The 72,089-nt window shown below is 37.0% G+C and overlaps 3 protein-coding genes and 1 pseudogene across 3 annotated transcripts; 2 read left to right on the top strand and 2 right to left on the bottom strand.

The window, feature by feature from the left end:
- Nucleotides 1-24,684: 24,684 nt before the first annotated feature.
- On the top strand, nt 24,685-27,422 carry LOC143546739 (leucine-rich repeat extensin-like protein 6 pseudogene; annotated as a pseudogene).
- Nucleotides 27,423-41,881: 14,459 nt separating this feature from the next.
- On the top strand, nt 41,882-47,695 carry LOC143546741 (protein NUCLEOLAR FACTOR 1-like). Its single transcript, XM_077038339.1, has 23 exons — nt 41,882-42,096; nt 42,204-42,292; nt 42,372-42,558; nt 42,689-42,824; nt 42,900-43,014; nt 43,113-43,213; nt 43,315-43,446; nt 43,525-43,605; nt 43,690-43,865; nt 44,618-44,690; nt 44,816-44,875; nt 44,992-45,030; nt 45,114-45,202; nt 45,783-45,847; nt 46,044-46,090; nt 46,180-46,239; nt 46,325-46,396; nt 46,512-46,541; nt 46,820-46,914; nt 47,014-47,119; nt 47,214-47,276; nt 47,367-47,438; nt 47,530-47,695. Exons 1-23 carry the CDS (start codon nt 42,005-42,007, stop codon nt 47,602-47,604), a joined length of 2,055 nt encoding a protein of 684 aa, XP_076894454.1. The 5' UTR covers nt 41,882-42,004; the 3' UTR covers nt 47,605-47,695.
- Nucleotides 47,696-50,332: 2,637 nt separating this feature from the next.
- Nucleotides 50,333-56,815, bottom strand: LOC143546738 (pumilio homolog 6, chloroplastic-like). The gene is made up of 8 exons (XM_077038337.1): nt 56,531-56,815; nt 54,039-54,303; nt 52,809-53,623; nt 52,588-52,729; nt 52,397-52,504; nt 51,414-51,626; nt 51,232-51,342; nt 50,333-50,548 (listed from the first exon to the last, which is right to left on the bottom strand). The coding sequence occupies exons 2-8, from the start codon at nt 54,234-54,236 to the stop codon at nt 50,333-50,335; spliced, it is 1,803 nt and encodes a 600-aa protein (XP_076894452.1). The 5' UTR covers nt 54,237-54,303; nt 56,531-56,815.
- Nucleotides 56,816-66,321: 9,506 nt separating this feature from the next.
- Nucleotides 66,322-69,849, bottom strand: LOC143546740 (pentatricopeptide repeat-containing protein At5g57250, mitochondrial-like). The gene is made up of 2 exons (XM_077038338.1): nt 66,568-69,849; nt 66,322-66,466 (listed from the first exon to the last, which is right to left on the bottom strand). The coding sequence occupies exon 1, from the start codon at nt 69,676-69,678 to the stop codon at nt 67,003-67,005; it is 2,676 nt and encodes an 891-aa protein (XP_076894453.1). The 5' UTR covers nt 69,679-69,849; the 3' UTR covers nt 66,322-66,466; nt 66,568-67,002.
- Nucleotides 69,850-72,089: the final 2,240 nt, after the last annotated feature.

Below are 72,089 nucleotides of genomic sequence, written 5' to 3'. Positions count from 1 at the left end.
TATTTTGGTGTTGAACTTAGACTATAGCTTAGGGTTCTTTTTTTTTAAGCATCAAAACAATGTTTTCCACATTTACCACTAGTTTAAATTGGATTGGGACGTGACGGAATTGTGTGTTTTGCGTTTAGAAAGTATTTGAGATATTGAGAGGGGGTGTAATCAAGCCTAAACTTTCAACTCCTATTCATACTAACTTCGGAGGGTTAAAATGGTCAATAACCGGTTTCTAATTGTCATATTTAAGAAAAGTATTATGTTGTTTGAAATCTAAAGTTAACATTAGTAACCGTTTACTAACCTATTAAAGTTAACTAGTTCTGGTTAAATGGTTTGTAATCGATTCTACTTCAAATATGTATAATTGGTTCCTAACCATCGGTGTCGATGGGTGACTAACCGGTTTCTAGTATACTAGTTAATAAGTTGTTTCATTCAGTTCGGGTTTTGATTTTAGTTTAGGTAACCCGTTATGATATGCGGGGTGAATTAATAAGTATTTTTTTTCTTTTATGGTTGATTTCCGGGTTCTGCCCTTATGTTTTTTGTTTAAAACCGATGGTGGGTTTACGTTTTTCGCACATAAAATGGGGTTCTTGTGTTTTGGAGCTTTGTGGGAGGTTAGCTAAGGAAATGGATTTATGTAGTTTTGGGTTACAAAGGTCGTTTGGTTTTAGTCCGTATGTAGGTTTTGCTTTTGGACTACTTGTATTTTATTTTGATTGTGTCCACGTTAGGGCCTACAACCTACTATGGGTCGTTTAGTGTTAGTCCATAGATAGGTTTTGTACTTTTAGGGTTTGCTCTTGGGTATGTTTTGGGGATCCTCAAAATACCTTTGTATTCATTTAGGGGCGTGTAAGATTCAGTTCAACTCAGTTAACGGCAAGAACAGAAACCATAACCAAACATTTCAGTTATTAAAAAAAAAAACAAAATATCGATATAGTGTTTAAAATATTGGGCTTTTGTATCCAAAAAGGGCTTGTGGCGCAACTTGTTGCCCGTTTGCCTTCTGTCTTGATGTAAACGCTTCATATTTAGATGAATAACTAAAAATAATATGTGTATAAGAATAATAACAGTTCGGTTTCGGTTTATCGGTTATTAGTGGTAAAATCAGTTCGGTTAATTAGCCAGTACTAAACCTTAACATCGACTAATTTTTATTCTTTTGTTTGTTATGAATTTTGCCATAATCAAACTCAAAGTGGATATTATAAACAAATTTGGTTATACACATTAGTTTCGATATATACATTAAGGATTACTCATTAACTCTGGTTCCAAAATTCCAGTTTTAACAAGTGAAGAACTAACCGCCAAAGCCACTATCAGAAGATAATAAATGCAACTTAAAAGCCATGATCATTCTAAATGAATTAATATACGTTACTAATGAAATGAAATATCCAAGATTAAGAATATAATAGTCAAAGAAAGTTGGATAGATATTATTTTAAGGTATTGGAACATGATATCATTAAAAGAAGATGATCGTTACGGATAAAAGCTTCATACCGTTATAACCTTTATGTATAATCGGTTCGGTTCAGTTAATCTTGGTTAACCGAGGCTAGAAAAAACAATTGATAACCATTTTTCGGTTAATTCAATTTTTAGTTCTGTTTCGTGATTTTCGGTTCAATTATTGTTCACTCTACTTTTTATATTAGTAAACTAAGTAATCGGGTTCTCCCTAAAAATAAATAAATAAAATTAAAGAAAGGAAGAAGAAGACAATCTTAACTAATAATTATGGCAACTTTAGTTCCTCCGGCAAAAAATGTGATTATCATGCATCAACACTCGGGATTTGTAACATTTTGGTTGTAATTGTATCACCTGATATCTCATATATTATCCGAACTCTCGTACCATTAATATTATTCATTTTGCTTACTTGGAGCTCCTGATTTGTTTTAGTTGTCTGGGTGTAGACTTCCAAGGAGATTAATCATCCTTGTACTACTCTCACCCATTCACGTTTAATCATGGGATCAAGTAACATCCTACTTTTAATAATAATAAGTAAAGAATTTAGTTTGCTTGATGGTGTGTTATTATTTAACTAAGTTAAATAAAAATAATAGAGTATGAGCTTGGACAATAAAAGATGGAATAAGGGATGTTGATAGGTCTTAGGTCAATGAGCTTAAGGGTATATAAACCCCCTTTAAACCTCCCTAAAACCCTAAAACCCTCATTTCTATCTTCTAGCTTCCATAACACACTAAAAAACATACACAAACACTCCTATTCCATTACGGATCATATTTGAATCCGAACCAAGAAGGGTTGTGTTAGATCTTCGTCATTCAAGCAAGAAGCACGACCATAATCATGTGTTGAATCTAACCCGTAGCTAGAAGTAATAAAAAAGAATACGTTTTAGATTAAAGGTTGAGTTTTTTAAGTTAGTTTGCCCTAAGATTCGATACTAAGGCAAATTGGGCATTATTATGCAAGAAAAATACAAACTTTAACGTAAACGAGATGTTTGGAATGAAACGGGACAAATGGTAACGTTTAAACCAAGTTAGTGTAAGGAAACAATATGGTTAAAGTCCTAGGCTAATTTATTATGCAAAACGAGCAAAACAAGTCGAAAATAAAGGCTGGAAAAAAATGATGGGAATAAAATCAGATTCAAACGAAAAGTAATCAAATCGAGTGGGCAAAGTAATCGAATCGAATGAGCAAAGTAATCGAATCGAGTGGCAAAGTAATCGAATCGAATTCGATTCGTTTAGAATCTGCCATTCAATTAATACATGCCATCGATTAGAATATGGCATTCGATTAGAATGGTCATTTGATTAGAATTATCATTCGATTAGATTGGTTCAAACTATAATTTTCTGATGAATTTTTAGTAAATGGTTGTTAATGAAAATAAAATTCTTCCAAGCCAAGGGCTCTGCTCCTTGGACTCTGCTAGGGGCTGCTGCCCCTTAGAACCCGATGCCAGGGGCGCTGCCCCCAGACCCCCGTGAGCTAGGGGTTTCAGCACTAACATAGAAGTATGATAAAGTTAACGTTACTTCATTAACACTTAAAATTATTACACAATTAGTCGTGCACAGCTAAGGAAGAGTGTTACCGTTAACTCAGAGAAGAACAGAACACAGATGAGTTTCTAGCCCCATTTCCTTGTTGTGCTTTCGGGGCTGTGTGCATACTCAATGTAAATAGTTAATACACATACTTTAAGTGGTAAGTGTATGATATGTGAATGTGTATGAATGATATATGTATGAGGTTAAGGGTATGTATGAAAGTATATAGTAAAATGTATATGTAAAGAAAGGTATGCATTGTTGTATGGAAAGAATGGACCATACCCTAATAATATCTGAGATAGAAGGAATCAGACCCTAATAATATCTGAGACATAATAGACCGGACCCTAATAATATCTAACACAGAAGGGACCAGACCCTACTAATATCTGAGATGGTAAAGATAGTTATGCGTGTAATATGAAAGTATAAATGTGTGAAAGTATGAGAGAATGTATGAATGTATGTATGTACGAACAGAAGGTAAACAGGTAAAGTATATAATATGTATCTTCGGATGCGTATATGTAAGTAAGTGTATGATTGTATGTTGTCTGATTAACTAGAACTCATTCAACGTAGTTGACTTTTAGTATGCACGCAGGTAAATAGGCTAAGGCAGCTAGCTTGAGCGAAGACACATGGCATTTGACTGAAGAAACTGGCATCTTTAGAAGAATGTTATGATTTTAAATATGACTTTTTATATTATGTTTAAAGACAAGAGTTTAATTGTTATGGATATATTTGAATGATTATTATAATATATGGCTAAAGCTTTATATTTCGCAAAAGTTTTAATTCACTATGATATTTAAAACTGTGTTTATGAGTAAATCCAACGTCAAAGTAGGACACCAGGACCGGGGCCTTACAGATCATCCTCTTATTCATAGACATTGCGCCCAAAACATATCGGTGGCATGTGAGACAGAACATTCCTAGCTTATGAGTCTAGAATCTCTCATGTTCACGATCGATATGAGTTTTACTTATAGCGTTCGGTGACAATGAAAGAATAACCTTACAAATTGTCACCGCCAAAAGAAATAAATTAACTTGTGATGCATAGAGAGCCAAAGGTAAAAGAGGTGACACATGAATGAATCCCAAGTGGTCGAACCTTTCATATCACGAAACCATCATATTTGAGTTCTTCATTATGTAAATTTGCATCATGTGATTTGAGAATAGAATTGTAAATGAAGTGGTTTACTTCACATATATTTTTAAATTTTCATCTAGTTACAACATGCAAATATGTAAGATTTTGCTAAATTTGCTTTAGAATAAACTTAAGTGTATTTTTAAAATAAATCTAAACACAATGACTAAAAATTTAAAAAGTTCAATTTAAAATAGAGAACATAAAAAAGAAAACTATATATTTATCTATACTATATATAATATAGCAAAGATGGGCAAATTAAGACAATACTTTTTAAGGGATTTACAAGTGATTTTGCATATGGTACAACTCCACATTAAAACAAAACTCACAGTTATTTAATATAGTTACAATATTCACCTCTCAATTATAATTAAATTTAAAGAATAATTACAACAATAACCTTTAATCTTTTACATAAATCTTATTTTAATTTTCACTTTTAACCCAAATACCCCCATGATTTTTAAACGTTAATAACTTTTTCATACGCTAATATTCATTTTAAAAAAATTATACCATAAAAACGAGCATTTTTTTATCTTTAGTTTGAGTATAATATTGTCGTAGTTTTTTTCAGTTAAAAAAAATACATTTTATGTATGTGTGTTTTGGCCTGATTTTGATAGTTTTAAATTAAATCGTGAGCCAAACCTTTTGTAACAGTTTTTTTTTGTCGTCGAAAACAAGACAGGACCTTTGAAAGTTGAAAACAACTGGCCAAAAGTTAAAGAAAAAAAAACAACCGTCAAATAAAAAGATGAACGGTTCTACGGTTTCAAACCGAACAATAAACACTCATAAACTTATTACGTAGTCTGCGTTTCCCGCTGCATAGCGCGGGCACCCATCTAGTAATATATAATACAGTACAAATGTAGTTGGTTTCTAAGTGAGTAAGTCCTATAATTTATTTCTATCCATAATTCCATATTTCGTAAGAGTGAAAAGGGAAACACTTTAGCGACACATAAGCAACTTTCAGTCTGTCATTGAATCACGTAGACGTGTATCAACAAATAATCGCTGGGTCCCGTCTTTAAGCCGTGTGGGCTCCTAGTTATCTATAGCTCGTGCATCTTGGGTCCCTTGTTTCCTTTATGAACAACTACTTTTGGTTTCTACTATTCTCATGTGATTAATAAAAGTTAAACGCTGTCAACTAACATAGTTTAGAGCTAAAGATTCTTAATAACAAATAATAAGTGTCAAATGATTTGAGCTAGTGGTGTTGCAAACTTGTTATGTTCGAGAATCGAGACTTGTTATTGAAAAACTCATGTAACCCTGTCAATAATTCCTTAATAACCAACAAAATTAGTGTATGACATGTTATGCCACGTAAACTCCTAATTGTTTTTCACTTATAACACGTTTAGGATACGATATTTTCTAAAGTTTCGAGTATTTTGTTATGAGTTATGACGTTCTTATTTTTATCTACATTACGATAAGTTTTGTTTAAAACAGAGATGTTAATGCTATTTTACAAGTTATCGAATCACAAACATACATGTCATCACAACTACGTCATGATTTACTTTTTTTGTTTTGTAAAACGATGTCGTTTGATCTTACCGTCATTCTAATTAATAATGTTTCAACGTGAATATTTTGTTGTGTACATATTCGATGTCAACTTTTTCCTTAGGTTTCCGTGTATGTTAAAAACTTTTGTAAATAGTGTATGGCTAACAATATATGTAAAAGCATCGCATCACGAGTAAGCACAAATATTCATTATTATTGTTACGGCCAAATGCTGTTGTTGAGCTGAATTCATTTTATGATCATATTTCATGATTTATTAAACCAACCATGTTACCAGTTATCATGAAATTGGAACAGTTAATAATTAGCTTTTTATTGCCTACGCAATGTACGTGGAGCTACCTATTATTACAGCTTAAAATGCCAATGAATCAAACTTACAAAGGTGTGTTGTGTTCCCTACTATTTCACTCGGTTGATAATTACAAGACACATCTTGACATAGGTGACCCATTAGAATGCATGGCTATGTATCCCACTTTTATTAATATATTCGTGCCGATGTTGACAATTTTACATTCGTCAGTGTTATCTAGATCTTCAACAAATTAATGATGTTAGAAGGGGTTGTTTTCAATAATAAACACTCCTCAAGCTAGTGTAAAAGATTTTTTATACTCACGTCACAAGACTTCATTCTCGACACAATAAAATATTCTTAGTGACTAAAGACAGTACTACTATCCTACAAATCGTTTTATCATGGGTACTCTGAACATGGTTAAAGAAATTCTTATGTGACATGTTACTAGCACTAGTTCACTACCATGCGAATAGACGAGTAGTTGGTCATACCCCACTGCAAGTGTTCGTGACAATTTGGTATTTTTGTGAGTTATATCATCACCGTTGAAATGTATGGCAAAGAGAAACATATTTTAACTACTTAATTTAATTTAACCAATCAAATGCTTACATCTTGCCAATTCTTTTACACTTTATTATTAAACTATTTTTAATCTCAAACTTGATTTTTCTCAATTTGCTTTTATATCTATTTGACTTCTCTGATTTTAATTTTATTTATTTATTTATTTATATACTTATATTTATTCCTCTCTTGTGCATAATAATCTTGTATAAATAAATTTCCGTTTGTTATACATATATGCTATTTATATATTAAGTCATATATATGAGATGAAGAGGGAGGTTGTTTGCACGTGGACAAAGACGTGAACGAGAAACGAGGATTGGTCGAGGTCAGTCTGACCTAAAGTGTTATAATTGTAATCAAGGGGGTCATGTCATGTTAGAATGTTGGTTTGAGCCACACGCAAATGTTGTGGTGGAGCGAGATGCAAAAGAGACTGAATGCCAGCTATTTATCGATATTGGTGACACCAATGACGCAAATAATAGCATTAATTTCAATAAGAGCGGATGCTCCAATAATATGACCGGGCAAAGATCACCGTTCAAAGAATTTGATGAAACTCAAAAGGTTCAAGAGGAAGGCAAAGGTAAGATAAAGCTATTCTTGCCATTAATAAACTATTAAATGAAGATGGTGGAGAAGCAACCGATGCATACAAATTTCGGTGCATGATTGGTGGCCTTATATACCTATCTCAAACTTGCCCACAAATTATGCTATTAAAAGGGAGAACATTTTGTGTTAATTAAATACGCAGACAGCGACTGAGCCTAGTTAAGGTTTGAAAGAGCACTTCTACAATTGTCTAATCTATAACGTCAACACCAGTTTCGTGGAGCCCCATAAAAAAGATGTCGTGGCTCTAACCACAATGGACGCATACTTCATATCTGCAACTACAACGGCCTGTCACCTTACATGTTTAAGGAAGATGCTACAAGATTTGTTTCATGAACAAACTGAGGCAACATCGGGACACTTTGAAATACACTTGGAGGTGTTGCTTATAATTCAAAAGTGTTTTAGAGTGTCACATTTTATTAGAACCAAACAATTTCAAAGAGGCCCACTCATGCTATTGACCATTAAATTTGCAATTCTTAGATTCAATGACTACATTCACAACATAATTATGACAAACAAAACATTACTTATTGCTTCTTCGAAGTATCAAAATCATTGAATCATTTATTTATTTATATCACGAATATTTCTATTCCCACACAAAAATAAAGATAAAAAATGCCACTTTAGGATTTGGATCATCCCTCTCATTACCTCATTTTCAAAATGTTTATTGGATTTTAATAATCCATATTAAATGATATTAACTGATAATAATTTCTATTCATTTTATCGTCAGTGGCAGTCCAAAATTAAATAAAGTTGATCACCAATGGCCCCCCATTATAAAGGACTTAATGACGTTATACTTTTCCCGAGCTTCAAACTAATGTTTTATGGTTTTTGATTGGAAGAATGATACGAGCCGATTGATGTAAAACTTAGTTCGAAATGGTGCTCCAAAACGACGAAATAATGCTTCAATTCGAGTGTTTGAACTTACATTTAACAAAAATCAAGCTATTTAGATCACTGTTTCGAGCTAAATTTTACATCAATCGATTTGTATCATTCTTTTGATCAAAAGCCCTAAAACATTAAATTTGAAATTCAGAAAAAATATATATATATATAACGCTGTTAAGTCATTTTTAACGAGGGATGAGCACTGGAGGGCAACTTTTTTAAATTTGGGACTGTTAATAACGAATAAAATGAATAAGGATTATTATCAACCAATATTGTTTAATAGAAATTATTAAAATCCAACAAACCATGTTTATATATTGTCAAATATGATATTTATTAATTAATAATAATAATATTATATTATCTCCTTTTCGAAATGGGTAGGTGATTTCTATATATCGTCAAATCTATTATTTATTTATTTATTATTATTACTATTCTTATTATTGTTATTATAGGATATACTAATTTTGCATTTATTGGATTTATGCCAAGAAAATATCATTTGAGACGGATTAAAAATAAAACTAGAACAGTGTGGTGGTGGAGTGGTTGAGTTCCTTACATATCGAAGTTGAGTGGATAGGTTTAAATTCTGTTTTTTTCTTTGGCTTTTCTCCTTTTTCTTATTGTTTTTAGATTTATTAAATTATTATTTTTTATTTAAAAGAAAAGTTCAAAATTAATTAGGAACATTTTGCATGATCCTATATTATGACCTTTTTTTTAATTACGACTTAAGTTTTTGTTTTTTTTTTCGGTTACATTTCCATGCGAACCAAGATACCTTGCTCTAAATTAGCCACCAACGTACGAACCTCAACATGTGTTATTTGGTTATAAAACACTTGTGGTATACCCTTTAAATTAGTTAATGACGGAATGTTATGATATATATATAGCTTACGCTAGTCACAACATATCCAAACATTTTCACCTTACAAATAAATTTCATACATTTTCAGATATAACAAATTATTTAAACGAGTTACATACTAATATAGGTTTTTATGTAACAAATGAGACTTTAAACGTAAGTGCATTTGTAAGTGTAAGACTTTTTTTATATATAAACCGACATATCAACGCCCCTATTTCGTTAAAATAAACTAAGTTTGTAGGTCACCAAAACTCATTCACATAAGAGAATTACCATGCATTAATGGTGTAAATCAGACACACAAGTGGACTTTCAATCCCAATTTTGTTTTTAATTCCGAGAGCATCAATTCTAACATCTACGTCAAACACGTTGGACTTTGAATTGGAATTTTATTGGAAAACAAATCTCAATGAAATTTTCGAGTGAAAACTGACAAACACCAGGGCAAGCACTATGCACTGACAATAAAAACAATATGTGGGAATCTTATTGGAAATCAATCCTACATTGATGACAAACTTCCGTGTGATTGTTCGCCGTTAATAAACACAAAACGAGCGAAATTTTGCAATTTAACGCTATATTTTAAAACTTTTTTAACTTTTTTTTTATTTCGGTTGGGAAATGCCGATGGAATTCGCTTGTAGGTAACAAGCCGGCAACGATACTTTTGTTTAGTAGTGTTTTGACGTTTACACAAATTGCTTTAGTACTATTGCTTCATGTTGAATCCAACCATTAAGCCTTTAATTTTAAGGGAATGTTGAGCAACAGGCTTAATTATATTTAAATCTATTTTGTGCCAAATAAATTAGAGTAACGTTAAAACTAAACAAGTACACATGTAATATCGAAGCTAGTGAAAGCATTAGTTCTTTAACCCTGTAAAGAGGAAACCAGATGCTAGCATACAACTGCAAGGATCCAATAATATAAAGTAAAAAGAGAAAATGTGAAAAGACAACCCTTTGCCAGATTAAAAGGAAAAGAAATTTAATAACAAATTTTAATAATAATAATAATAATAATATATTATTAATATTAATAAGAATAATAACAATAAAAACGATAATGGCTATTACTATAATAATATAATGATCATTATAATAATTATAATGTTAATTTTTCAATACCAATTAATCCCAATAAATTATAGAATATGTTGCTCCTTAAACGTTTATATTTATGAAAAAAATAAGTTATTAGAATTGTAGTAAGAAACTTTTAAACTAAATCATTACCACCGTGAAGAAACACTAACCAGACCCCGGACAGATTACGAGTAACCTGGGGGTTAGATAGATGTTTCCCACGAGGGGTTAGACCCAGAGAAGATGGTTCTTCTGATAACCTGCAAAACAGACACCGTGAGCTTGTCACTGAGAAGGGGGGGTTCCTCCTTGTGACCACCCTCCGGCGTGAGAATCAGACTAGATTGCTCTTTAAATATAAGTATATATTAAAAGATTGCTAGAGCAGATATCAGGTATAATATGATGATACAAGATAAGATGAGATGGTCATACCATTTGTGGTATTTATAGTCGAATGTAGGTTTCCAAGGAGGTGTGGCCGGCTGCAACAGTATTCCTGTTCCACCAACAGTAGCCTACGCACGTGCCCTGCTGGTAGTTGGTGGGTAGGTAGCGGCTGATAGCGACCAGGCCTGCTGTATACTATTCCTTTTCCACCAACTGCCGGCTACGCACGTGGTATGACAAGAGTTGGTGAGTAGGCAGCGGCTAATAGTGACATACAGTGTAGGAGCATGCTGCTCGCCATACTGTTGTCCATAAGCTGTCGTATCTTTAGTCAGATCTTTTTCCCATACCTCGTCAGGTACAGTACAGAAGATCTTCCCGTATCGTACGGACTGGCTTATTTGGGCGGGAGTATTCCCCCTCCCGCCACTGTGCGGGATTGTTCCCGGCTTTGCTCATTCCTTCAGGTGACACTGAATGATCGAGAGCTAAGTGCCTTGTGCGTGTAGCCTTGCTGCGCGGGTGGCCTTCCCTGATGGCTTGTATCCGAGGCTGCGGGGACAGGCGGAGTCCTTCACCATTGGGAGGCATTTCCTGCGGGAACAGCTTGCGTACTGCGCGTAAGGACGTCACCTCTCTGAGCATGGTTGGTCCTGCGGATCCAGTTGGTTTCTGCGCAGACGTCCCTGTTTAAGGTAAGTCTTGCGGGTCCAACTGGGCTCTGCTGGGACCTACCTCTTCAAGTCCCCCCAGTCCAATGTTCTTCTCATGCGTGTTTAATAAAGTGAGGTGAACTTTTGGACTTAAGCAAAGGGTTTTGAAAAGGGGTTTTTTAAGGTTTTCCATGGGGATTCTTCCCGCGGAAGTCCTTGTCACTTGCAGAAATTCCCGAGTTTCCTGCTTGGTCTTTGGGTATGATGCGGGTAGGTCTGTAACCTCCTCGCAAGTCAGGAGCGTTGAGTCCCACTTGTGTAGATTCTCCATGAGGTTTTGGTAGTTTTGAACATAGTGATCAATTATGTTAAAACCACCAATTCCATCTTGGAGCTTCAAACAACGTAGTTCTCGACGTTCCCGCTATTCGGGGATGTTATTTCTGTTTCCGCAAGCATTGCCCAGAAGATCCTTCTTGGTTTCAATTCCCAGCGGAGCGCTAGGTATGTGAAGGGTTTTGCCTTAACACTGTACCAGCGCTCGTCTTACGGTTACTTTACTTCCAAAGTATTCCTGGCGTCAATTCCCTGCGGGTGCTAGGTATGTGAAGGGTTTTGCCTTTACACTGTACCCGCACCCGTCTTATAGTTACTTGGTTGCCGAGGAATATTTGGCTTCAATTCCCTGCGGGTGCTAGGTATGTGAAGGGTTTTGCCTTAACACTGTACCCGCATCCGTCTTACGGTTACTTGTTCGCCAAGGTTTATTTGGCTTCAATTCCCTGCGGGTGCTAGGTATGTGAAGGGTTTTGCCTTTACACTGTACCCGCATCCGTCTTACGGTTACTTGTTTGCCAAGGTTTATTTGGCTTCAATTCCTTGCGGGTGCTAGGTATGTGAAGGGTTTTGCCTTTATACTGTACCCGCATCCGTCTTACGGTTACTTGTTTGCCAAGGTAAGGGTATTTTCCCGCTTACTTTTTAATATTTTTAAATTTTGAATTTTGAAATTCGAAAGGTTGGTGGAAAGATAAGAACAGTCCAAACCTCTGAAACGTCGTGCGACGGTTTCTTCTGACTGTGTCAGGACGTGCAAGAAGTTATGGTGACGTGACAGTACATGGTCATTCCAGACGCTTTTTCAGGCGCGTGGGCGCGATTTTTCGGGCGCGTGGCCGCGAAATTAATGGTACGCGTCCTGTCAACAGCTGTTGCCAGCTTGCTTTTTGCCACGTGTCATAGTTTCATTGCACCTTCGATTTCTCTCTCCTCCGCATTAAATTCATCGCATTAATTGCGATTAGTATATAAAGGGGGAGAGGGCTCTTTGTAATCCACACTTTCACCCTTCTCTTCTTCATCTTAGCGATTTCCGGCAAATACTCACCTTTTCAGGCAAGCATTTTCCCGAAATCGTTTTCTTCTTTCTACAAGATGTCTTCACGTGATCTCGAGTCTACAGCCGATGACAAGAGTACTGCTGGCGAGTGCCAGTGTGCTCTGCCCGGCGATCTGTACCGGTATGTTGTCAGGAAGTTCATGCTCGATCCTCTCGAGCCTGAGTTTCCTGAACCCCATCAGACCGTGTACGATGCCCCCAGAGGCAAGATCGGGGTTTATGCAGCATTCTTTGTCTATGGGAATCTTAGGTTCCCATTGACAAAGTTTGTTTACCGTGTCCTTGAGAGGCACGGTGTTCATCTGACCGAGTTGCACCCTATGGCGATCGCCAAGATTCGCCACTTCGAGTGGGTGTGCCGGATTTTGGGCATAGAGCCCCATGTTGACCGCCTGATGACCTTCTACACTTGGAGGTGCATCCAGGGGTGGTATACCCTGACAACCCGTATCAAGGGTTTGAAGATTTGCGCGACCGAGCGCAGTCTTCGCGCGTGGAAGCGGGAGTTCTTCTTTATCTCCGCTCGCGCCATTCCCCTTGCCATGAAGTTTAAGAATGGGCAAGCTCTCCCAAGCCTTCACGCCTCCAACTACCAGGAGGCGAAATGGTTTTCGAGGATATCTCGGATCCAATCTCCGGTTTACCGGTTTGCGGAGTCCGGGATGGTCATGTTGGGGATGAGCCGGGTCTGGAAGGCGGCGGACGCGCAAAAGGTTCCGATCGTCCTCGAATACGGTTCGAATTCTGTTCCTTACGGTATGCTTTCTTTCCTTTTGTTGATTTTAAATTTCTTCTAACTTTTTCCCTGTTTATTTCAGAGGGGAACGACCTGCAGTCGCTCCTTAACCCGCGGGAGGCTGACGGTCCCGCACGGATGGGTACTCGCGCTCTGGACGAGAACGAGTTGCCCATCCTCGAACAAACTGCGGATCGGTTCGTGGAGGTCTATCCGCTAGGCCATGAGATCCTTAGCGCCAGGCGGCCAGGTAAGGCGCTCTTCAACCCTCGACCCCTCAATGTTGAAACCTCTGCTGGAATTCCTCTAATCGTCTGTTCTGATGAGGAATCCGCAGATGGTCCTCCGTTGGTGCGGAAGAAGAAGGCTGCCGGCGGGAAGGGAAAGGAGAAGGTGGCCTCCACTGCCGATCCGGTGCCTCTGTCTGACTCGGAGACTGAGAGCGAAGAGGTGGCGGGGAATCCCGGTGGTGATAAGACCACCGCTCCGGAGGTTGCGACTGTCACCTCCGGAGAGCCCAAGAAGACGACGGTGACCGGCGCAAAGAGGCCGGCTCCATCGGGTTCATCCCCGCCCGTCCGTACTTTCAGGCTCAAGAAAACCCGTAAGTACAACTTCCTTCAGCTTTTATCTTCATAGTTTAATATCCTTTTAACACTTATCTTCTTTACGCAGGCGTGGATGTTGACGCATTCCAGGGTGGAGCGCAGAGGAGTACCTCTCCGCCAATGACGGTAGGCCCGGTCAGCCTACCTGAGGCGATGACCCAGGCGGCTGCGCCTGCGCCCGCTGGTTCAGTTGCTCACTCCTTTGAGCCGACTGTTCCAGCCGAGATGACGTCACCGCCGGCCGTGAGTGCGATTTTTACAGCATCCTTCACCGAGCCGGCGGTTACTATTGCTGCGGATTCTGCGGCAGTGACTGCGGCGGCTGCTACCATGCCCCCGCCACCGGCAACGACGGCCGGCCCATCAGGTACGCATGGGGGCTCTCGCCAATCTTTGCCACCTTCCCATCTGCCTGACCTTTTGGATGGATTTCCTTTGGGTTCAGGTGATGGGTTCGGCGGCTATCGGCCTGTTATAGACCCTACAGGTGCGTAGGGTTCCTTTGGCCCTTTTTCACATATATATTTTTTATCATCTTTTCCTAACTGCTTTTTGTTTTCTGCAGTGTCGGATTCCAATGAAGTGTATGTTCCACGATGGAACATACGCCGAGGAACAACCCTTCATACCCCTGTGGAGTGCGTGGAATGGGCTCGTCACGCTGCTCCCAGTGGTGCGTTGGGGGAAGCCATGGCTAGCTACCAGGAGGGTAGGCTAAGCAATGAGCTTCGGGTTCTCCTGGCCCGGATGCAGCCGCGCGTCGAGCTGCTTTGTCGTGAAAACGACAAGTTAAAAGCAGCTCGCGCTAAAGAAGTAGCTCAGGCGCGAGCTATCCGAGAGGAGAACCAAAAACTCTCCGCAGCGGCTGCGGAGAAGGAGAAGGCCTTCAAGGCCCTTGAGGTTGAAGTTCAGGCTCGACTTGAGGCCCGTTCCAAGGCTGCCCAAGCTGTTAATGAACAGCTTCGGCTGGCTAAGGAAACTGCGAGGAACGCAACCGAGAGGGCCACCAAGGCTGAAGCTGTTGCTGAGCCTCTACGCGTGGAGAATGAAGAACTTAAAGCCAAATTAGAGGCTCTCCAGCAGGCTCATGATGCCTTGGCGATGGAGGATGTTAAGAAGCTTCAAGAAATCCTGGACCAGAGGGGGGTGCTTGACCATACCGAGCGTAAGCTAAAGGGCGTCGAAGAGGCTGCGGCTAAAGAGGTGTTGCTTGCCAACCTCAACAAGAGTGAAGCCGAACGCGCCCGTAATGAAGCTCAAGCTGCCCTCCAAGAAGCTCTGGTTGCCAAGGAATGGCTTCTTCGATAAGCGTTGTCTCAGGTAAGCTTTCATGTCTTCACGCTTTTCTTTGTAAATAGAAAAGGTTTGACACTTGTATATTTTCTTTTGTAGGTTGTGCATCGGGTCTTCTCAGAGACATCTTACGATGATGCTATGAGCGCAGCCCTCAACGCTTCTCACGAGGATGGGGAAAAGGCCGGCTTCCTGCTTGGTCTAGGGTTCGTTGAGAAAGGCATCCCGCCTTCCAACTTCCCTTTATTCGATGTAGATACCGAAGCTGTATACGACCAAGCAGTAAATCAATACGCCGCCTTCCCGCATCCGGTGGTGGAGAAGGTGAATGAAGTTGCTGCTGCTGATGACGGGCTAGCTATCCTCAAAGCTTTCCTTGAACTGCCACGCTCTACTGATGGGGCTGGTCCAAGTGGAAGTGGCCCTGAAGCATGATCCTGAAGATCCCTTCCCGCTGCTAGAATAGATATAGTTGTATAGATTTACTTTCTTGTAGGCGGGTAGTTACCCGGCCATTCTTGTAACGAATATTTATGAAATATAAATCTTTGTGCGGCTAAGACCGCTTCTTTCATTGGATTCCTTGCTTTATAAACGTTATATGACTTGCATACTTTAGTTTAAATTAGCAATTTTCCAAGTGTTTAGAATAAGTTAACCTTTGAACGTGGTAGATAATAGGTGTGAAGTTTTGCTTCCTCCTTAGTGATTGTGCGGGTAGGACCGTCACTTGCACTTAGTAGGATGGCTAAACTTTACCCATATCTGACCTGCGTGTAGGTTTTCCTCATCTTTTGAGGATAAGTTAACCTTTGAACGTGGTTGATAATAGGTGTGAAGTTTTGCTTCCTCTTTCGTGATTGTGCGGGTAGAACCGTCACTTGCACTTAGTAGGATGGCTAAACTTTACCCATATCTGACCTGCGTGTAGGTTTTCCTCATCCTTTAAGAATTTTGTTTTGAACCGTCCGACGCGCGGTTGTCAATAGGTTAGTGTTCAGTTTCCTTTCATGATTCATGCGGATAGACCGGCACTTTCATTTAATGGGATAACTGAACTTTTCCCCTTCAACTGACCTGCGTGAAGGTTTGTCGTTTTTTGGGTTTATGCGGGTTTTGCCGCCTTCCCCATGCAACGACTTTTCACGTAATTATGCGGTGAAAACCGGCATATTAGTGTTTAATAAATTAACCATTCGACGCACGGTTGTTGATAGGTTAGTGTTCAGTTTCCTCTCATGATTCATGCGGATAGACCGGCACTTTCATTTAGTGGGATAACTGAACTTTTCCCCTTCAACTGACCTGCGTGAAGGTTTGTCATTTTTTGGGTTTATGCGGGTTTTGCCGCCTTCCCCATGCAACGACTTTTCACGTAATTATGCGGTGAAAACCGGCATATTAGTGTTGAATAAATTAATCCATTCGACGCGCGGTTGTTGATAGGTTAGTGTTCAGTTTCCTTTCATGATTCATGCGGATAGACCAGCACTTTCATTTAATGGGATGTCTGAACTTTTCCCCTTCAACTGACCTGCGTGAAGGTTTGTCGTTTCTTGGGTTTATGCGGGTTGTGCCGCCTTCCCCATGCAACGACTTTTCACGTAATTATGCGGTGAAAACCGGCATATTAGTGTTTAATAAATTAACCGTTCGACGCACGGTTGTTGATAGGTTAGTGTTCAATTTCCTCTCATGATTCATGCGGATAGACCGGCACTTTCGTTTAATGGGATGACTGAACTTTTCCCCTTCTACTGACCTGCGTGAAGGTTTGTCGTTTCTTGGGTTTATGCGGGTTGTGCCGCCTTCCCCATGCAACGACTTTTCACGTAATTATGCGGTGAAAACCGGCATATTAGTGTTTAATAAATCATAAAGTATAAATGTAAAATTATCAGCATCGATGTTTTAAAGAGAATCATTTCCATTAGAAGTGGCTCTTGGCCTTTTCTTTACAAATTTGGAATTGATTTACATGCAAACTGTGTAAACGAGCTCCCTTCCATGTTGTTGGGATGGGAGTGCCATCGAGCCGATACGCACCTGGTTCGGGATCTCGTTCTTTACGCAGCATGTAGTTTCCACTTTGAAGCTGAAATTTTATTCGTGTTTCCCCCAGCTGGGGTTCTACACGCATCAGCCTGCTCAGCGTTCATTGCGCCACGAGGTGCGCGAGCGTCCCATCTCTGACGAATGCTTCGACCATGTCCTTCACGTCTATGCATTCTTCGGTGGTGTGGCCTTTTGTCTTGTGAAAGTCACAGTACTTGCTCCGATCAGCATTGTGACGATGTCGGATTATTTGAGGCTTTGGCCATGGGAGCTCCTCGGTGGCGAATATCTCGGTGACGCTTTTGGTGAGCGGCGTCCATCTGGAGTTCTTGTTGGACTGTATGTTATCCCTTCCGCCTAACCGATGCTGCAAGCCGGATGAGGTGTCAAAGTTTACCCTTGACTGCCAAATGCCTAGCTTCCGCTTTTTGTTTAATCGGGCGGTGAGAACGTTGTCCTCTCTTGTTTTCTGGGTGTAGAGGTTTGTGCTCTGTGGGAGATCTCTACCCAGTTGCTTCTCCGTTTCCGCAAAGCGTTTAGCTGCTGTCATGATGGCATCCCATGTGGATGGCATGCCATCTTTACCTGTTAAGGTGCGGATGAGCTCTGGGTCGTTCGCGCCCTGTATGAAAGCAGCGCGAACAAGATCTTCGCTAATGTTACCCAGACTTAGCTTCTTCGAGTTGAAGCGAGTGATGAAGTCCAGCAAAGATTCATCTGTCTCTCGAACGCATTTGAGGATTGTCCATTGCTCCTCTGTATACTTTCTTTGCTGGCTGAAGTGCTGGCTAAACTTCTGTTGGAAGTCTGCCCAGTCGTAGATGTGGTTGACCGGTAGACGATCGAACCACGCTCTAGCAGCCCCAACCAGTGTCATTTGGAACATGTAACACCACGTGGGTTCCGTCCAACTACTGACGGTTGCCCCCGCTATGAATCTGTTCAAATGATCATCGGGGTCAGATATACCATCATATGTGCCTATGCTTGACATTTGTTTGGCACTTTTTGGGGCGATTGCTTCCGCAATGTCCCTTGCAAATTTGGACGTTCCCGCCTTTGCAACGTTTGGTCTGAACGTTTTGGAGAAGTCTCGTGGACTTCCACCTGTGCTTTTTGGTTTGAAGGCTTGTCCAAAATGCCTTTTCGGTTGGGATTCCGTTTCCTTACGCTTCCCTTTTGCTCTATGGCGAGGGTTCGCGTCGGAGTCGGATTCCTCCGAGTCATCCTCCAAGTATTCGAATTCGTCGGCCTGTTGTACGGAACGCAAGCGTTCGTCCAACTCAGCCTGGAATTCCTTTTGTCGTGCCTCCGCCCATGCCTTGACTTCATCGAGAGTTTGGCGGGGGAGTCTTCGTTTCTCAAACTGGGTATCGGTGGATTCCAGTAGGCGATCATTTACTGCACTTGCCCCAGCTTGAGTAACTGGGGTAGTGTTCGTAAAATTTACTTCACTTGCCCCGGCTTGGGTAACCGGGGTAGTGTTTGTAAAAACTGTGTTGCCGGTATTCCCCCCAGTAGCTGGGGTTGTGGTTACCGGAATTTCTCTAACCATCTTTGTAGAAGTTTGAAAAAACTGGAGAAAAATGTAGTTCTAGCTTTATGCACGGATGGCGCCAATGAAGAAACACTAACCAGACCCCGGACAGATTACGAGTAACCTGGGGGTTAGATAGATGTTTCCCACGAGGGGTTAGACCCAGAGAAGATGGTTCTTCTGATAACCTGCAAAACAGACACCGTGAGCTTGTCACTGAGAAGGGGGGGGGTTCCTCCTTGTGACCACCCTCCGGCGTGAGAATCAGACTAGATTGCTCTTTAAATATAAGTATATATTAAGAGATTGCTAGAGCAGATATCAGGTATAATATGATGATACAAGATAAGATGAGATGGTCATACCATTTGTGGTATTTATAGCCGAAGGTAGGTTTCCAAGGAGGTGTGGCCGGCTGCAACAGTATTCCTGTTCCACCAACAGTAGCCTACGCACGTGCCCTGCTGGTAGTTGGTGGGTAGGTAGCGGCTGATAGCGACCAGGCCTGCTGTATACTATTCCTTTTCCACCAACTGCCGGCTACGCACGTGGTATGACAAGAGTTGGTGAGCAGGCAGCGGCTAATAGTGACATACAGTGTAGGAGCATGCTGCTCGCCATACTGTTGTCCATAAGCTGTCGTATCTTTAGTCAGATCTTTTTCCCATACCTCGTCAGGTACAGTACAGAAGATCTTCCCGTATCGTACGGACTGGCTTATTTGGACGGGAGTATTCCCCCTCCCGCCACTGTGCGGGATTGTTCCCGGCTTTGCTCATTCCTTCAGGTGACACTGAATGATCGAGAGCTAAGTGCCTTGTGCGTGTAGCCTTGCTGCGCGGGTGGCCTTCCCTGATGGCTTGTATCCGAGGCTGCGGGGACAGGCGGAGTCCTTCACCATTGGGAGGCATTTCCTGCGGGAACAGCTTGCGTACTGCGCGTAAGGACGTCACCTCTCTGAGCATGGTTGGTCCTGCGGATCCAGTTGGTTTCTGCGCAGACGTACCTGTTTAAGGTAAGTCTTGCGGGTCCAACTGGGCTCTGCTGGGACCTACCTCTTCACACCGCTTACTAAAAACAAAAAAGACTCACATGTGGATAGTTAGATTTTAATAAAGTTGATAATTTAATAAAGCACCGAAATTCTTTTGTTTTATTTTTTTAAATTTTCATCATTTTCCCAAAACGTGTACGATTTAGCTAATATCCTTTTGTTATTTTTATTAGGGAGAGCATATAGATAGGAAAGGGTTGGAAGACGCCCTATGAGAGACTAGGGGTATTCTTTGAATGAACTCTTCAGGTTTTAGATTTTTCGGGTCAGATTATTCGGACTTTGGAATTTATAATTATAATTGAAACCCAACCGGAGTCTTAAATAGGTTTGAGTTATTTGAGTCGGGTTAATAGGTTATTCGAAATGTAAATTTTAGGTTGAGAATACGAGTAAAATATTTTTTTGAAAAAGGTACAAATGCTAAAAATAAAGCAATATAGTCGGTTTCACTCATTTGGGTTATACCTAATTTCGTCATGTTATTCCAAGAGGCAATCCACCTTTGGAGGCATCCTATTATGGGACAAGAGTCTTGGATCATACAAACAAATAATTGAAGATCAAACCATGGAGATGCGATGCTTAATCCACTTGTGATCATCCCCTGTTGTAGGGTTTGTGTTTAGGAACATTGTTTAACTTTATTGTTACGTGTTTTGGACAAGAATGCTTAGTTAATTGTTGTCTTTGATGATTGGATGAATTGTTGTGATTAGATTGTACTGAAGAATAAAATTTATAGGGCATTTGTTAATGACCGTGGTAGTCTCCATGCTTCTCGTGGATATGATACATGATTTACCCTAGCTACCTTGATGGATTTTGTTAAAAGAGAACACATATAAAAATGTAGAATAAGATAATAGACCGTGAAAAATTATAGGAATTTTGTTAATAACCGTGGTAGTCTCCATAAAATGCGAACCCCTCGAATTAATATCATAAACTTCATTACACAAAATTACAATTAAGTATTTTCAATGTGTCATTCAAGTTTTGGTTGAGTGGTAAAGGCATTGCCTTTGGGAGTGAAGATCAGGGTCAACGCCTGTGTAGGAGTAGGTTTCTTGAAGTAGTTTAAAAATATGAGTAAGTATAAACGGATATGTGTGTTTGTGGCCGTTACAAAAAGTACTTTCAATGTTGAACAAGATCCATAATTTGAGAGTTTTTTTATAAGGTTGTCCGGGTGGAGCTTAGCCTCACCTCTGGTATCTAATAAGTTATCAAAAACAACTACTTTTTACATAACATTGCCTTACTAATCTATTTCTCTTTATAAGAAAATTCCCAAAATGGTCTTTTTATGGTGAAAGATTCTACATTTAACCCTATATTTTGAAATTGTTTCTAAAATGTCCCTCCTATAACTCACGAAGCCGTGACATTTAGGTTTGTGTCGTGTGTTTTCGCTAGCCACCAATTTAATGTCACGTGTATGATGTCTGACCCAGCCGTGAGATTTCAAATAAAATCCATCTGGCCCATGAGTTTTGGTACCAAAACCGTCTCCTATAAAACAATCTTCTCCGTGATATTTCACCATGCTTTTGTCCCCTCTGTGATTTTTTGAAAAAGTTTGAATCCACCTCATTCCACCATTGATTCACCACCACCACCTCACCACCAACCATGACCCCACAGGACCCAACGCCTAACAAGTTTCAAAAGCAAACACTTTTTTTTTTCATTTTTTCTACCAAGACAACAATAGCACTACTAGGATTTTGAACTTTTGTTGCATTCCATTCAGTTGATCCACCCATGGAAGCTCTGGCGTTAGGTTTCTATTTCCGTCCAACCGACGAAGAGCTCATCAACTTCTACCTCCGTCAAAAAATTAACTGGCATCATTCTGAAGTCCACATCATCCCGTCGTCTTTTTCGGTTTCTAGCAAGTGGTGGTGGTGGTGGATCAATGGTGGAATGATGTGGATTCAAACTTTTTTCAAAATCTCACGGAGAAGACAAAAGAATGGTGAAATATCATGGAGAATATTGTTTTCAAGGAGGTTTTGGTATCAAAACTCACGAGTCAGACGAATTTCCTTTGAAATCTCACGAGTGGAGTCAGACATTATACACGTGGTATAATATTAGTGGCTAGAGAAAAACTCACGGTAAGAACCCATATGTCACGGCTCTGTGAGTTTTGGCAAGGACATTTTAGGAAAGTCTTCAAAAATATGGTTAAATATGGAGTATCTCACTATAAAAATATCATTTTGAGAATTTTTCTCCTCTATAATTCTTCAATATTCTCTATACGCCCTAATAGGGTCCCACGTAAAGTGAAAGGTACAAATTTATACAATTCTTAACAAAATTTGGAAAGGAGACGTCCATATAATGTACAGAAAATACAGAGATGCTTTATCTTAATTTTTTTTAACGAAAAATTTCATAAAAAAAGACTAGCAAGAAACTAGTGAAAACCCCAAGATAAAAAACCAACGAAGCCAAAAGACATAAAGAAAAACAACCAAACTACAAAAAACCAACAGTACACATGATCAACGTAGACTTTAAATCATTCTTCTTCTATAGTCTTGCAAACAAGATCTCCCATGCCCTCGAAATTCATCCCCAAGTCACGAGCCAACCTAATCGTAGCATCAACCTCATTTGTATTGTCACAGGCTATAGGACAATCCTTAACAACATCTTGTAAATCATCCCCTTCCTCATTTAGCACATCAACCCAGAGATTCTTTTCGAGCATACGATTATCAACAATCTCCTACACCACCACAAGACCTAGCTAGTTAATTTTGACATTTTCAGCCACCATTTTTTTATGTTTAACGCTAGCATTAAACTCCATTACCAAAAAAGACGGGCCCGGTCCCCCCGTAACCCGATTACTTGCATAAACATGATCGAAGAGCACTCCAAATCTATAATTTTGGCCCATTGGCCTCTAAACAGCTCGAGAATAATAAAACCCCGTCTTACTCTTGTTAGCACCACCGCGTTACCACTCGTACCCGGATTTTTATCCTTTACTTGGAAGCGGTTTATCGTTATCACTTTTCCCCAATAATCTATTGCCTGCTGTACGACCACGGAAATCAGGACCAACGCTTTTTGACGCCAGGACACGCTTAGGTGGACCGTTAGTGGTACCATATCCTTTGCGGTTCTTCCTAAAGACAGGTTAAATCGACCAATTTCTCACTAGATGGAGATTCAACAATGATAGGAGTTTCTTATTGAAAGCTCTTTGGCAGCCTTCTTTGCAATCTCTTCCTCAGTACAAGGCCTTTTATTAAAAGAAAAAAATAGACAAGTGGATAAACACTTAACATTGGAAACATGTGGCGGGTTTCCATTGGCAGGAAGCCTTCAAAACACCAATACGAGCATTATAATTTGGATCAGCCAAGTATTTCACCTCAACTTCATTCCGTAAGACCATCTCCATTGGTGTTTTTGCCTTGGTTCAAACCAACTCAAAAACCTTTGAAGTGGTTGGTTCAAACTAAAAACCAAATTTGTAAGTTTGATTTTTCAAACCATCAAAAACCACCGATTGTGGGCCCCAAACATCATATCTTTCATTCCTCCCCCACCCCCACACACACATATATATATTAATATTTATAAAATATATTAAAATATTATACATATATACATATTTTTATATTTATTTCAAAAAATTATGCATTTTTTTTTGTTTGTCTACCTTTTACGTAACAACTAGTTTTTTAAAACGGCTGGTTTCTTAACGATTTTATTATCTATTTTACAATTCTAATTCGAACAAAAAAACATTACAAGAAATCCTAGAAAAAAAACGTTACTAGAAGTCCTAGAAAAAGGTTACAAGAAGTACTAAACACTACAAAGAGTCATAGAAAAACAACGTTACAAGAGGTCCTAGCAAAAAAAATTCTAAAAGTTAAATATTTTATAGTATTGTAAAATTCTTATTTAAAATAAAGTGATGATGTGAAAATTTAAATATGGTTTCAGAAGGTGTATTGTTTGAGTAAAAAATATGATTTTTAAAAAAGATGATATGGCAGTTATGTGACTGGTTTGAACAAAAAAATGTTGTAGATGATCTAAGTTAGAGGCGGCCTTTGTTTCAACCAACATACGGACATACACCATTTTACCAGTTTTACCTAGTACATGAGCTTGAGTAATTTTATCCAACAACCAAGAAACACCAATGCCACTAAAGAATTTGCTCATACCCCCCCTTTTCTGTCCATAATTCCATGAGAACGTTATACACAATAACCCATAAATGTATATCCGATGGTTCAACTTTCTCAAGGCATAAGTCTAGTTCCTATTTAGTGAGAAAATGTATCGATCCTTTAAAATGAAAATGGTAGGTGTTGATTTTGGCATTATTCATATACTAAAATGTTCAATATTGATGTCCATGTTTCTCGACAATTAATTCGATAAATTATTTTAGGTGATTGAAAAGACAGCAGCTGAAAGTACAGTGAAAATTTACTTTTTTAAGCAAGTTTATTTAACATATTCAAAAGTTCTTGTGAAAATAACGTTTTAACAAGTTAAATACCATTAAATAAATTTTAATACTGTTTACAAAAATAAACACAGAAACTCCTTAAAAGGCTTCCACCACACAAATAACAAGCAAGCTGAGTTAAGTAACATTAATAGCCACCAAAGTAACACTACTCTAGCAGTATCCTTGTGATATTATTTAAAGAATGTCGTTGGTTTAAGTCTCATTCGTAATTAAATATTATGAATGAGTCAGAAGTTTTACCATAGTAAGTCTTTAGATGATGGTTTTCCCATAAAATAATGACAGGCCAGGTCACCATTGCTCTTTGCAATCAAGGGTGTGAATGGCCTTGCCTTTTGCCAATAAATATACCTGAGTAGCCGGTCTAGGGCAGTTATGAAAGCTTGCGGCTCGTATCTTGCTTGATAAAAACTTGAATAAAACCATCTAAGAAAACTAGATTTGAAACGACCTAAGCCAAGCTGGCTTATTTTTATAATCAGGCCAAGCTCGACCAAAGCTCGGCTTGTTAGCTCGATCTTTTGCTAGTTTAACTTCCAGCTTAAGCTCAAGCCAAGCCGAGCTACCCTGTTTTAATTTCGAGCTCCAGCTCAAACTCACTCTAGTTTGACTCATAAGCAACCTAGCCGGTGTTTGTTGGTGGTTAAAAAAAAACATTACAGTAATATCCTTGTTATTATATTTTTTAAAAAAAATTGTACCTTTTTTGACATATTAAAAAAATCTAGTATCTCAATATCACCGTCAACATTTTGTAAAGTAAATAATTGTTGAATATTTAAACATAAAATAGTACCCATAATAATTCAGAAAAATAATAATAAACAAAACCATAGCTTTAAATTCTGACATTGGGGGGAAAGAAAGAAATAAATTATACATACAGATATCCCACGTTACTCCATTTATTTTTATTCACACACCTCTTCACTCTCTCTCTCTCTCTCCCACCGTCACCGCGGCCGTCATATTCCGTCATCGTGACCCTCCTCATCACCACCATCACCACCCTTGCCACCAGCCAACCCACCAACCTTGTCTTTGACAACCCAAGGCTCCAACAAGCCTACATTGCCCTCCAAGCTTGGAAACATACTATTTTATCCGACCCATTTAGCTTTACTGCTAACTGGGTGGGATCAAATGTATGTTCCTACAACGGGGTCTACTGCGCCCCGTTGCCGACCAACCCGTCTATTCGGACGGTTGCGGGTCCTCAACCATCTCGATATTGCGGGTTACCTCCCCGACGAGCTCGGCCTCCTTACCGATCTCGCATTGTTTCACGTTAACTCGAACCGGTTTTGCGGGACGGTCCCCGAGAGTTTTAGAAACTTGACGTTGCTTTACGAGCTCGATTTGCGTAATAACCGCTTCGTTGGGGTTTTCCCGAATGTCGTGTTGTCGTTGCCGTCTTTGAAGTTTTTGGACCTTCGGTTTAATAAATTCGAAGGCGCGGTGCCGACCGGGTTGTTTGATAAGGATTTGGACGCGGTGTTTTTGAATGATAACCGGTTTCGGTTTGGGATACCGGCTAATCTAGGGAATTCGCCGGTATCAGTGTTGGTTTTGGCGAATAATAACCTCGGCGGGTGTATCCCGCCGAGTATTGGGAAAATGGGGCTCTCTTTAATGAGATTATTTTAATGAACGATAATCTGATCGGGTGTTTACCCGCTCAGATTGGGATGTTGAAAGAAGTTACCGTTTTTGACGTCAGCTTTAATAATTTGCAAGGGCCGTTGCCCGGGGCGGTGTCCGGGTTGAGGAATGTGGAACAGTTGAATGTGGCGCATAACCGGCTGACCGGGGTGGTGCCAGATAACGAGTGTAGGTTGCCGCGGTTGGAGAACTTTACTTACTCGTTTAATTATTTTACGGGTGAGGCGCCTTCGTGTTCGGCTGGTGGTGGGAAGGTGTTTGATGATGGGAAGAATTGTATTGCGGGCAGGGCGAACCAGCGCTCGGTATGCGAATGTTCGTCGGGTGATGCTCGGCCGGTTGATTGTAGGAAGTTGCAATGTGGTGGTTCTACATCTACTCCTACTCCTACAACGCCTTTGGTTCCAGGGCCGTCTCAACCTCCTACCACCACACCAACACCGGTGCCGCCTACTAAGCAACCGTCACCGGCCCCACCTGATTCATCGACTTCACCGGGTACAAAAACGCACCCACCACCGCCAACCACCTCACATCCGCCGTCTACTTCTCCCATTAGGCCTCCACCACCTACAGATGGAAGTTCTCCTACAACGCATTTCCGGCCTCCACCGCCACCGGTACATGGGGTTCCACCACCAACTGGTCAACCTATTCCATCTCCACCACCAGGCAGCCACCAATCCCCACCAATCTCCGCCCACGGGAGGCCACCAATCTCCACCAGGAAGCCACCCATCTCCGCCTGGAAGCCACCAATCTCCACCAGGAAGCCACCCATCTCCGCCACATGGAAGTCACCAATCTCCACCCCCTGGAAGCCAACAATCTCCGCCAGGAAGCCATCAATCACCACCACCTGGAAGCCACCGATCTCCACCTCCAGGAAGCCACCAATCTCCACCAGGAAGCCACCAATCACCACCACCTGGAAGCCACCAATCTCCACCCTCAGGAGGCCACCAATCTCCACCACCTGGAAGCCACCACTCTCCATCCCCAGGAGGCCACCCATCCCCACCACATGGAAGCCACCAATCTCCGCCACCTGGAAGTCACCAACCTCCACCACATGGAAGTCACCAATCGCCGCCACCTGAAAGCTACCCATCGCCTCCACACGGAAGCCACCCATCGCCACCACACGGAAGCCACCAATCACCGCCAGAGGGGCCTTCCGGTGCTCCGGCTCCATCACCTGAAGCATATTCTCCACCACACGGAACCCACCCATCGCCACCACACGGAACCCCTCCACAACCACCATCCCATTCACCCCCTCCATCACCATCCCACTCAATTCCGCCATCACACTCGTTTCCACCACCGCCTCCATCAACCGGTTGCGCTCTACCAGCACCACCCCCGCCCTCTGACCACCATCATTCATCACCACCACCAACACCAAGCCACCATCATTCACCACCACCAACACGCCACCAACAAGCCATCATCATTCACCACCACCAACAAGCCACCATCATTCACCCCCACCACCATCGTCCGCTAACACCCCTCTTCCACCAGTAATCGGTGTTTCCTACGCCTCCCCACCGCCACCCGTAATCCCATACTATTAATCAAATCCATATCTAAAACCACTACATCCGCGGTATATTAATTTGTCTTAAAAACTTGAGGATCATAGAGCATAGAAAAATATCATCCATATAATCTGCATCCTTTTGGGGCCTAACATCATCCTTTGATGCAGATTTGTTTGTGTGCTAAGTATTTACCATTTACATTTCATGATCATAATCATGCTTAATGTAATTCATCAAATAGGCATTTTTAGCTTATTCTTATTCATTATGTATACAATATATTTATTATCAATGCAATGTAATGTAATAAACTTGTTCTTCATCCATCATCTCATTTGTGGTCCAATAACACAAGTACAAACACTTTCAATAACCAATTTCAAAGTTCAAACAACTCCTCTGGACAACAACAAATTCATCAGTCATTAATTTTAAAATGCAGGTGGGACATTATTAAGAAATAAAACATTAGATCCAAAGTGTGTTGTGTTTTATAATATTGGAATCAATCAATGTATCTAGTTGATAATATCATACTATGATATATTGCAACGGGTAGATTGCATGTGAGAATAAATAAATAAAAGATGAATAATTGTAGTACACCCATAACATCTGTCTCTCTGTCCATGGTTTAATAACATAACAGGTCACGTGACTTTATCACATGGCTCGTGTAACAATACAGTACTTGTACTACACCGGTCAGTCAGCTGAGCCAGCCACCAGCTATAAATTATATTTACTCCATATTTAATTATCATTTATTATCTTAACTAACACATTCTACTTATTTAAATATATTGTACTTTTTTCATATAAAACGTGCCAAGAAATTAAAAAAAAAACAATTTGATTATTACACATCATTCACCAAAACTAAACTATACATCAGTCCCTTAAAATGTCTTAAAAGAATAATTAAATTGCATATGTTTTTTACTTCTTCTATACAATACTTGGATTTACCTCCGTAATGTGGCAGTTTGTGACGGTCATCCGAATCGAATAACGATGCATGATATGTGGTCTTTGCTTTTCCTTGCTAGTGCCTCGGTGGTCAAACGTTTGGCGGCCGCTAGCGGATCTTTGATGGATTTCACCATCTCAACCGCCTCGTGGTCGCTCATCACCTACATTATCATAAAGTTATGTAAATGTAAAAAAACAATATATAAGATCAAAGTTTATAAAATAATAACAGACCTTCCATAAGCCGTCGCTAGCTAATATTACAAGCTCGATGGTGGAGTTGATAGGTACATGTCGTATTGACGGTTCTGAGCTTAGATGTGCTTTAAGGCTTTGGTCTCCAAACGCACGAGCAACCGCAAGTTGACCATTGACTCGAGGAACATCACCTTAAAAGATATAATAACATTATTTTTACAACATTTTACAACTTGCTAAAAATCTGACGTCACAGATATCTATATTGCCTGTAAATGCACCAAATGTTCAATAAACCGGTTTAAAGTTTGTTTATTTATTAAATGAACGAACATGAACATAAATTTTTGTTTATTTAGTTAAATAAACAAGCATGAACACGTATCGCATTCTTTTATGCACGTTCGTTTAAATTCGTTTAAGTTCATTCATTCATGTTTGTTAGTTTGTGTTTGTTTAAGTTCATTCGTATATATTTCATTTAATATCTCTTTTTAGACCCATTAATTTGGTTTAGTTTTATAAATTTAATTTACCACTCATTACAATTTTCTTAGTTTAATAATTTTTTAGGCGCAACAGATTGATGCCCACGTTTAGGGGTGAACAACTTAACCGCCATAACCGAACCTTTTTTAACGATAACCGATATAACCAGTGGGTCGGTTTAAAGAAATTTTGAAAACCGCCAAATGCGGGTCGGTTTTGGTTAAAGATAATTTCAACCCGCCATAACCGAACCAACCCATTTATTTAACCAACAAGATGTTTGCGATTAACTTTCACCAAACATATTGTTGGATTATACCTTTTTGTTGTTTTTGGTTCAACGTTTATTATCGAATTAACTTGTAAATTATTGTTGAATTATAGAAAAGCCATTTTTTAAATATTTTGGTACCAATACTATGGATTATATATTTAGTTGGATTATTTCATGTACTTTTTTTTAAATATTGGGTACCAAACTTTTAGGCCTAGTTACATTGTTTCGTTACGGTTAACCGAATCACTATAGCCTTCAAAACCAATTAACTGAAACCAACATAACGGATCGGTTATAGTTATGATCATCCATTAACCGCCATATCGGTTATGGCTATGGTTTGACCAGAAACCGTCCCAAACCGACCCATGCACACCTTTACCCACGTTTACAATCAGTTGGTGTTTGGTCAGTTGAATTCGTGTATCTATGTTCAGTTATGTTTTTCATTTAGGCTCGTGAACCGTTCTTTATATTATTAATGCACAAACATAGGCGAACACGACTCATTTTAGCTGGAAGAGTGGTCACGAACCCGCCCTGTTTTTCAATTCTACTTCTTTCAACATGTGGTTCATGGTCAACTGTGAGCTGATTGGCTGAACCCCTTTCACATAAAACAGCTCTGGAATCCCCTATATTTGCAACCCACAGATCTCTGCCATCGATGACAATGGCGGTAACTGCTGTTGACCCGCCAGGTCCGAGCTGCCCCACATTTTCAAGGATGAATTTATCAGTAGAACGGTATGCGTTTTCTATTGCCTTCGCGGGATCTTTCCAAAAAATTGGCTGGAGAATGTTGAAAAAATACAAAAGTTAATACACAAGCGTCAAAATTATATTTATAAGATTATGTTATAAGTTGTTAGTAAAATGATATATGCATTTCATACATTTTTACTGATATACATAAATTCGGGTCAAACAGAACACCAACAGTCTTACTGTGATCTAAATTTTCATCCAAACCCAAGATAAATTACTCTTAATTATTTTTCATATTCATAAATGATTTCATTTCATTTTTATCAAAGAAAAAATGAATTAAAACTACAGGACATATTATCTTATTTAATTTTTAAATTTTCTATTTTAGCCCAAAAATATTTGAAAATAAAGAAAAAATTAAAAGAAAACTTCGATAATATTTGAAAATAAAGAAAAAATTAAAAGAAAACTTCGATGACAAATCAACTGAAGATTCTAAAAAGGAAAAATAAAAAGTTTTGGTCATAAACCAACTCGTTTACGGTAAACCAAAAAATATCGGTGTTGCTTATAGAAAAATACACATTAAAAGAAAACTAAACTTGGAAACCTAAGCGGGTTAACGGGTCAACCAGCTTTTAAAGGTGCTACACTTGTCAACCCGAAACCTGATTATTTTCGTGTAGTGTTTCAGTCGTGACAGGATTTTTCACCCCTAGGCACAGTGATAAGCATCTAATATGGGCTTTCATCGGTTATTTGTTCACCCTAACCAAAAACCGAACTAACCCAAATTAGAAATGTGTAACCAAACCAAAATCAACTGATTACGCAAACTTATTCAGTTAATTCGATTCAGTTGTCCAGTTAAACCAGTTATTATTCGGTCAATTCGATTGGATTCGATTCAGTTATCCATACAAGCAAGATTTGTGGAACCGAAAACTGAATTCTGATACGTTTAGGAATCGAACAGAAAACCACATTCACATTTCAGTTCGATTTTTTCCAGTTACTGTCACGCTTTGGTTTTCCGGGTTTTTCGATTTTTTTCATACTCCTAGCGTCTAATTCCCCTATAGGCCTCTAGCAAAGGTCACAGGTCGGAATTCAGCTTCCAATGATCACCCTGGTTAGCAAGTTATTGGTGGGACCATGGTTTTCCCAAACGGGTTCTCTTGGTGAAGAAGCGTGTATCGACTTACTTGTATACGATCAACGTTCCTCGGGTACGAGTGTGCTATATCACCAATGGTTTTCCATGATACGAGTTCTTCCACATACAAAACGAACAGTACCGTGAGCTTACCCCTCAGAAAGGGACAGAGGGGTCCTCTTTGGGGTAACCCTCCGGTGTGAGAATCAGATATTGTAGGAGAGGATAATCAAGATGTGAAAATGAGTAAAGGACTTAGAATATATTTTCTTGCATGCCTCCAACTGTGGAGGTGGTGTGGTATTTATAGTATTAGGGTTTCCAATTATTGGGCTCAGACCCAATTAGTTTTTCATTGATTATTCTCTGACCAAGGTATTTCACCTGACCCATGTGCCATCACACGGTGGCACATGGGCTTTGCTGAGTTGTCCACCCTTCATTGGCAGCTGTCAACATCAGCACATTCTTTATTCCTTAAAAGATACCTTCTGGAAGGTTGTCTGATGAGTACAATCAAGGTTGTCCTTATCCTGATTTGGATTAGACTATTGTCTCATTTATTGTGTGTCGCTTACGCGCGGCCTTTATGCGCCTATCCCGGGGATGCGCAAGGTCTTCTCTTTATTCTCACACTAAATGTGTGTGTTGTGTGCATATGTGATATGCGCCACGCGCAGATGTTTCATGCGCTTGCGCATAGGTTTTGGCTTTGTGTCTTCATGACATCCTGATTTCAAGCCTCTTGTCAATATCTTGTGGGTTTGACCCGCCCCGCTCGATGTTAAGGCGGGTGCATACCCCTTCAAGCCCCCCCAGTCTATTGTGTGTCTTGTCTCGCGCGAGCGAGGTAAGATAGATATTAGACTTAATAGTTTGCTTTTTCAATAGGGCTTATTTTTTCTTTTTCTTTTCTTGTACGCGCGTTGCGCGAAATTCCATCCCTTTGGTTATAACGAATCGTCAATGCACGTGGTTGGTTGGTGTTGACATGCATCAGAGATGGAGACGTTATGTGTCAGACCTTTCGTGTGCTCGAGGTGCTACAGTGGCTTTTCACGTCTCCTCATACAGTGTCAGGAACACGTGTCGCGCTTATGTTGACCTACGCCTGCGAGTGGGGGCGCGTGAGCGTAGATCTGATTATTACTTGTTTCTCTCTCTCTCCTGGGCCTATAAAACCAAACCGTTTGAAACGGTTTTTTCTTCATCTCCACTGTCATTTTCAGAGCTTTTGCCTATCATTTACATTCCGATTGAGAGCTTTCGTCTTTGTCCCTGAATTCCGTGCTTAAAGTAACCATATTGTTCGATTCGCAATTGTATGTCTGATAACCCAGACACCACAATTTCCCCTAGTAAAGGCCGTGTAAAATCAGTGGTTATGTCTACTTTGAAGAAAACCGGCAAGGGTACTCGGGTTGCCGAGGCCTCGTCGGAGGAGGGAGGGAAGAACAAGGCGGTGAAGAGATGGGATGAGATTCCCTGCAAGTTGAAACAACCTGATTTTGATAATCTCGTCGCCTCTCAGGGTTTTCTCCCTGAGTATGGTTGTCTGCTCCCGGCGACCGGGCAAACGGCGGCGGATCCTCCCGCCGGCTATATCTCTTTATATTCTCACTTTTTCACCCACTGTAATCTTCGTCTTCCGATGACGAGGTTTATAGGTGCGCTCCTCCAATTTTACGGGATTCATATATCTCAAGTCCATCCCTGTGGATTAGTGCGCATGACTCATTTTGAGTTCATGTGCAAAGCTCAGCGCGAGGAGCCCACCCCTCGGCGCTTTCAATATTTTTATAAGCCGAAAATCCAAGATTCTTGGTTCTCATTCACACCGCGCAGTCAGAAGGTTAAGTGCTGCACTGTTACCTTCAAAAGCCTTCATGACTGGGCTGAAAAATTCTTTTATATCAAGGCTGGTGTTATTCCCATTCGTATGACCGTGCGCGCGATTACTTTCGCGCCCGCGGATGATGACGTTCTTAAGAATCCATCTGGCGAGTGGGTTAAAAAATTAACTGCTGAACCATCCCCCGCCAAGAATATTTGCGAGGAAGCATTGGTGGGGGTTGGTATGAGCAAGAGGTGGACTGACAGCGAGACTGAGCCTGATCCATGTTGATGGCTCAGGTGGGTTGTTTGTTCATTGCATTAATTTTGCGCGAGTATAATTCGTTTTGCTGATATCACTTGTCTTGTTTTATGCAGAAAGCAAGGAATACATCCACGCCGCCTATGACGAGCATACAGAAGGTGGCTCTGTCGCCCTGAACGCTGGTGAAGTTGCTCTCCCTGATCGCTTCGATGATATGTTCATCCCTGTCGACTTAGAATTTTGCTTTGATAGCGATGCGCCTGGTAAGCCCTTGTATTTGTGTTTAGGCCCTTAGAATACCAAATTTGGTTTTAACATTTCTGTTGCACGTATTGTAGATGCGCTCGCTAATTATGAGTTGGAGCCTGTGGAAGAGGAAGGGGAGGAGGAAGAAGCTGAAGCGCAAAAACTCAAGCACAAGGCTAAAGGCAAGACTGGCGCAGGGCCAGTAAAAAACAGAAAAAAGATGATGCCTCCGTTGCCCAGAATCTTCCTCCTACTCAAGTGAAGGGACTTGAGAAAACCAAGGGTTTTACTTCCAAGTTTTCCTCGTCTTCTTTGCCTCAAGGTGTGGGCAATCCTCCAGTCCACACGAGGTATGGTGCTGCCACCTCATCTCTGCGCGCGGCGGACAAGGGAAGCGGTGCTGCGCCTGCTGTTTCGTCTTCTCCAACAGGTATACTTTGTTTATATTTTGTGGTTTTATGAGCGTGATTCCGATAGAGTTATTAATGAAGCTTTGTTCACTCAAATGTTTGTAGAGCCGGCAACGTTGGTGGCTCAACCTCAGGCGCAGCAAGGTGCCAAGGCTATGCCGAAGGTTGTTTTGAAGTCCTCTGTTTTGCCCTCAAAAAGGGGGAAAATGGACTTCATGGCGATGCTTAATTCGCGGACTGCGGTGCGCCAAGGTATTTATTGCGCTTTGATTGTCTGATTTTTTCCTTTAGTTCAAGTCATGAATCATTTCTCCTTGTTGGTTTTTTCATAGGAGTTATAGCTGGCACACAAGCTGCTGGTGGCACTGCTAGCGCTGGCGCCGTTAGTTCTGCTCCTGCTCCAACAAGTACTGAATCTCCCCTCATTGGGATCACTAAGGAGCAGGAGACTATTTTTCGCGCTGCTCTAACAGCGTCAAGACCTCCCTCACCTCCTCCTACGCGCAGCCCTCCTCGTGAGACTATTTTTGATTCTTCCAAGTCGCAGGAGAAGAGACCTGTTATAGAGGATGATGAGGAGGTTAATTTTGAAAATTCTGATGGTGGCCGCGTAAGCCCTATAGTGCCACGAGATTTCGTGGCGCAGCCTTTTTCTCATGGGGCAGGCAGGAGCTCATCAGCTGGCGCTAATCTTTCTGCCGGTTCTCCTCAGGTATAAGTTTATTTTGCTCCGCTGTGCAGACTTCCAAATTAGTGTTTAGATAACTAAAACGTTTCTTTGCGTTGCTTTGTGTTTGTAAGGAGCCGATCACATATACCGCCCGAGCTGGAGTATCACTGAAGAGAGCTCATTCCAATCCTTGGGCGTATGTGAAGACTTTTGGGCTCACTCTGTTCCTCCAGCTGAAAGGAGGTTTCAAGAGGACCGCGCTCGCGTGGATTTGCTTAATGACCACCTTTTTGCTGGGTCTGCGTTTTTTGCTGCCTCCCAAGAGCTTCGCAATGATTATATAAAGGTACGTGATGCCCTTGCGGAGGCCAAGCAAGAGGCTAAGATTTCTGCTTGGAATCTTTCTGATGCCCGAGAGAAAGCTGAGAAACTCCAAGCAGAACTTAGCGAGAACCGGGCAAGTTCCAACGCTGCTTTTGTGAAGCGCGGGCTTGAGCTGCAAGCTGCGCGGGAGAAACTGAAAGTGGCAGAGGCAGATGCGGCCAAGTACGCGCGTCGAGCGCGTGACCTGGAGTTGGCAGTGGAGGCGCATGACCAAACTATTGCGCAGATTAATACTGAAAAATCTTTATTGGAAAGTGAGGTTGCGCGCCTGAAGAAAGAGCTCGATGCTGCGCGAGCGGAAAAGAATGAAGCCTTGGCGGCAGCAGCGTCTGACAAAGAAGAGCTAAAACAAGCCAAGGAAACTGTTAAGTTGTTAAACTCTCAAATCCCTGCTCTTGAGACGTCTGTTTCTTCCCTCGCGCAGGACCGTCAATGGCTGATTTCACAGGGTGTGACTCGTTGCGCTTATGCCATGAAATACTCAGACGAGTTTCAGACCCTTGTGATGGACTGTAATGCGGCGTCGCGCTTGGTGGGTCGGGCTGAGGGGTTTAAGGATGGTTATGAATATGGCATGCTAAAGAAGAATCCATCCGACTACCCTTATCAGCTCGACGCTGTCTGCGCTGACATGGCTGAGGTGGGGGAGAAGTACTTGAATACTCCAATTCCCATCCTTGAGCAGGTATTTTAACCTTAATGAGTTTACTTGACTTATTTTCATAATCTTTTGTACTTATACTGTTCCTTGTGACTTGCAGATAGCCGTGCTTGCTGACCAGCCCGATCTTGGCGCTTTAAAGAAATTACTTGATGAATGTGAAGAGACTGGTGGCAATGATGATGGCACGGGCAACGCTACCTCTGCCAGCGGCTCTGGCGTGGCCAAAGGACCTACTTCTGACACTATCATGACAGAAGACGACTATATTCAAGACGAACAGCTTGATTATGGTAAGTTTGGAGATGACGAGGAGCGGGCTGCGCCAGATGCTGAGGGAGGAAATAATGATGAGGAAGATGAAGAGGCTGATATTAACATAGAGACTTGAAAAGCCCTTCTTGTTTTTTCTTTTCTTTTTTTTGTGTTTGTAGTTTTTACCTCATCATTTGTAAATTTGTAAACTTCTATGTTTCGGAATGAAATTTTGTTTTTCCCTTATTCGCATCTTGCGCATTCCCAATTCATCTCTTTATATTGCATGTGTGTGCTTGTTGAATCTAAGGTATGCTTACACATTGAAACTTGAACAAGGTTGTAAGGAAATTATTTTTACTTAATCCTTAACAGTTTTCATATTTCAAGTTACTTTGCGATATTCTGAATATGCTGACACGTGCCTTGGCATTTCATTATTCCTCTTTTGCGCGACGTTATCGTGCATTTATTATAGGGAATTATGAATGAGTTTTTTAGCCTTTACGTGTCAGTATGTGTTACTCTGCCTATATCCATTATAATCCCATGCGCGGCCCCGACCTGAGACCTTAACAACTATGCTTTGGCATGTGCTTTGCCTTAGTTGTGCTTAGGTATTTTTATGGTCCAGCTGCGCAATACGTAGGATGGATGCTATGAGTAATTTGAGCTAAGGCTCATATTATTGGGCTAAGGCCCTGACGTTTTAGAGTTAAAACTCGTTAACGCGTCTGAGCTTGAAGCTCGCGCATGTATGTTTTACTTCGTTTTATTTTTAGTTTGATGTCAATACAATGTTGCCATATTGCTCAAAATTAATAAAGGGAAGTGTGAAACATGTATGCAAAAGGTAATAGAACGCATATTAAGAAAAAGTAGAGCGTATCATTATTCGTAATAGCTTAAAAAGCCTTGATTACAAACTTGACAACTTTTACATGAAACATTTTCTAAGTTGTGCTGCATTCCATGTGCGCTGGATCTTCTTTCCATTTAAATCTTTTAAAGCGTATGCGCCTTTTCCCAATTCTTCCGAGACTTGATAAGGTCCCTCCCAGTTGGGAGACATCTTTCCCGGGGGTATTGCGCGACTAGCTTCATTGTTCAGAAGGACAAAATCATTCTTCTTGAAGTGGCATTCTTTCACGCGCTGATTGTAGTATTTTTCTAGCTTTTTCTTGTATTTGGCTTCACTGATGATAGCCGCCACTCTGCGTCCCTCAAGTAAATTGAGATCCAACCTCCTTTCTTGCTCGTTATCCGTCTTACTCATCATGAGCACTCTATAGGATGGACATTCAATCTCTGCTGGAATCATAGCCTCTGTTCCATAGGTTAGGCTGAACGGGGACTCGCCATTGCTGGTTTTGCTTAATGTCCTGTGCGCCCACAGGACATTAGGTAACTCCTCGACCCATGCATGGGACTCTCCCTCCAACCTTTTCTTCAGCCCATTCAGCAAGCTTTGGTTCGCGCTGACACTCCTAACTTTTCACATATTTTCCCAACTCATTCCTCATTTTAACAAAAACACTTTTAACTCATTTGATTAAAACCGAACCAAAAACCAAACTTTCGGTTTTATGATTTTTTAAAACCGTCCGGTTTCGGTTTTTTAGGTTTCTGGTTTTTGGGTTCGGTTCGGTTTTGAAATCGGTTTTTTCGGTTTTGCTAATTGAGCCAAAACTTTTTAGGCAAAAACAACAAACTTGATCCAAAATATTAAAATTGGGCATGATATATTTTTTTCTTTAAACTAATAATTAATAGTATATTGAATATCTAGACCTCAAATATTAAAAGTTAATTAAAGACAGATTATAAATTAAAATTCAAAATCAAAACTAATAGTACTCGTATTATTGATTATTAACCATATGTAGAAACCAAATATATTTGTTATTCATATGTTTCAACTAAACAAATAGTCATTTGTAGATTTTGTTTGTTACGGTTAAGATGTTTTGGTTATTTTGGTTCGTTATTTCAGTTCTTAACAAATTACAAAACCAAACTGAAACCAATATTTCGGTTTTTGCTAAAGTTCAAAACTGAACCGCCGGTTTCTAATTCGTTTGGTTTTTTCAGTTCGGTTTTTTTAGTTTTTTCGGTTTCAGTTACGGTTTTATGCTCACCCCCTAGTCATGTCCATACTTTAGAGCATTCTCAACCAATTCCTCATCCACATCTTATAATTACCCAAAAAATCACTATTTTGTTCTCTTATATTCAATTAAAATTGTGAGAACGAAGGACCGAGTGGCAAGTGACAAACTTTGTATTTCTCTATTAGAATTTGACTATAGATATAGATAATAAATAATTGTATATATCAAACTAGTTTTTATTCTCACGGGGGTTATTTTATATTATTTTTTTAATATTTAATTATTTTTTGAATTTTTATTTTTTTTATTGTATGAAGGTTAATAATATACTTATGGTGTGACACCCGTAAAATTAAGTTTTACAAAATATGATATATTAATGTTTATATGATAATAATAATAATAATAATAATATCAACATTTATGTTGTGATTTTGTGTTCCAATTCATATCTAATATTTTTTTTGGCTATTAGAATTTGAAATTTAAATGGCTAGAGATGTATAGTAGCAAATTATAATTAAATACGATGGAATAGCATATTTAGTTATGGAATAAATAAATTACAACGTGGAAGCCAAATTAATCCATGATTTTCCGGTTCAATGAAATATTTTTTTTTATCAAATAAGCCTTCAAAATTTTCCAACCTTATCTGTCGCAAACTATATGTTATTAGGGGGGTTATATAACCCTTGAGCCAACGAGAATAAACACAAGAAATTAACCTATCTGCTATCATATTGTTGTTTCACCACTATTCGAAACCACCACCGCCTCGTCACCGTTATACCCCTACGGCCCTACCACAACCACCGACGTAAGCAACAAAGGAGAAATAAGGTCACGCTCTCCACGTTTGGTAATCCGCCACTGCACCACCTTGTGACTCCGCCGCCCTCCGCGCCGTTTGTTGTCGTGATCGTAGCTAACCACCATTGTTGCACTTCTCCGCCTTGGCCATCATTCTGAACTAGCCGCCATCCCGCATTCGTGCGCCATCGCTCGTCGTATACTCTGATTGTTTGGTTCGACTATTTAGGTGTTAGTACAACTTAATGTGTATCGACTTTGCGTGCTTACTTATTGACTGTTAAGGTACGGTTTCTGGTTTCTGTCACTCATAGTATAAATTATATTCCGTTACGGTTTTCGTTTTCGGTTATAGTAGCATGCAATACATTATATATTTTGTACTCTTTATTGCATGTTCCCTTTTTGAATGTGTTTAGTTATATGAAATTAGCTTTTGTACTCTGTCACCCGAGCATGTCTGAAATGTCGTATGGGCGTCAACGACATGCACTTATCGTGACAGTGCGTAATAAAAGTTCACGGCGTCTCTAGCTTGTGCTTACGTAGCACATTGGCCCCTAGAGGCGAATAGATCGATCTTAGCTCTAAGTTTGCGTTTGTTTTGTGGAGATGGAATAATGGGTGTACGCCACGCTCACTGTCTCATAGGTGCATGGACTAGCTAGCTGTGTACCAGTCTGTTCTGTTTTTGCTCGTGGGTGCTTCTGTTTCACGTGACTTTGAGTTCTTTTTGTTTATATGTAGTCACGTGGTTTGATGTGTGTATATGTTATGATATGTTTCTGATATGCTTCCGTATGCGTTTGATTATGTTCTGGCCAAGTGTCGGATCATACCTCCGAATTTATTAAGTATATGTTTTAGTAAAAATGTTGGTTTCGAGGTTGAATTGAAGTCCGTATATATATATATATATATATATATATATATATTCTTACGTCTTGCCTTACCTATACCATTGTTCTTTCCGTTACCGGGCAATTTTTGGCTCAACCGTATTTTCCTTGTTTTGTTTTTCTTATTTTGTTTTCATGTAATCGGGGACTCGGGGATATTAGTGATGAGAGAGAATAATGAGGTTCAAGCTTTTAAAAGTTAATTCATTTTGGTTTAATAATGTGACTTAGGTTGATTTGATATCTGTAATAGTGACACGTCAGCCCGTTTGGGGTGTTACATATGGTTTGATGATAAATTGTCTCACAAATAAATGAAATGTTATAACCCGGCTTAAAAGCTATATGGGTATGAGGAGACCTAAGATCCGTTTATTTTTTTTACTATAAATCGGTTTTTTAATTATAAATTATATATATCTTTTTTTAAATAAATCATATATTAATTTTTAGTTATTCCTATTTGATAGGATTTTCACATCAATAATTTGGTGAGATTAATTTTTAATTTAATGAGATGTTATAACCCGTTTAAGGAATATATATGGGTTTGGTAAGACCCATACTCGTGAATTCGGGTCAAATGCATGAGAAGCTTCCATTTAAAAATCAAACAAATTTGGTGACTCAAAAATAGGGGGAGCGACCACATTGCGACACTTAGGATTTTTGGGTTTTCGTTTATATATATTGTAGATTATATTTTATATAAAAAGACAAAAATGGCCCTTCATAACTTAGTGAAAAGACGATATTGTCCTTGAGTTAAGATGAAAATTAATGAAGTTAACAATTTGAACCTCAATGACAACAAATTGTAAACCATTAAACCTAAATGGTTCAATTGAAAGAAAAAACGGAGAAATAAAAAACTATTTAGACGAAAGTCGAAAAAATAACCGAAGCTTATAGACGATTTTGGACTATATATTAAGTATTAAATCAGTAAGGTTTTTTTATTAAAACAAAGTTTCATATGTAATACCCATTTGTTAATAATCTTCCGATCAAGTGGTTAAGGTTAGACACTTAAAAATTATTATTAAAATAACAAAAGGGAGAAAGTATTGGGTTTAAAAACATGGGGTTTAGGTTTCAGGTTGGGCCAATAGTTTCCTCCAGAGAGTGAAAGTCAGTGGCCCGTAGAGGTGAGCAAATAAACGATTAACCGAACCGACTCGAAAATCGAATCGAAACCGACCATAAATCGTTGTTTCAACATGTTTTTTTGAAGGGTTTATAAAACAGAAAGAAAGCGTTGATAATAATAATAATAATAGGGTTTGAAAGGGTTTAAGCAAATAGAAAAGCAGCCTTGTTCATCTTCAATTTATCGCAGCAGTAGAAGAGAAAGAGAAAGAGAAAGAGAAAGAGAAAGAGAAAAAGAAAGATTGAGCAGCTATGGCTAAACCTAATAAGTTCAACAACAAAAGAGGTATCACTCAAACTCAAATATATCTCTCTTTCTATATATATATATATATATATATATGTATATATATATTTTCAATTGATTTAATTCGGAAGAAGAATGATGTTTACAGGACTCAAGCGTCCGACAGCAAACGAAATATCGAACAAGCGTGCGAGAAGAAATAACCAGGCTGAAGAAGATGATAATCCAAGTGATTCAGGCAAGTCTATTCATTTAGGAATTAGGGCTATTCTAAATGTATAATATTAATATCAGGAGGAGCTTGGACTTAATCTTTAATTTCACTTACCTCTCTCTGTTAACCGAACCCAACCGTCTACTCAACAGCTTGTTCATTTAATAAACGAATGAATATGAACTAAGTTTTTTGTTTATTTAATTAAAGGAACTGTTCGTTAAGAATATTAACGAATGAACATGAAAAGGAAATTTTGTTCGTTTGACTGTTCGTCTTTGGTTAAAGTTACACGAACAAGCACACACATGCTCTTGTTCGTGTTCGTTCGGTTCATTTACAGTTCTAATTAAAGTTGATTGCTTATGAGTTGCAGGCACTTCAGCTGAGGAACACTCAAAAATAGTTTCAGAAGATGAACAGGAAGATATGCCTGTTTACAAAGAACCAACAATGTATGATAATTTGTTGAAGACACTTGGTTCAGCTACTGAATCGATGGCTGATGCTTATAAGAGGAGGTAATCTGTTTCTAAGAATAATCAACTGTTGATGCTTTCAAAGTTAATATGATAACTGTTTGAAGTTTAAAGATTTAAGTTTTGTTGGCTGCATGTATTATTTGTAGACAGCGAGCAGAAGAAGGTATAGATGACTCTGATGAAGATGAAGAAAATGGTTTAGAAGCTGTTAGTGGTTCTGAAGAAGATGAGGATGGTGAGAAGCGCTAATTGTACCTTTTGTATATCCAAGTTATCCAACTTCCTTTTTTAAATGTTTTTGTTTTGATGATTAGAGTCTGAAAACGAGTCTGAAGGTGACGATGTGGGCACAAATGATACACAAGATGGTAGTTTGGCAGCCACAGAAGAACACAATGAAGATGATGATCAGGAGGATGAGGATGATGATGATGATGAGGATGATGAAGACGAGGTTGGAGAAGAAGTAGCAGGAATTGCACAAGAATTAGAAAGCTTAAGGTCTTATGATATTTTACTATTTGTTATTTGTTGAAACAGAAATTAAGAGTCAAATAGATGACATATATAATGTAATTTCTGCACTAAAGGTCGGGTATTAAAATTCTACTTTGTTATCATCTTTATGCAGTTCATTCTCTTCTCATCTGGAGTACAGATTATCAGCAGAAGAGGTTGAAAATCTTCCAACGAACAGAGGGAAATATAAATTTGGGGTTGAGGCAGCTAACTGCAAGTGGGCGGCAACTAGAGAGCTGAATCTAGAGGTAATATTTACCATTATTTAACATTTTTATTTTCTAATGAATATTCAGTTAAATACTTTTACTAACAATCTGCAGACAAGTTCTCCTTATGGTCTAAATATGAAGTTATATAACCATTGGTTAAATACTTACACGACATCTGGAGGTCAAGATCTTCATTCATCAAGACAAAGATCATTCTTCTCTCTTTGTAAGTTATTAATCTCTTGTTAATACACACTGATTTATTGACGGTATGTCAGTTTGCAGTAACTGTTAGGTTAACTTCATATCTACTTGTTTAAATAGGCAACAGTTATCGTGATATCCTACATCACAACAAAAAACCGTTCTATAATAAAGGAAGGGAAGAAGACTCAAATATCATGGATGCCTACTTGTTACACTCGGTGTGTATATTTCTATATTTGTTTATTAAACTAGCATTAGCTCATACATAACTGTTTTATTGTATTAACTAGAAGGGTGATTAAGTTTTTTATTAATGCAGCTAAATCACATATTTAAAACAAGAGAACTTGTAACAAAGAATGACAAAATATTGGCAAAGCAAAAAGAGTCAAAGGGTGCAGAAGTTTTGACCAGTGAGAAGTTTCTTGACCAAGGTTTTACTCGTCCCAAGGTAAATATAAAATAAAAAAAACTCATTATTATCACTAATATATCATTTTTGGATAATTTTTATTGTAATCGACTTCAGGTTTTGATATTATTGCCAATGGCAAGCATTGCGTACAGAGTAATTACTAAACTGATTCAGTTGACCCCTGAAGGGAATAAGGTGAGTTTAGATTTGACCAGAGAATAACTTTTAACATATTAAAAGAATATAATTGGAATATGAATTTTGTTTTGATTTCAACAGGTTAATGTGGACCGCCTTGATCGATTTGCTGGTGAATTTGGCGGTGGACCATCTGATGACCAAGAGGGTGAAGATGGTATGTCCAAATCATGGAAAAAGTCAAAGCCGTCAGACTATCAGGCACTTTTTGGAGGGAACAATACAGATCATTTCATGATCGGTATCAAGTTTACCAAGTAAATACTTTTAGTTAAATTAACAGATCTGTTTACATAAGGTTTATGTTGTTGTGATGAGTTTGCTGTGTGTTCATTTAGAAATTGAAGACATGGACTTGTAAACGAACCTAACGAACACGGACGGAGGATGTTCGTGTTCGTTCATTTAACTTTAATTGACTTACCGAGCAAATGATCAAACAAGAACTATTAAACGAACAGGGTTTTTTTTGTTCGTGTTTGCTTGTTAAGAAAATGAACATGTTCGTGTTTGTTTATGTGTGTTCATTAACAATATAAATGAACGGACATAACTGAACATAGCTTCACAAATATAATTGAGCTATAACTAGTTAAAAGTAATGTGGAGGTCATTGTGTTTGGCTTAAAAAGTAATGAACTTAAACAAGTGTAAACTAACGGACATTCATGAACCTAAACCAATGAATGTTAAAGAAAATAAATAACGGTCGTCAACGAACATAAATGAACGAACGAAACATATGTCCAAGCTCGTTTGTTTAATTAATCGAACAAATTTTTTGTTCATGTTTGTTAGTTTATGTAGACGAACATAAACGGACTTTACAGTTTCCACCGAATGGTTCAAGAATTGTTCACTGAACACTCTGTTCATTCACATGCTTACATGACACTATATGTGTCCAATTTGTTAGGAAAGACTATTATGTTTTTCCTATGGTGTTTTTGATAAACCTCAGTTTTTATAATAGTGCTTTAATCTTTTTATTATCTTGTTTATTTTGTAGGAAGACCATAAAGTTGTACAGTGATTTTTATACCTCAGACATAATTGTTGCATCTCCTCTCGGTTTGATCACTGTGAGTTAATGAAAGCTATTATATACACATATATTTATTCAAATAATTTAAATTTGATGTTGCTTTGTTCTAGACATATCGTTATTATTGTAAAATGTGAACACTTTTATCTGTTCTTTTTCTAGAAAATTGGAGAGGCTGAAGCAGAAAAGGAAAAAGATGTTGATTATTTGTCTTCTATTGAGGTAATTCATATTAGTGTTACAACATTTAATTTTTGTTATCAAGGTATTTCACATGCGCACGCACACTTAATTCTTGCTTATTACTTGCTAATAATATAAGGAACTGTTGTGAATAGGTGCTGATTATTGACCATGTAGATGTGATAACAATGCAGGTGAACTATCTAATAAGCATTTCTGTTTAATTTATTGTTATTTTATTTATTCAAATGTGATATATTCAACATCACTTGTGCAGAATTGGTCCCATGTGAATACTGTTGTTGAGCAGTTGAATCATATACCATCAAATCAACATGGAACTGATATAATGCGCATAAGACCATGGTATATCATTTATGTGTATTATTATGAGCTGAACCGAGGACGAGCTTGGGCTTGAGCTAAGTTTAAACGACCCGGCTGGGGATCGGCTTGTTTATTATAACCAGCTGAACATTCGAGCTCGAGCTAGCTCATGGCTTGTCGAGGCGGCTCGTTAATTATTATTTGTTTTTCTTTTATACAGATATTGATATATAAAAGACAGAAATATAATTTTTTGCATACATCTAATAAAAAATATATAAACAAGAAAATTTTGTTACATTGTATGAATTACTTTTCTTCTTTGTTTTAGTTTGTTAAATCGAGTGTTATATTATGTGTACTGTTTCAATTCTTTTTATATTTGCTATGTTATTATTATTATTCGGTTTAGAAACGGAGCCTAACATGCTCTTTTACATATGAGCTTTTTTCAAGCTAAGCTTTTTTCGAACGTACTTTGAGCGAGCCACAAACTTTTTAAACAGCCCTACGTGTATATCTGTCTATCTTTGATAGCTTAAATATAAATATATTTTAACACAAGATTTGATTTTAAAGTATTTTTGAAGTCTCTTTTTCTAACTCTCTCAATGCATAGGTATCTTGATGGACAAGCTCGGTTTTATCGACAGACAATTATTTTAGGGTCTTATATAAATCCAGGTAAGATTCTGTCATTTTTTTCCTGATAATTTATGCCTTTCAAGTATTTAATAAAAATCTATCATACATAATTAGGGTAGTTATCATTGTTATTCTAAAACAGTTGGGACTTCACATATGCATTTTATTTATTTATTTCATATATGATATTATGATGATATTTGAATTTATCTTGTTTTGTTTTTTTCTTAAATAGATATTAATGTTTTGTTTAACAACCATTGTCCCAACTATGAAGGAAAGGTGAGAATATATATAATTTATGCTGTGTAAGTGTAATAAAATTTAAAAGTTAAGACAAATTCGTAAAAGTTTGAAGTTTAAATTTGCAGGTGAAATTGTTACATGAACACAAAGGTGTTCTTCCAAAGGTTTTGCTTCAAGTGAGCCAGGTTTGTATTATCAATATCTGTAAATCTATATATATATATATATATTTTAAACTGTTATTTTAATTTTCTTATTTATAATGGTCAGATTTATGAGCGTATTGATACCGAATCAATAGAAGATGAGCATGATTCCCGCCTTGATTACTTTAAGAAAAAGGTATTGTTTTTCATTTTCCTTTCTAGTTTTTATTTAATAATGTATCTTTATCAGGCCTATGGGCTAGTAACCACAATAATAAGTCCATTTGACATTTTTATGTTTGTTGTTGTAGGTCTTCCCAAAATTTAAAGATTCTGTCCAGGTATTATAATTATCATAATCCATAAATTAAATGAAGATATGGAGATTTTGACCTGTTTTTATATAAAAGGGTCAACCCGGGTCATGCTTCAAAAGGGTATAATAGGAAAAGTTAGTTTTAAAGGAAACATGTCAAACGCCTCCAAAATTGTGATTTTTCCAAAGTATTATAATTTTTATAATTATATTAAAGGCTACTTTTTTTTATTAAGGGTATAATAGGAAAAAGTTAGTTAAATGATTTAATTTTGTAAATTATAAATGATTTATTTGATACAGGGTGGGATTATGATATTTATTAGTTCTTACTTTGAGTTCGTTCGCATACGGAATTTTTTAAAGTCACAAGATGCATCCATGTGTCTAGTTGGAGAGTGAGTTACTGTACCTGTTCTTTTCTATCTTATTATAAGTCTTAATCCTATCATTTGTTAATTTTATTTTGTATTTTTTGACGTTTTCAACCACTTTAGGTACACACAAAACAGTGATATATCCCGTTCACGAGCTTGGTTCTTTCAAGGAAAAAAGAAGATAATGCTGTACACTGAGAGGGCCCATTTTTATCATCGATACAAGGTATATTAAGCTCCTAGATTTGACCCGTTTGACCATTATCTTTTTCAGTGAAATCTTTTAGTTTAACTGGCTTGACATGTTTTATTGAAAACAGATTCGCGGGATTCAGAATTTGATAATTTATTCTCTTCCTGAGAGAAAAGAGTTCTACCCTGAGGTATGTTCTTCATTCTTCAAACCCTAACTTTCTCATTATTTTGATTTTATTCGTCAAGTATTAGTTATAAGTATTATTGTGTGATTTCAGATTGTTAACATGCTTGATGGATCAGATAGCATGAACTGCACAGTTCTCTTCTCTCGCTTTGACCGTCTCCGGGTAACCATTTGACTTTCTGATAATTATTTTTTCTCTTTAAGCTAATTATATGTTCTGTACATAAGTTATTTTTTACTTGTATTTTGTTTAGTTGGAGAGAATTGTTGGTACCACATCGGCCAAACGGATGGTGACATCAGATAAGCGTATATTTACTTTCTGTTGATATAACGCAGATGAGAGTTATGATTTAAATTTTGCGTACTTAATGAGTATATGGTTCGGCTTTAAATTGGATGTTTCAGAGTTTTAGGTTTTTATTTTGGTCATCTGAGGGTTTTTTTGGAAATAGAAGCACTGATGATTGGCAGTGTACTTCTTTATTGATTATATTTGTACCGAAAACCCCTTTGTTTTTTTCCTTAAAAATAGTGGATTATAAGTAGCATAAGTTACGCGTTTTATACATTTAGTTACAAAAACATTATTATTAGCCACGAGACAAGTATAACATAGTCACACCACTTATGTCACTCCATACATCTTCATCATGGGATGAATTTACCATAACATTTATCGTTCAACCAATTTAATTCTGTACACATTCTTTATAGTTTAGTGTCTAGTAACATATAAAGTTTTTTTTTTTTTTTTTTTTTAAATTCGGCCTTTGTGGAGAGCAGACCCTAAGAGCAATCGGCCCCAGATAGCATACAAGCTTGCTCATCATTACAAAGCAGTATAAACTAGCATAACAAATTAACAATAATATGCAAGAGTGTCTTGACATCCATCCCCAACAAACAATTGGAACCCTTGCAAAGTTTGATAAGCCCAACATAAAAGAGATCTAAAAACATGATACATTTGATGCTTATTTGTACTACCATATAATATATACATAGTTGGAAAACCTATTTACCAAAGGTCTGATGTTTAATATCTTATAAGAGCATCTTCAACGATGGGGTTTGTATCCCTTGACCAAATTGCATGGTAAAGAACAAAGGAGGAAGCGGACGAGTGGCGATGTGGACCTCAAGTCCCCCACTCTCTCTCACACATGCAATTCTAATAGTTATTAATGGGTCTGTGAAAATTTGATGTTGTAAAGGTTTTAACGTCGGAGATACTCTAAATATCTAAGCTACAAACCAGTTTAGTAAAATTAAACTACTTATTACTTGAAAAACCAGTATTGGTCCACCCCTTTTGTTCCTGGTCAGTCCGGTTGAACCAACCCAACCAGTACTACGTGTCGCATGGTGCAAGTCGGCCCGTTTTGTAGCCCCCCAACTACACATAGCCTGACATGCTAGCGCGATTGACATAAACACAAATGAGTAACACATAAAACCATCTTTTTATCCTTAATATAGTTGAACCACAATTTATAAAGATAAAACCATGTAATTTTGCCATTTACATAACTAAGAAGGATATATATATTCTGAGTTTCTGACTAACCCCCCTTGTATTTTGCATAAAACTATCAAACTATAAAAGGTTAATTCCTAAAACGCGACATTTAGTAACTTTCTTTGTTTCTTAAAGACTAATAGTCGGCTTGTGCATATGATCAGACACTTCAACCGAAACTATACAGAACGGCGATTTCCACCACTCATCGGCTGCTGCAAGTTTGAACCCGACGCCTCAATTTCTGCAAGTCATAGAAAAAAAAAATCCAAAATTTCAAGATATTAAATGGCGAAAACTAAGGGCAAATAAGTAGTTTAGTATAGGGTATATATATATTGCTGTACCATAGGATTGTTCAAAGCGAGCAACGATATGTTTGCCATAAGTATATTTCTTCAACATATCAAGATGAAGTTTTATACGACTTAGCAACGATGCCCGTTGGTGACCACTGCATACTCGAAGAACCTTTTGGACCACATAATTTGCATATTGGTCTTTCACCACACCTAAATACATTAAAAAACAACACGTTTAAAGACACATTGTAGATGTGCAATTTCAACTCATTAACTTATAAACAGGTAGATTCAGAGAACATTTAGAGTAAATTTCATACTTTTCGTTCTTAAACCAAGGAAATTACAGAAATCATCCTTTAAGATCATATGCTTTAAGAGTTTACGTCTTTCCCTCTTAAGGGCGTTAATTTTGTTCATTAAGGATAGTAGGACGAAAATGACTTCACATGCAAGGCACATGAATGGACTTAGCAGACGTTCGTTAGAGGAAAGAACATAAACTGTTAACATATGAACATAAAGGATGATTTCTGTAGTTTCCATAGTTTGAGGACAAAAATTGTAATTTTATAACATTTATTTTCACCAACAGGTCAACCAAAAAAACGCTTAAAAGGGTGAAACGGGTCGAAATAGTAAACTTTTAAACATGTTTGACATAAGAGTTATTCATAAAAAAAAGGGAATATATCATAGAATAGTAACCAACTTTCAAAAGTGTTCCAATTAGGTCACTCATGCATATTTTTCTCAAATCGGATCACTAAATCTTCAAATCGAGTCTCACCGATTTTTTTGTTTGTTAAGAAAGAAATGGAGGATAAGATGTGGGGGTCGGAATTTGCAATATATGTAGTTATATTTTTTAAAAATTAAAAAACGTTAATTATATTAAAATTTAAAAATAAAAAATAAAATCCACGTCGCCACTCAACGTCAACATCAAAAAAAAGATAAAAAGATTTCCTATGTGAAACAAAAAATAAAAACGTTAAAAAAACATGTTAAAACCTTCAAATTAATAAAATATGAAAGTTGAGTGACCTAATTGGAACACTTTTTAAAGTTGAGTGACCTAATAAGAACACTTTTAAAACTTGGTTACTATGTTGAGCTAAAAGTGTTCGGGTCAAATCCAACCCAACACGCACCAAAAGTTACACGTTTTGGCCCGTTTTCCAGCCTGCCTGTTTTGTAACCTCGATGGGTCAACAAAAGTCAATGATGGCATTAAAACTTATTCAGACTCACCAATAAGTTATCATTGCCATTAACAGTATCAGTAATCTCTATAATCACGAGTTGCCTTGCATCGTCATCACCATATTCCAAACATTTTTCAATAACATTTGATGCATACTTGTGTTGGCTTAATTGCACGATATGGCCGGCCAATTTGTGTACAATTTGGCTTCTTTCCTCTGGTTTCCCTTCCACCAACAGATACTATGAGTACCGTACCGCGATTAGAAAATTAGTTATAATAATAACATAATTGGTTTTTTGAGTGTTTTAGCAATTCTGATTATTTGATTAACTAACAAATAAGTTGAGCAAAAAGTAAATTTTTTATATCACTAAAGTGTAAATTTCAAACGGGGCGATATATTTTTTTATTAGTTGTAATAACATTTTTCAATAATTTATTTCTTAATCTCTAAAAAAGTATCATCTAAAACTTTAAGTCATATTTTTTTTCTATAATCTTATCTGAAAGATTCGATGAAAAAAATATATTTTAAGATAGGGTAAAAATATAAAATAAACATAATTATCAATATAGTTATAACAATAAGATTATTGGTTTGATGTGCTTTTACAGTCTAAAGTTGCAGTAATAAGATAATTAGTTGTTTTGAGTGTTAACAATTCTGTTTATTTAATTAACCAAAATAAGTTGACCAAAAAGAATAATTTTTTCTAACGATAATATATTTTTTCATTAGTTATAATAACATTTTTCTATTAAGTTATTTCTTAAACTCTAACAGAGGTATATTATTAAAAACTTTTAAGTCATTTTTTTTCATAATATTAACTGAAAATGTAAATGAAACAATAATATCTTAAAAATTGGAAGGAAAAAAATATTTTAAAATTAGGTAATTTAATCACATAACGGAACAAACCTGAGCTACATAATTACCATACTGATCTTGTGCAAGACCATAAACCGAGTCCAAAATTTCGTCCACTATAAATTGGCTTTCTAGTTCATCAGTTGAACACTCTAATGCCCTCTATAAAAAAATAAAATAAAAATAAAGCAACTTTTTAAGTAATGTCTACGAAATAAAAAATAGTAGTTTACCTGAATGACACGGCAACCAAACAGATGTCTTGAAGCTGATTCAACTTGACCACGAAAAGATGATGTCACCGCTTTAATGTGTTCGGTTGGCAAACATTCTATACACTTTTGTATCACATGATTTCCATATTGATCACAAACACATTTTAAAACATGGTCCTTGAGTTCATGCACAATCTTGATCTTTTGTTCCAGGTCAAATACTTCAAGGGCCTATGAAAGATTAAAACATGTCTTGAAAATTAGTTTAAAAATATGAAAGATTAAGCGGGTGGGGCTGTAAACGAGCCGAGCCAAGCCAGGTTGGCCTTGGGCTCGGCGCCTCGGCTCGCTTAGAAACTGAGCCAAGGCTTGGCTATCTTAACGAGCTGAAATATTGAGCTCAAGCTCGGCCCCTAAAAAACTCGATCCAGCTCGTTTATGTAGTAAAAAAAAGTATATTTTACACATATAGATATACGTAACATGAGAAAAAATATCACCTTTAATATAAGCATAATGTATAATTAATAAACTACAAAAGTTATACTTTATATACACTAAAATTTGGGTAATAATTTAAACTTCGGCTTTAGTTTAAACAAGCTGAAGCGCAATCGAATGAGAAAAGTTTAACGAGCCAAACGAGCCAACAAGCCGAGCTTACTTGGCTCGTTTACAAACGAGACAGTTTCGAGCCGCGAGTTTTTTGAACAGCACTAGTCTGAAACAAGGTTTTTGTCCGTTTATTTAGTTTATTTGTAATAGCTAATTTTGTTAACTACGATTAGAAAAATAATACTGTTGTAACAACAATCAAGATTTACAAATAAAAACAATTAGAAGGTTGTATGCATTAAAATAGATTTTGGCGACTTTCAAGCCTTGCCCATGTGTGACTATTTTGACCCGGCGGCCTCTTTTCTCTAATTTTTTTATTTGACCATAAAACACCGCCCAGATCGACCCAGTAAACAAATTAAAACAAAAAAGCTAAAAATTACCTTTTGTATCACACGACAACCGTACATATGCAAAGTCAAAGTCAATATTTGACCTTCAAGCAGGTTCCCAAACTCCCTCCTCTGCTCAGCATTTCCATACTCTATCATCTAAAATTCACCAAAGATTAAAACTTTAACGGTTGAAATTAGTCAAACATTCAACATTTTCATGGTCAACAGTCAACACTCACCTTCTGAATAACATAATTTCCAAAAACATCGGTTATCAACTTTGAAGCATGAGGAATAACTTCTTTAGATATAGATTCTCTCTCCTCATTGCTACAAAATTCCAACTTTTGTTGAATAAATCGACTTCCATATTGATGAACACTGCACAAATTATTATATAAATTAAGAATGCATTGTAAAAAGCTGACAGCTTAAAATTATTAAAAGGCTTAGAACTTGCCTGAATTCAACAATGTGCCCCCAAACTTCAGATAGCTCTAACCTTCGACCTTTACCCGATTTTATCTCTTCAAGAAGCAAATCCATTTTTGAATCGTTAAAAACATAATTACCATTATGCCCCGTTTGTCCACCATAAGGAGACTGCGGCATTAACCGGCTCACATCGGGTGGATTAAAATGATAAGGATTTGTGGGGCCCACAACCCCTAAAGATCGTGACGCATGATCTTCCCACCAAATGGGTACCCCAACATACCCAAAGTTGACCCCAGAAGGTTGACTTTGACCACTAAAGCTTTGACCCATGTTGCCAAAAGGCGTTGGAAACGGGTTATTATAGAGATACCCGGATGCGTATGGTGAAACGGATTGCGGGTTGAAACCATACGCGAACGGCTGAGGGTAGTATCCAGCTGGTATCATATACGGGTAAACTGGAGTCTCGGGAGTCATATACCCGAAGCCCAATGAAGAAATATTGGCAGGATTCTGAAGAAATTGATTCGGGCCAACATAAGTTTGAGGTGATGACATGGTTTGAGGGTGGGGGCGGGGGGCCACTTGGAAGACTTCACTTTCTAAATTTGGAAAGTTTGATATGTTAAGTGAATCTATTCTACTTCTTATATCAGAAATATTAGCATCAGAAGTACCAATAATGAAACCATGGTCTTGTGAGTGAGTATTTGAACTTGGGTTCACGGATGGGTTAATTACCATATTGCCCCCTGTTTTGTCTGTTGATTGTGGACTTGAAACAATGGCGGTCGGCGGGTTGGAGTCAGCATGGTTAACTGTTTCTGCGTTTGGTTCCTGTATAGAAATACACTTTGCGTTTATAACCATAATATTCATGTGTATATGTGTGTGTGTGTGTGTGTATTTATCAGTTATTTTCATCCTTCAAATTAGTATTTAAAAGTTATCAATTAACAAATAAATGGCAATGAACGATTTTAGAGATTTATGAATTACAAACACATAGGAATTAACGAAAACCAGAATCAACACATTCATAAGTAAACAGATCAAAAAACGTTACATCTAAAGACAAGCACGGGGTACAATTTTACCAAGTAACATCATGGATTCAATCAAATAATTTAATTTACACATCGAAACACCCAAAAACTTTAATCAAACTTGTAACTTGAGTATAAACTCGACACCATAAAAAAGATTCCTTTTTTAAAATATCTTCATAAAATTAAAAATAAAATTAGCTTACCCGTTTCGGGGATCTCCAGTCATCCAACTCTTCTTTACGAGTAGAAAGATTACTGGACTTGAGGTTTCCAATGGCTGCAAATGAACCTTCAATAGTTGGAGGCGCGCTTCCACTTCGAATAGGTGGTAAATTACCACTTTGCCCTTGGAATCTCCATTTTCCACTTGCTTCAGTTTTCTGAATCGGTCCACCAATCATTTTGATCCTAAGAGCGTTTAAAGTTTCAACACATAGGTGTTATGAAGTTGAAGGCTTCCTCTTTTGGCTGAAAATATATATAGGCAAAGAAATATGATATGTAATACGGTATTCGATTTTAATTAGAGAATCATATGTAACCATTGGATCAAACTCGTATCCACCGTTGATTAGCCAGTGGTTTTCTTAAAATGGCGAGTGACGTCGACTCACAGTTAATGCAAAAACAAATTCTAACAAACTTATTTGACTTATGTTTTTACAGGGGTGTAAACGAACCGAGCTGCTTGTGAGCCACTGTAAATCAGCTCACTAAAAGATCGAACCAAGCCGAGCTTAAACGAGTTCTAAGCTTATATTGGAGCTATTTTTATTCATAAACCAGCTTGAACTTCACTTATCGAGCTTGATTAGGCGAGCGAGCTTAAATGGGGCTATTATTTAAAATTTTTATTAGTTTATTAAATATATATCTACATATAATTAATATTATATGCAAAATTACAATAAAATAGCCAACTCATATTATATTATGTTATGTAAGAAAAGTAAAACAAGCAAATGTGCCCGGTATAATCTCACTCATAGCAGAGTTATTGGCTAGCGTATGGGGTATATATAAAAAGTATAATTTAAATTAATATAAAAATAATTACAAAATATAGATAAAAAATATAATTTAATAATTAACGAGTCGATCCAGAGCTTGAAAAACTACTCACTAGCCGAGATCAAGCTACATATATAGAACTCTAAATAAGTCAAGCCTGACCTCTCTTTTTCAAACGAGCCAATTCCGGGCTTGGTTTGTTACACCCCTAGATTCTGATAGTTTGAAATTTTGAATGGTGTGACCTTAAACATTAATGTGTTAGCAATTTGCTCATGTAACATGTGAACTCTAGGAAAAATCATATGCAACACGTATTGGCTGTTCAGAGTTATTAAATACCATTTTGGAGTCTACAACCTATGTATTTTTCTTATGACAATAACGATAATCATAATATATATTTATATGATTAGTGATTACCTATGTTAGTAACATAATCTTGGTTTTATAGGGTCCTAGAAGCCGAGGCACGAGGCACTAGATATTTATAAAGTACTTATTCTAGATAACACTTTCGACTTGTTAATCCATTGCAACTATTACTAAGAATTCCAAAAACAGAGATCACACGTGAACCTTTGTTGAATTTCAGAAAAAAAACTTGTCATTTTGCGTTAGTTGACTTCGATAATTCCCAGAAACCATCACCTTTACACCAAAGCTTCAAAATTTACAGTTATTTTAGTTCCATTAGCTTATATTTTGATAAACAAACAATAAAACGAATCAAGCTTAGCAAAAAGTCCAATTAGTCCTGTATATATAAAAATAAAAATCACGCTTTCTTTACAAGTTAACCAAAATCCCTACTCAACGAAACACAAAAATACAAACTTTATCAAGCAACATAAGTTTATGAAAAACTTGCATAATGCAAACAGACAAAAGGGTATTGAACAGCTTATATAGCTTCAAATTCAAGAACCCTAAAACTTAAATACAATCTTTTTGCGCAAAATTCAAGAACCTATTATTAAAGAACCACAAACCCGGGCTCTGTCTTAAACAATTGATTTCTAACCTCAAATTAAAAAAAGAAAAGAAAATAAAAAAAACATATGAAATAATATGCATTATGCAAACAGGCAAAAGAGTATTGAACAGCTTATGGCTTCAAATTCAAGAACCCTAAAACCCAAAAACAATCTTTTTGGGTAAAATTCAAAACTTTTCATTAAAGAACCAAAATTCTTATCTGGGCTTGAACTTAAACAACTGATAACCAACCTAAAAAAAAAAAAACACTAGGAAAACACTTGCATTATGCAAACAGGCAAAAGGGTAATAAACAGCTTATAGCTTCAATTTCAAGAACCCTAAAACTCAAAAACAATCTTTTTATGCAAAATTCAATAACTTTTCATATACAAACACAAATCCTAAACAACTAATTATGCAAAATTCAATAACTTTTCATTTACAAACACAAATCCTAAACAACTAATTACAAATCCTAAACAACTTTTCATTTAAAGAACCAAAATTCTTACATGGGTTTTGTCTTAAACAACTAATTACCAACCTCAAATCCTAAACTTAACAAAAACCCATATGAACAAAACATGCATTATACAAACACACAAAATAACACACCTTCAAACTGGAAAAAACCCTAAAACCCAAAACACAATCTTTATGGGCTAAATTCAACAACTTTATATCAAAGAATCAAAAACCTTACCTGGGTATTTATTGTCTTAAACAGCTGAATAAACAAGTTCTTGAAACCCTAGATTCTCTCTGTTAGATGTTGATGTTGATGATGATGACAATATAAAAAAGGTGTTGAAAATGAAGTTAAGTGGGACTTTCTTAATTAATATTTGGAGTTGTTATGTAAGATGAAAATATGAAGTTATTTCCAAATATGATTCAAACCTCTGTTTTGTTTTGTAAATTGGGGCAGAAAAATGGTGGAAAATGACAAGCAAGATTAAGGAAGGAGCATAATATTATTATTATTATTATTATTATTATTATTATTATTATTCTTGATTTCTTTCTTTCTAGCTCAAGCTTCTTGGATTATTATTAATTAAATATAGTAAAAAACACTCTATCCAATCTACTTGGAATATCTTGTTGGCTAAAAAGTTGTGTGTACGACACATTTTGATTATGTTATTGTCATAAATATATTGTTTTTTATATCATATTAATTAATCACTTTTCATCTTGAAATATTACTAGAGGATAAAAAAGCATCTATGTTTTGTAAATTATTCAGCAACCTATTTATGTGTAAATATGTTATTTTAAGTCTTTATGATAATATACATTACACGAAGATGAACGGGTATTGAGTTATTTTATCTAACTTGTTTTAATAAATGGATCATGTTTGAGTTGACATGTTTAATTAAACATGGTTGATCAGTCACCAATTTAATTAAACATGTCAATTCACTGGCTCATTTTTCTACAGCCCGCTAACTCGACTAACTTGTTTGCAGTTTGGTTATTATTGACCAACACGTTTGACATGTTTAGATAGATAGTTAAACATGTCTTGTTTGGATTACAACATTTTAAATGTGTGTGCTTTAGAATTGATAATTTTCACACAAATAAAAATATGATCATGTTCAAACTAAAACAGTTAAATGAGCCAACTTCATAAAATTGATTCACAGTTATAAGAATGATAAGTACCATATATGGATGAGCATTTTGTTCCAGATATACGTACTCGTACATGTACATGTATTCATACCGATTTAGCCTATTCGGTACGGCTATTGGTACTCATTTTTGTCGAATTTTGGTACAGGTACGGTATGGTACGAGTAAGTTTGATATTTTGTACATGTTTGGAATATGTAAGGGTTTCATTGAGATTTTTCATATTTAATATATAAAATAAATTCTCCAACCATATTATTATTGAACAAATATCAAACGCTTCATTAATATTAAATGATAAAATATCCAATACTCGAACAAACAAATAAATCATTTAAAGTCGGCGACCAGATTAGGGTTCTTCAATACTATCTTATCATTAAATCGACGACCAATTTGGTACCTGTACTAATTTGTTACCCATCACGTTCTTGTACGCGTACTGGTACCCGGACTACTTCATGTTGTTTGTTACTTGTAATGCTATTGGTTTCAAGATCGTCGAAAATTTGGAAATAAAAAAGCAAAGTGGTACAAAAACGGGTTTCGTACTGAAAATTTTGGTACGAGTATTGATGCATGTTATTATTGATTTTTGGTACAGATATAGTTGAGTACAAATACGGGTACGGATACGGGCATTGTACCAAGCTCATCCCTACTACCATGACACTTGTTAGTCACTCGCATGACTATGTCAATAAAAAATACTTTGTGAAGAAGGGGCGATGTGGGGTCTGCATCTTTTTTTTTCTCTCGTTCTCACACATGTACACACATACATATATATGCATGTATATATATATATATGTTTATAATAGGGCAACAAAGGGGCGATAAACCATAGTAGGAGCTTAAAAGCCCCGTATTCTACGTCGCATTGTGGAGAGGCACCCAAAATCCCACAAAGGATAGCCTAAGAAGAACTGGACTACTTCATGGCAACGTGGGTCAGACGTGGAAATGATGAAAACATGGGAGTTTGGGACGTAACATAATAACCACACAGATCTACTATAGTGAATATTAAGTGTTGATATGGTGTTTGTTTGCACACTTCATGCCTCAACTATGTAGTCTCGCACTTCACAAAGGTAAATGAACTAAGTGACATGAAGTTTTAACCAAGATAATTAATAAATTATAGTTGGTAGAAGCCAAAAAGATCAACAAGCTGAAATTGTTTTTGAAAATAAGGAACCCTATGAGACAAAAACGAATAGAATGAAAGTCAATCTCAACATACTTCATTTGCTGAAAAAACAACGGATTGAGTCCAAGATGTATAGCTCCCAATTCGTCAAACTACAAAGTAGGTGGACACGAAGCAAAATCATAACCATGTGACTCACGATAGCAACATAAGCTAGTTCTCAATACTCGTCCTTTGTATCGGGAAACAATGTGACAGTTCTTGAAATTCTAACTAATATTGTTAAGTCCATGAAAATTTCAAGTAACCAGTGGTAGATCTACGAGGATTAAGATTACCTAAATCAACATCTAAATACACATGTAATGTAGTGTCAATGGAGTGTATAATGCACAACCCATTAGAAATATTATCATTAAGGTATACATAAGTATACATCTAATCGCAAACTAACATCTCTCAATAGGTTTATAAAGAGACTAGAAAAACTGCATTAGAAGCAAGCAATATCTAAAACGAGTCAACACCAAATACTGCATAGACTCATTTGTAGTGTAATATAAAAGTGAATCGTGAATAGGAATCCCTGAATATAGAAAACGTTGTCACCCTTTTAGAGGCTTGCATCGTCTTAAGCATGCCCACTACAAAAGTTCTAGTAACACTACAAAAAAAAATGGCAACTGAGACTGATAAAATAGTCTCTAATACTCCTCAATCAGTACCGGATGGTTATTGGGGACTGATTTGCCAGTCCCTAGCCAGCAACAGATGCCTAGTCCTAAATACTAGCTTTAGTGACTAAAAATCATTCTCCATTGTATAGCACCAACAATGCCTAACGGTTAGTCTCCGATACATAAAAATTCAGTCCTTAATTTGTCCGCAGCTACCAAGTCATTTCAGTCTCTAAAACATTTATTTGGCGACTTCGAATCAATCTCTAATACTATGAAATTACAGTCCCTAATTTATAACTTTAGGGACTAAAAATCAGTCCTATAAACAAAACTACAGTCTCTAATACATTTTGTTAGGTTCATGATTGTAAATCAAATTAGTCTCTGATTCCACTCGACTTTTGCCGTTATTAGGCTTCTTTTATGAACTGAAAATTACTCTCTCAGTCCATGTACTTTCAAAATTTTAGTCTCTAATCCTATGTCTAAATTTAAAACAATAGGTTTTTACAACTGATTTGCATTCGCAATATAGTCTCAATTGTTTTGTTATGACCATTTTGCAACCAAAAATAAATTCTTTATGAAGATTTGCTGCAGGCCTATTCTTTGACATATTTTTGGTTATGAATAAGTCACAAATCAACTGACATAATATAAAAAAAGATTTTACAAAAATCTTTCAAATATATAGAAAAAGCACACAAATAAATACATATGTATCCAAAAGTTAATACAATATATATATATATATATATATTTCAAGCTAGCATACAAAATTTCTAAGAGATTTCTAAAGAAACGATTAAACAAAGAGATTTGTACACAAGGAGTCTTTCTTCCATGGGATCTCTACTTAAACAATGTAATTGAGAAACTTGAATCATTCCTGTTCAAAAGAAAATAAAAAAAGATCTTGAAATGTATTTGTCCAACTAAAAAAATACTTCTAGTAAAAACTGTAGCGAAGTGAATCACATGTGTATTGTGTGACGATGTCATTCAATCTCCATCAAGTGTAATTTGGAAGCTTAGTTTCATCTTGTGCACTGGTTCATCTGAACTAACAAGGACAAGTGTGGTATTACTATTAGACAACACATCATTTAACTTAATTGACTCCACAAGGATAATTATAACAAAAGAAAAAAAGTGTTGCGTAAGGCAAGTTGTTCTTATACGTATACATTTTCTAGTGATGCAAAATTGCAAATCCACCACCCCTATCACACATTTGCACATCTTAAAAATAACAAAAGAAAACCGGATTTTTTTATTAAGAAAAAAAAAAAAGCAAACAAAGGATGTTAATTTACCAAATAACAATCAAATAACCCATTTTCTTCAACTGTTCATAAATAAGATGACAAATAGCAATAGCAACACAATAGAGATCAAAATTAGCAAAAACAATTATAGGTAAAAAAAATTATATTGCCAATAAACACTAATAAATGATGAGTAAATGTGCTATAATCTGATCTTAGGACATAAATATTCTAGTGTTTTTAAATTCAATTATCATAGATAAATAACAGTAACCCAAAAATCAAAATCAGCAGATATAATCAAGGAAGAAATTTCAAATGGATATTCAACAACTAATCAATTATCAAGTAATCAAGAACAAAGTGTTATAAGTATACATGGAAAACTGAAATCAGAACCTGAATAAATCATATACGAATACGAATAATTGGAATCCACATATATGAACAAGACCTATACTCCACGATCTCCAAAAAACTATAGAACTCAAAACAATCTTAAATTTATGAATTAAAATCATTAATAATTTTATTATAAAATTCGAAGCTTCAAACACTTATACCTTGAAATCCCCTAGTCGAATCAGGAAACATATATATATATATATATATATATATATATATATATATATATATATATATATATATATATATATATATATATATATATAAATAAAAAAAAATCGTTCTTTTGTCAGTGTACCAACAACGGTGGTTTTTCTCCCCATCGTCCAATTAATGGGTTGCAATTTTGATGTTGAAAACTAAAAATACCACTCCTGCTCCATCCAACCCTAGACTTTCCGCCCAATTCATTTAGTATTCTTTCATTACTGCCAAATCAACGAATGAATGCTAGATTTTAGGGATATTGTGGATGGATTGGACGATATAGGTTTTGGAAAGGGAGCGAAACGAAGAAAAGATACAAAATTTTGGGACAGAGCGGGAAGATGCGGTTAATGAAAAACAAAACCTATGAACATGTTACGAGTAGACGATGATTGTCAGGATGCATAGTTAAGGACGGTGTTAGGGTTTCTTGAGAGGAACCTGTTTTAGAATATATGAGACACACTATGTGTGTGGGATTAGGTTATGATCTCTTTATATATACCTAAGCTTTTATTAGTTAGTTATAGGTAATATGGCCATCAACAATTACCAAATTAATATATAATAAGGTATAGTTAATATTTTGATCTATTATAATATAAATGATTATAATTGTCATATATAAATCTACAATATAATTGTATATTTAATCTTACATTCTCCCACTTGGCCGAGTAATCATTTATTATGAGTATTAGATAAGCCTGATCAGGAGTTCACACTCATTTTAGCTTTAAACTTAAATTGGAGCAGAGAAATACAGTCATTGAATTGAACATCAACTCAAGACCCCCATTAATCATACTGCAATCTTTATTTAAAACCTAAGTAGTTATGATCAAAATTTCCAAGTAAGCCATTTAGAACGTTTGATTTGTATATTAATTCGTCTATATGTCATTATGCATGCATAACATATTAAGAGACGTACAAAATCAAAACAAATGAGGAATTTTAATAGTTAATCATTCATAGTATAATATGCAGTTGCGCATAATCATCAATAACCCGTCATTTATAAGCGCTTTCATAATATTTATGGGCGAGACTTTTAGTTATAAGATCCTTAAGCATATCATGAATGTATTCGATACGAAAATTTAGATTCCTTAATTCGTTTGTAAATGAATAATTAGTTTCATATCGAAATTTAATGCAGCACCTCTCGAACTGTTACTGTTTGAGAAAACATGGTAGCTGACTTTATCACAGTAAGTATTCAATATATAATTTTGAGAAAGTGAATACGGTGCTGTCATGCGTGTAAGCTTAGATGCGAAAATAATCAAAACTACGTAGTTTTGATTAAAAAATAGTCCAAAACCACATTTCTTTTTACCCTAATCCTTGTTTCTCAACGGCCTAAACTCCCATCCATCTCTCCCAAGGCTTTGATCTGAAAGAGTTTTTCAAACTTTTTGGTTCTCGTATCACAATTGATGGTTGGCAATCAATCAATTTTAAAATTGCTTTTGTATCCTTCCCTAATGATTTCATCCGATACTTTCAAATTGATTATGCGATTGCGTATAAACTATTTTGCAGAGTCGCATTTGATCATCAATTCCACCTTTTGTTTTATTGATATTAATAATTAGTTGTACACCAATTGAATATTAATAATTTAACTTTGTTGGATACAACACATACATAGCTAAACAGAGGAATTTAATAAGAGAAAGACCTTTTGAAATAAATCTAATGGATGATATTGATGCAAAAGGGTATTAAGTCTACAATAGAGGTTCCAATGTTAAAGCAGAGTAAAAGAAGACAAAGATGCCACATGTCAAAATATAGTTTTGATTGCGTTAGATTAAAGCCTTAGCCTTAGGGTATGGTTGGTGGGAGATCAGGTCGTTGAGAAATATATCAGTGATGGTAGGGAATTAGGGATTAGGAAAAACAAAATTAGATTCATACTATTTTTTAATCAAAACTACGTAGTTTTGATTAGTTTTGCGTCTAAGCTTACGCGCATGACAGCACCGTATTCACTTTCCCCATATAATTTATATGGAGTTAATAAACTTATAATCCACTGATAAATTTTCAACAATATTTACTGCTAATTGCGTTGTGATTAATCAACATACTATGTCATTATAACTTAGATTGTTGTTATCAGTTCATTATGACTCTTCCATGAGATAGATTTATCTGCTAACATAAGAATATATCTCGAAAATTACATTATGTTATCTTTGAATATAACAAGGTTTATACTAATCTGCCGGTTTGAATTCTCACTTCTTCTTTTAAATTATAGTCTTTCATCTCTTTTAAAGATATTTTAATACTCTTTTTGATGCTTCACATTAATCTAGACATTTATAGTGTTATGCAATTTTGAGTAATATCTGAACGAGCGTAGACTTGAACTTATATAAGGCTTCTACTTAATGAAGCATAAGGTAAATAATCTCAATGATCATATTATCCTCTAAATGGAGCAATACCGTTTGTTACATGTGTAAAGACCCATTTAAGGTAAAACTTACAGAACAAAACTAATGTCCCTTTGGGTCTATCTCAGAATGTTATGATATCTATTACATAAGAGATATCTGTGAGATCTATCATATCAAAGTTTGTACAAACAATGTTTTGACATATGTAACATATATTTGTCAGAAGAATGTCATCTATATAAAGACAAGTTTGTTTTTAGTTGTTCTCACTCATCTTGAGATAGATACATTAATCCATTTGGTTTTTGATGAAAATAATTGTATAGAATTAACCCATACATGGGTTTCATCCCATTTGATTTCATTAATATCTAGATGTCATAATAAACTAAGGAACATATTTAGAAGAAATCGTATTACGTATATATGAATGGATCTCTTTAAAATCATGGACCATAGAAGTCAAACTGGATACAAGTATATAGCCTTTAAAATGATAAAAGAATTATGTCTGAATATTCCGTTTTGAATAAGTTCCACGAATGTAAGTAGCATTGAGAATATAGTATAGGTTACCCTAAAAAAGTGAGTTTTTTTTCCTGAATGACATATGTTACCCCCCATCTATTTACTTTTAAATTACACCAAATTTACTTATTGCCGAGATTGAATTCAAGACCTCCCAACTAAGAGGCTTGCACCTCTGCCATGTGAACTGGTCCCACATTGGCGTAAAAAAGCCTAGGCACCCCAAAAAATACACTTAATCTTTTTAATGTAACTTTTGTCTTTGTTGGTTTTTGAAGTTGTTTATTAGTCGCATACTAGCTAGAATACACCTAGCTTGGGTAGTTTGGAATGTGTCTAGATATCTCTAAATCGTGTATGATCACATATCAATGATACAAGCGTAATTTTCTTGAAATCTTTATTGAATAATTCATAAATATAACAAGAACGGGTACTTGTTAACTTGAAAATAAAACCAAATACGTAGTTGTGTTTAGTTTTCTCTTTCCAACGTTTCAGTATATATTTTGCTGAAAACGGATGTATATTTAAAACATAGTACTTTTTTTGTATCGTAAGCTATACGAGTGAAAGTATCTTGTTAGTCATATCACAACTTTATTTCTCTTTCATTTACTAGGGTGTGGACAGTGTCATTTGAGATCTATTATGAAATGGACCGTTGCTAGGAGATCTAATTGCCAATAAGCAAGTTGTGTTGTGTTAGTGACGATGGGTCAAAAACATGTTTCGCAAGCTGTTTTGAATGAACAAGAGTTGTAACTTGGTTTGTTGGTCGATTTGCTTAATTAAAAGTGTCGATGGTCAACTTGTTTAATTAAGAGCATTCATATCCCATCCCCTATAATTATGTGTGGGGAGTTTGTAAATTATGGGGTAGAGTTGTGAGTGATTGTGAGTGTAAATTATAGGGTGGAAAGAGAAATGTAGTGATTTTTTGTAAATTTGGGGAAACATTTGAGGAACATTGTTTGCCCTTATTTATTTTTTAATATTTGTTGGATTGGTTGTGAGTGGAGGAAAGAGAAAACTATAATGATAAATGTATAAAAAATATTATTTAATTGAACAGGAAAGAGAAATGTAGTGTTTTTTAGTGTAATTATAGAGATAATGATGGGGAATGGGATGAGAATGCTCTAAGGAGGTCAAATAATTCAACTAGAAGAAAAAAAAACTTTTTAGTTATATGGATAGGGGTCTTAAAAAATCCAAATTCGAGACCAAACCCGAACTATCCGAAAACTTGATTACATTCGCATGGCATTACAAAATCTAACTATTTTATCTCATATTACAGAATACTCGAAACAAGCATAATGCAAAACACTTGGTACACATAACCATCATGGTTTGTACAATATTAAACCAAAAGGCACAGCCACATTAGTCAAAAGCAAAAGAGTAAAGGACCGTCTTTTGACGCCCTTTGGAGTAGCTCACTTGCTTCTCCTAGAGCTAGTCGTCAATTCAAGCCTCAATGCGTGCGTCCCTGGGGGAGGGGGTGGTGGCTGTTCAAGTCGGACCTGAAGCGTCAAATAACAGAGAACAATTAGAATCCCGTCCCTGGTAGGCTCAGAAAAAAACGCTGTTAGAAAGAAATCTACTCCCGTCCCCACGCCCTGGGGGGGGGGGGGGTATCGTCACCTGTTGCAATCTTTCACAACCAAGCTGCAGTCGCGTTATCCTCTTCAATTAGCACATATATCACAGGAAAGACCAATCAAAGGACACACATCTGCTGCGATTTGCAATCTGTGTGCACGATCTCGTGGGCCCCAGATATTCCATTGAGAACAGCCACGTACTTCTGATCCTCTAAAATAGCCGGACCCACACATCCTTGCCCATGAATGAATGCTTCAAAAATGAACAATAACATATGAGAAAATGAGAATGTATTATATCTGTTTTACTTTTAAGTTATAATTCATTTAGGTTGTTAATAGTTTAGTCAACTTTTACATCGAAACAAAACGCAAACGGGCAACTAGATTAATGATTAAGAAGGTTTTAAACCAACTTAAATCCAACTTTATATTGTGACCAAAATACATATATTGATAACTTGAACTCTTGAAACAAAAACAAAATTTTAAACTGTATAGAAGTATGACATATTAAGTGTTGTTATTTCATGAGTTTATCTTAATAATCAAATATCATAGAAAACGTTTTTGAGTTATAAATGAAATTAAATTTATTGAAGAGTTGACATAAATGAAGATGACATGTACCTGCAAGATCCTGTTCCAACAGCATGTAGGACTCGGGTCTTGAAAATAGCCTCTAAAGGGAGGGATAAAATGGTCAATTAACCATGCGGAAGCAACTCCACTGCATTATGGATTCATTGCACCAGTGAGTGAATGTGTTTATTGAAATTTTGATAATGAAGTACAAAATGTAACACGGACAATTGGGTTGTCAAATCTAACCTGTTTAATAAGTGGGTCGTGTTCGGGCTGCCATATTTATCATTTTAACCCATTTAAGTAAACGGGTCATCTTCAGGTTGACGTGTTTAAACCTAATTAACCCATTTCTTACACCGCTCCATGTTCCAACTTGTTTAACACATTTACAACCCTCTACCCATCTGACTCGTTTAAATATACATGCTAAACAGGTTGTGTTCAAGTTACACAATTTCAAGTGTGTCCAAGTTGCGGTTTATATCTTTTGATACAAATGAAAATGTTGGTTGTGTTCGGGTTCAAGGATTCAACCCAACACGGTTAACACCCTCTTGTCAGCAATGCAGACGGGCCGGATTACTGGTCAAAACAGGTCAGCTTTTGTATGAGCAACCGACACATAAAAACATATCTCTAGATGCACCAAGAAACGAACAGAATGACATTTTTGCCCTCTCATCCACCATCAAAACCAGTAAATAACTTAGCAACTTTATTCGCTTTCTTTAACTCCCCTCTTGAACAAAGTGATGGGAGTAGACTATAATAACCATCAAAATCATCACACGCCACATCATCCTCATGATTTGAAATCAACGGCTCATATTCAACCACATGAACCTCTCTCTCATCAACCTTTTTCCCAACCGGAAACAACATACTTACAACTTCATCAAGAATCATAACCGCTTCTCGAATACTCCCCCGGTCACATAAAGAGTCAAGAAAACGGTCAACCGACTCGGTTTCATCCCCCGTGTCAACCTTCTTTAGCAAGTCAACAACTTTTTCAATTTGAAGCATTTCCCTTAAAATGCCTCTAGATTCTTCCATTCTGCCTTTTGAACATAACCCTCTTATTAAATAAAAAAATCCCAATAAATCCGGTGAAAAGCGGTTCGTTTTGGAATCAAAATAATATTGCAGAGCCTCTTCCATATTACCACTTTTACAAAAACTATTAATCACAACACTAACCGTAAATTCATCTGGTTTAATACCTTTTTCAACCAATTCATCTACAATCTTCAAAACTTGTGACAAGTTTCCAACTTTACTATAACCGTTAATCAAAGAATTGTAAACGCGTATATTAGGGTTCAAGTTCTTTAAAACCATTCTTTCAAAAAGCTTCTTGGCATCATCCAGATACCCTTCTTTGCTTAAAGAATCAATAAGTGTAGAGTATGTGATCTCCGAGGGGGTCACGTTAATATTTTCAAGTGAATCAAACAGTCTAAACGCTTCGACAAAACATCCTTGATGGCAAAGGCCGTTGATGATTGTGTTATAAGTGACAGTGCTGACGGTAATTCCGTAACTTTTAGCTAACGTGCATACCTCTAAAGCTTTTTCAATATGCCTGTCTTTACAAAGACCATTTACAACTATTGTGTAATCAACAACATCCATGAAGGGTAATCTTTCTTTTGATCCCATCAAAAGTTTAAACGCATCTTTGGTCCTACCGGATTTTATTAGTTTCTCAAGAATGGAAACAGGGAACGTAAGATTATGTGTTTTAGCAGTTCTTGATTCAAGAAACTTGATGGCAAGTCGTATGTCTTTCATACACAAGTGATTTAAGATGATCTTGGTTACTCTTGGCTCACAAGTTTCATACATTTTCACAAAATCACTTAAACAAATGTTGGAAAGACGTGTTTTTTCATCCTTAAAAAGCAATCCCAAGAGTGAATTATAAGACATCGTTGTCAAAACAAGTCCATTTTTCCTCATAAAAGTGTACAAGTCATTAACGGATTCAAAAAAGCCTTCATCACATAGGAAACAAAGAGCATCATTGCATATTATATGAATAACTTCGGGCCCCAAATTTCCAATCTTTGAAACAAAATCCAAAATCCCTTGTGGGCCCATGGTTCTTTCAATAGACTTTAGTAAAATTCTACAAATACCAAGATCTAGGGGCATACCTCTTTCATTAAGCTCGAAAAAGACTTGAATTGCGATATCAATCATATTCATCTTGCAGAGGCCATTGATGATGCAATTGTAACACGCGACTGAGTCTGATGATGTCATCCGAAACTCGTCAAATATCTCAAGTGCATCCTCAATCCTACCGACTTTACAATACCCGTCGATCAAAGTACAATAAGTTACATGATTTGGAACCAATCCCATCTTTGGCATGCCCCTGTAAATTACATTTACGTCCTCAAATGATCCTACCATAAACAATGCTTTGATAAGAACGTTGCGCATAATAACATCCATATGAATTCCCGCTTCTTCAAGTCTCTTCTTTGTCATTAACAACCCTAAGGAATCTTTTTCTTTAATATAACCATGCAACAATGTACTATAAGTAATAACATCTCCATTAACATTTTTTGAAATGTCACACGCCTCAGCTGTCCTACCGGACTTACACAAACCGTTGATTATCGTGTTATATGTGACGACACTCGGATGAACACCCTTTTCATTCATTTCATCAATCAAACAAAACACATTATCGAAATCACGTACCCTACAAAAACCATCAATCAATGTAGCATACACAAATTCATCCACTTTCATCCCCAAATCCTCAACAACCTTGAAAACGCTTAACGCCTCTTCTAACTTACCTTTCTTGCAAAATCCCAACATGATCGTCGTATACGTAATCAAATTCGGTTTAATCCCGTCCTTTCCCATTTTATGCAAAAATCCCACACCCTTCTCCACTAACCCTTCCTTCGAAAAACCATTTATAAGTATCGTGTAACTAACCGCATCCGGTTCAATCTTCTTTTCCACCATTTCTTTATGTTTCCCCAAAGCTAAATCCACAACTCCTACCTTAAAATACTCATGAACCAAACAACCGTAAAACACAACATCATATCCCAACCCATTCTTCTCAATTTCACAACATAAATCGTAAACCTTTTCGAACCTTTCTAACCGACAATAAGCACTCAGAACACAAGTATAACCAACAACATTCATCTTCATCTCCACACCATTCAAATTCGCAACCTTTTCATAAAACCCGACTGCAAGATCATATTTTCCGACACTAACAAACCCGGAAACAACACAACTAATCACAAATTCCTCAAAAGGGTACTCAAATTTCTCACTTTTCATCAACGCCACAACCTCAATTGCTCTATCCATCAAACCCTGTTCACAAAAAGCCCTAATTAACGCACAAAATGCAAACTTTGAAGGCAAAACACCATCTTTTTTCAAGAAATGTTGCAAGACTGGAAAAACCCTTTCTGGGTTTTGATCATGGGTGCAAAAGCCTTGAATTAATGTATCCAAGATTCGATTTTGAAGATGGGTTGTGGGTTCTTGATTGGAGGTTAATTGGGATATGAAGTGTGTGATGAATTGATATTGTTTGGATTTGATGAGGTGGATTAGGAAGTTTGTGTAGTGTTTGGGAGTTGGGTTTATGCCGGATTTGATGAGAGTTGTGAGTGATTGGATTGAAGATGAAGATGATGATGATAATAATCGTTTGGATGTATGAAGGTTGAAGAGAGTCATTGCTTGATTTCTATGGGTGCATTGTTGTCACAGATTGGAAGACTGATAGCATCTTTTGGGTTTTGAGAACGAAAACAATTGAGTTGGGAGCTTGAATTGAAATTCTGAGAGAAATTTGAATCTCTCAAAAATAGGATTGGGTAACTGGTTTAGGTTAGGTTGGGTCGGGCGGGATCGGGTTACATGTTATAATAGGTTAGGGATAAAACGGGTCCGGGTTAAAACGGATCCAGGTAAGAATAGAACGGGTTGTATTAAAATAAGTGCATAAAATTCATAAAGCAGATAATTAATTTTTTTTATGCGTATGAAGTCGTGTTACGCGTGTACTGAAACTGGTTCGGGTTACACACGTATCAGGCTACAAGCATCGGTTGCACGTTTGATGCCGTGTTACGCGTGTATAGACACTGAACCGGGTTACACGTGCACCGGAAACATTTACACGTCCAATGTCGCATACGCGCGGACTGACGTGGGTTACGTGTCTGATGTCACATTCTCGTGTACCAACATTGAGTCAGGTTACGCGTACCTACATCGATTAGGCATTTGATATCTCATTACACACGTGCCCGCACTGATTATGCGTTTGATGTCGTGTTTTGCATGTACAGACATCAAGTCGGGTTATACTGGCTACGTCTGATATCGCTTTTCGCGTGTACAAACACCGGTTATAGATTCAGTGTTGTGCTACACACATACAAACCCTTACAACCCAAAGAAAATGAATTTGTATGGCATGTCCACGTGTTATAAACATGAAATTGTAATTAACAGAGCTAAGTAGTAGTGCGGTATAGCTTCAGTATCATCAGTGAACGTAATGCCGGAACCGAATTGTGTTGAAACCAAAAACCATAAGGAAAATTACCAAAATAGACATCTTTGACCAAAATTTTACCAAAATAAACATGCCTATTTTAGCCTACATCTCTCCAATAATTGGTTTTTTGACCAATCAACAACTGACACGTCATCTAAGCCGGCTAAGGCGGCTAAGCCTTAACCGTCACTGTATGGGCACGAAATTTTATGAAAGTAAACAGTTAACACCTTTGGCCAATAAAAATTCGACACGTGTCACAGGCGGCTAAACTTAGCCTACATCTATGGTATTTTAGCCGGCATCTTTGACTGCTAGTTGGTTTCGGGATACGTGTCTATTTACTTAGCCGACTCTAAATATTACTTCTTAGCCGGCTCCAACTCGGCTTGTAGGCTAAGGCTTCACTTAGCCGCCTTCTTTGTTTCATTTAGCCGTCTAATTTTAGCCTCCAAAATTGAATATTTTACAAACCTTGCCAACTCTATTAAATATTTAGCCGGCTTTACTTAGCCGTCTTCTTAGCCTGTGTAAATTTAGCCCCCAAAAATAAATATTTTAACCCACTCAATTAATTATTTAGCCGGTTTCACGTAGCCGTCAATTCTTTTTCCCCTAACCGGCATGTTTTAGCCATCAGAAAAAACAATGCCGATATCAAGTGTAAAAGTATCATTAAAGATACGTGATGGAGTGTTTGCCTCAGTTATCTTTACAATATACTTTTCCATCCATATATACTGTTTTAGGCTTTTAAATTTTGTTACAAAAAGGCGTTGTTTGGTGCATGATTACGAGATTGAGTTATCTTACAATATTTCAACTTATTGGTAAATTCGATCTGGACTTGGGAATGGAGACGTGGTTTGAGAGGGGGTGTAAGAGTCAGCCCTAAAATTTGATCTCGATTCTGTTATTTCGTTTGTAGTGCTTTTGGGTGCTAAGGATAAATAGGAGTGGGATTGGGATTCAGATGACTCATTTTCAGTTAAAGGTGCTCGTTTATACCTTGATCGAATGAAGCTCCCGAATGCTTCGCGTCAAACGAGATGGAACAAGTTTGTGTCTAAAGGTATATATTTTGGTTTGGTGTTTGCTATTAAATCGTATCCTTACTAAACAAAATCTTAGTCTCAAAGGTATAAACATGCCTTCTATCCTATGTCCGATTGTTCGAAATTGGTGGAGACTTTGGACCATGTGT

This window comes from Bidens hawaiensis, unplaced genomic scaffold (genome assembly GCF_021521415.1).
Source record: "Bidens hawaiensis isolate Kalapana, Puna unplaced genomic scaffold, B.hawaiensis_p1.1 tig00014462_1, whole genome shotgun sequence".
Taxonomy (NCBI): domain Eukaryota; kingdom Viridiplantae; phylum Streptophyta; class Magnoliopsida; order Asterales; family Asteraceae; genus Bidens; species Bidens hawaiensis.
The sequence above is the reverse complement of the archived record's forward strand: the minus strand, read 5'-3'. Positions and strand labels throughout refer to the sequence as shown.

Bases quoted from the DNA above. Each gene is read 5' to 3' on its own strand.
- LOC143546741 (XM_077038339.1), top strand. From the start codon at position 42,005: ATGCCTGTTTACAAAGAACCAACAATGTATGATAATTTGTTGAAGACA. The intron at 43,214-43,314 runs GTGTGTATATTT...TTATTAATGCAG, and splicing joins ATGCCTACTTGTTACACTCG to CTAAATCACATATTTAAAAC. The intron at 46,542-46,819 runs GTATTATAATTA...TATTTGATACAG, and splicing joins AATTTAAAGATTCTGTCCAG to GGTGGGATTATGATATTTAT.
- LOC143546738 (XM_077038337.1), bottom strand. From the start codon at position 54,236: ATGATTGGTGGACCGATTCAGAAAACTGAAGCAAGTGGAAAATGGAGA. The intron at 52,730-52,808 runs GCAAGTTCTAAG...TAATTTGTGCAG, and splicing joins GGGCACATTGTTGAATTCAG to TGTTCATCAATATGGAAGTC. The intron at 52,505-52,587 runs GTGAGTGTTGAC...GGTGAATTTTAG, and splicing joins GAAATTATGTTATTCAGAAG to ATGATAGAGTATGGAAATGC.
- LOC143546740 (XM_077038338.1), bottom strand. From the start codon at position 69,678: ATGGATAGAGCAATTGAGGTTGTGGCGTTGATGAAAAGTGAGAAATTT.